The sequence below is a fragment of the Lygodium microphyllum genome, chromosome 15 (genome assembly GCF_053477565.2).
Source record: "Lygodium microphyllum isolate KBCC chromosome 15, Lygodium_microphyllum_v1.1.10, whole genome shotgun sequence".
NCBI lineage: Eukaryota > Viridiplantae > Streptophyta > Polypodiopsida > Schizaeales > Lygodiaceae > Lygodium > Lygodium microphyllum.
Window position 1 is genome coordinate 107,089,981 of NC_141149.1, and position 72,089 is coordinate 107,162,069.

The 72,089-nt window shown below is 43.4% G+C and overlaps 2 protein-coding genes across 2 annotated transcripts; one reads left to right on the forward strand and one right to left on the reverse strand.

Annotated features, from left to right (window-relative positions):
- Positions 1–5,608: 5,608 nt before the first annotated feature.
- LOC148024881 (membrane magnesium transporter-like) lies at positions 5,609–44,771 on the reverse strand. Its single transcript, XM_087694551.1, has 4 exons — positions 44,604–44,771; positions 44,470–44,522; positions 44,285–44,385; positions 5,609–6,117 (listed from the first exon to the last, which is right to left on the reverse strand). Exons 1-4 carry the CDS (start codon positions 44,674–44,676, stop codon positions 6,018–6,020), a joined length of 327 nt encoding a protein of 108 aa, XP_087550677.1. The 5' UTR covers positions 44,677–44,771; the 3' UTR covers positions 5,609–6,017.
- On the forward strand, positions 30,368–39,048 carry LOC148024882 (uncharacterized). The gene is made up of 3 exons (XM_087695049.1): positions 30,368–31,860; positions 38,398–38,526; positions 38,772–39,048. The coding sequence occupies exons 1-3, from the start codon at positions 30,368–30,370 to the stop codon at positions 39,046–39,048; spliced, it is 1,899 nt and encodes a 632-aa protein (XP_087551175.1).
- Positions 44,772–72,089: the final 27,318 nt, after the last annotated feature.

The window sequence follows — 72,089 nt, forward strand, 5'->3', positions numbered from 1 at the left end:
GGCAATGGCAACTAGCCATGCTTACCTATGATTTACCATCATCTACAGACATGATCTAATCCCTCCAATGAGCAACCACCAAATATTGCCTAGATATCATTTCACTAAATTGATGATTGCCTACTCATATCATTGCTATTGGAGCCTACAGGAGATGGGTCCTCACATACCCCTAGAGAAGTTCACAACATAGCTTGCTGGAACATTTCACACCTCAATTGCCATATAATTTCCCCATGCATGTCCCCATTCCACCCCTTCAAGCAAGAATGTCCCACAAAACAAGGGAAACAACCCGGAGTGCAAGGAAACCCATCTTCGTCTCTAGCAAGGTAAAGCATGAGGAACCTACACACATAGCCAAACACACTTGATCTTTCATTGCCTTGTGTGGAGGAAGAAGAGGGCATACATATCCATATTGGAGCACAAGTTTTACCAAATATTCTTGGGTCAGGACAACAAGGAGACGTGGAAGGCATCTCAAAAGCCCCAAGCCCATATACCCATTACTTCTCTAGTTATGTGGCATACACATACCACCTCACTATATCATGTACCCAAGCAACACCATTTGCCTCGACCATCAAAGGAAAGGCCCATATCATCCACCTTCTTCAATACGAAGAGGGTCCATGACGCCATTGACAAACTCAAGAATGATGGGTCCAAGACCAAAGGGACTAGTAGCAAAGCACCTAGCACATCCTGAAGATATACTCATGCCCCTTCTAGCCCACATGTTCAACAAGGCCCTATGAGAAGGCTTCCCTATCATTTGGTCAACTAATATTATAGTACCCATCCTAAAGGATGGAGACCCCATGGTTGCTACAAACTACTGAGCAGTCATGATTGGCCACATGCTAGCCAACAAGCTTTATGGATTTTCCCTAGAGCATGAGTTGAGAAAATGGGTAGAGAAGCTCAATATCAAGCAAGTGGACATGTAATATTCAGGAGAGGATACTCCACACTTCATCATATCCTCACGCTCTAAGCCATCATCAAGGAGAGCAGGGCATAAGGGAGGTGGGTATATTGCTACTTTATGGATTTTTGCAAGCCCTTTGATGTAGTATCCTTTGTTAGGCTCATGTAGAGACTACAAGAGCTAGAGGTCCCAACTTCAATGAGATGGAGGATATTAGCACTATGTAAGTCAGGCACAACCACTAAGAGGGCCATCAAAGGAGATCATCAATACCATTGGAATGGAACAAGGATGCCCACTCTCATGTACTTTGTTCATGCTTTCTATTGATGAGATATCCAATTACATTGATAGACTTGGAGGGGAGGGCTATGGCTTGGGAGGGGCAATAATATCCACATTATTATATATGTAGATGATATAGTCCCAATCTCCTACACAGTAGAGGAATTGCAACACCACCTAGATGCACTATAGGACTTTTGTTTCAACACAAGGATCTCACAATGAACCTTGGGGAAACCAAGGTTATGATGTTTCATACCTCCACCCAATGGATTTGACAATTAGTACCCCCTTTCACATATGGAAGGAGACAATGGAGATGGTTTAGAGATATGTTTGCTTGGGGATTACATTTGCAAGGCCAAGATTCACTTTGAGGGCAACAAAGGATTGATTGACATGAGGTTATGTGGCCCTAGAGTCGATGGAGAGCCAATGTGCACGCATATAGTTTCAAGGACCTTGAATGAAGTTCCAGCTCTTTGACACTTTGGTCACACCAGCACTTCTATATGGGGTCCCCATATGGGGATCAAGCCTCTTATCATATGAGGAAAGCCATACAATATCACCACTACCCAACGGAGAGAGGATATATAAGGGATGGGAGCAGATGGAGAGATCTCTAGTACTGATGATTTCATAGATGATCTGGAGTAAGTCCTATATACCACATGAAATCATCAAAGTAGAGATGGGAGCACCACCCATAATGGCAAAAGGCTCTTTTCCAGACCGTGACTTTCCTAAATAAGCTCTGGAACTTGCCAAGATAGAGATACTTTGAGCTCGCACTAGAGTTATCTAGACAACTAGCATTACAAGGGGATATTGAGTACTAGCACACTCAAACAAAGGCATGATGACAACTACATGGATTACACATGGATCACTTTCCACCCCTACAATACAGCTTGGATTGCTCTCACGTCGAGCTCAGCTACGAGAAGCTAAATGGACATTATTCAACTACACAAAGCTAGGACATATGTAACACCTACCAAGGATCTAGGGATGAAGACATTCTATCAAAAACATCTTCTATCTCTCAATGGCTTTGTTATCCATCCAAGATGCATAGATGCACACTTATCTCATGGTTTACAATGCACCATTGGACAACTCCATACATCCTCACACTTGCTACAAATCGAGACAAGCAAATACAATAGACTCCCTCCCCTCGAAGAACAAGATTTGCCAACTTTGTCAACTCAAGTCAAAGATGGCAAAACGCTACATATGTAGATGCCCAATGTATCATGAGATCAAAGGATACTTCCATTGCCTATTTAGAGAGGGACTCAAGCCATTATCTAAGGTGATGGATTTCCCAAATCAAAGATGTCTCAAGCTATTCTTACTAGAGCTATGCCATCATAGAGAGCGCCTCTTATGGACTTGCAACCGATCTATGACTCACATAAAGCGGTAGTTCCTTCAATTAACACCTGAACTTTACATACACACACATAAACAGAGGCCTCTATCCCTCGCTCAACACCAGATTGGCCCCAAAGACCAACGCCCCTCTCGATATTTTTTTTATCAATTAAAAGATAGAAAATTACAAAAATGGTAATGTTCCAAAATACATAACCTGTGAACTGTTGGTTTTCATCTCTTCTAAGTAAAATCCCGGCTGCATAGTAACAGTACATGTCCAGATCAACATCCCTTACTGTCCAACATGTGCAGAATTCATTGTTCTTACTGTCCAGCACATTGTTCTTATTGTTCAGCATGTGCAAAGTTTACTGTTCTTATTCAGCATGAGCAAAGTTCACTGTTTTTATGATCCAACATGTGCAGAGTTCACTATTCTTATTCAGCATGAACAGAGTTCACTGTTCTTACGATTCAGCGTGTGCGGAGTTCACTCTTCTTACGATTCAGCGTGTGCGGAGTTCACTCTTCTTACGATTCATCATGTGCAGAGTTCACTGTTCTTATTGAGCATGAATAGAGTTCACTGTTCTTACGATTCAGCATGTGCAGAGTTCACTGTTCTTATTCAGCATGAGCAGAGTTCATTGTTTTTATTCAGCATGAACAGAGTTCACTATTCTTACGATTCAGCATGTGCAGAGAAAACACAGAATTGTACCTTCGATGGAATCAATCCATCATGTAAAGCATTTCTTCTGAGAATAGAGAGAGAGGTGATCAAAGGAAGCAAGCTCTACCTCCATACTTGAGTCAGAGACGTAAAAATACTCTCCATGGCTGGTTTTCTTGTAGCAATCTACCCTCAGCTCCTCCAAACTTCATTCTTCCATCTGCTCCTTATACCTATTACGTTTTTTTTTATGCTCTCTCTTTTGGGAATTTGTACCACATGGCATACATGTAACAATTTTCCCGTTTAAACCTTCCATCCTAAAATTCTCCATGATCGGTGCAAAATTTAATATCGACACAAACCAGAGAATTAATCCTCGTGTAAAAGCGAAGACAATGACGCGAACAGATTTTGGGGTCCAAAAATAGTAACTCCCTAAATTTTAAGGATGGTGACCCCTGCATTTCTCAAGTTGTTCTGTGCAACTTTTATCATTGCGACCACATCAAAAGTATAATGTGGCTCATACAGTGACTTAATCCGTGAGCATTCTCACATGTGCATCTTCAATCTTGGCCAAGCTCATTATCCTACACCATCTCCAGTGGCTAAGCACACACTTTCAAACCACTGGCATTCTATTCTTCAGTGCCCATTTAATATAGAACTGGTCCTAAGGCTCAGACAAACCATTAGTCCAATTTGTCCCGATGGCTGCCTCTTCTGACCATGCAAAGATCCCGCTTATTTCAAGAGAACTCTGGGAGTAAAAAGCAACAACAAAATAAAAGAAAAATAAAATATTTATATAAGTAAATAAAAAAAGCAACTGTAAAAAGTATCTCCACCTAGTAACAGGACTCCAAAGCAAGCACATGGAAACACACACCAATGTATACTCACAAAGTTCTACAAAGCATCGACCACTCCCTCTACCACAAAAGCCCCCATCGAACCAACTAGTGGTCCACCCCCGAGAGTCACCCTAGACACAACCACCAAGAGATGCAAAGCCCGTCATCCATGCCGAGCCGATCCATGCCCCCACACAAGGTATCATCTACAAATACAAAGAATATGACTATCATCGAGGAAGCATACCTCACCACTTTCACCTCTCTACATTAGATAGGCCATGAGAAATATCTTGCGTTGACAATATCCCCAAAGCAATTCCACATTAGATAGGCCATGAGAAATATCTTGCGTTGACAATATCCCCAAAGCAATTCCAAATTGTATCCGATTTTGACATTATTTTGCATTCATCAGCTATGTATTGTTTATTCTCCATTTAGTTAGTCACAGCATTCGATGACTTTGGAAATTTCCCTATCTTTCAAATATAACATTTTGATCTCATAGGTTGATTTGGCCTTCAGTAGACATTAATATAACTTAATTTCTTTCTCTCTCTCTCATTCCTAAATCCACTGTTCAGCCCAAACTCAATTGTAAATTCCTTTGAAAATCCAACTTCAAAGAAGATAGCTAAATCCATTGGTCCCTATATTCATCTAAGCCTCTTTAGGCTCTAGAGACAACCCCTTTAGACTCGTATAGATATGAGTATTTACCGCATTGAAATATAAACTACTTGCCATGCAAACCCACTTACAACTACTCACCTTTACCGCATTGAAATATAAACTACTTGCCATGCAAACCCACTTACAACTACTCACCTTGCATAGCATGTTGCATTGGTATTCAGTATAGTAATAAGATTGCACTTCTGAGTAAACAATTTCTATACTCACCCACTCAAAGAAGATAACACTAGCGTGTAGAGGCCAATTGGCCCCCAGTGCTGACGTACATCCTTAACATAAGTGGGGGGCTTTGTGAAAACCTGACACAAATGTCGAACAGTTACATTTTTGCAATGATTTGAAAACTACCATGGCTGCTTCTCATTCTCTTCTATGCAGGTTCTATTACTGGTGCCAGCATGTGAACTTTTAGTGCTCCATGTTTACCTTTTGGTCCCCCTGATTTTTTCCACTAGATTTTGTTGCAACCCTCAATCTCAATCAAAAGAGCATTACAAGCAATGCTGCTGTTTTTGAGCCTTCCCTCATTTGTGTGCACCAACTGATCAGCTTAAATCAGGATTTTGTGTTTCCAATGAAGAATCCGCCATGCAAAAGCTTAGCTGTTCCACTACGGCCCCTATCTGATTTTTCTTTACGACAATTTCCTTGCTATGGCCCCCTATGATTATGTTACCATCTTTCACATTTTATAAGACCTAGAAGTAAAGCATCATAATCAGCTCTATATGTTGACTTAACACAATCCAACAGATCGACACACTGGCACCCAAATGTCAGCGTGGTTGAATGATTTAAGTTTCTGCGGTTCTAACCTGGCAAATGTAACTGATATTATCATGCCAGATGACGGTGGTCAGTTCAACATTATCAAAATTTCTGCCCTTTTACACTTTATTATACCAAATGATGAGGATCACAATCATCACCTTGGAAACCTTACTTCCTTTTGATCAGATTTGCTACAACTTCCCTCATGAGGGCCATTTGCAGAACATAAGATAGGCTCAGCATATGAAGCAGAAGGAATTTCAGAAGCAAAACAATAGGGCTTACATAAGCAGATTCAAAAGTACTCCCAAGTCTAGCTTCCATTTTAAATCAGATGAACAATCACCACCAGAAGGAGGTCAGTTCTTCACCATCAAAAGGAGATCAGTTCTTCGTTGCCATCGCAAGGAGATTAATTCTTCTTAGCCAACTTTACATCCATCTCCAATGGAAAAACTTTTCCCCTGTGATTAAACGTCATGAAGTCCAAGTTCTCTGAAAGAAGTGTAAGCCTGCACAACAAAAGCGTATCAAAAAATTTAACTTTAAACATGAGTACCAAAGTCCCTTGCCAGTCAGCTTTGATGCACAGTAATCCTAGCACAAAGGAGCATTCAAAGCAATGGTTCATGCCATGCATGGTAAGATTTCAGGTATTCCAAGCTAATTTATCAGATCAGCAAAGCACCTAAAATAGCAAGTCATTCCTCTGTACAAGATACAAGACACACAAACATTAGATAATTGTGGCTTAACTAAATGTTTTTATAACTGGGAATAAATGTTACCACAATTGCGATAACTGACAGCCACCATCAATCGGACCGACAAAAACCCTAACTAAATTGCTACTAAAGGGACCAACTTCTGAAATGTCGTGTAGCTCAGCCAAAATCCCCTAATTGGAAAACAATCGTCACTAATTCGCCAGAGGACATATCCATACTGCTAATAAAGATCAATGCACAAATATCAATACTCCTCTACACCAAAGCTTCTCTTGCTCTCATGTCTGTTCATGTGTAAAAGTACATGTTTTGTCTTTTGATGTTACAATTGCCAACATTAGTTTCTTCTAGGGATAAGGAACGAAGGATATGGAAAATGTTGAAATGACCAAAGTGACCTCGCTTTAATGACAAGTAGGCAACCAACCTCAAATCCCACATCTCAAATAAGTAGCTGGTCTGACTCAAAGAAGTGTTTGTACAACAAAGGCCTTTTGAAGAGAGCTCTTTATGTCCAGCACTGACTCCTTGATGGGGCTCACAAGAAAGAGATGCCCACCATTTATAATGCAGCTAGACCTCAATGTACTTTGAGCAAGCATGAGATGGGTTTTTGGGTAAGGCCAAGCGGCTCTAATTGTTGCACCAAAAAAATTGACAGCTGCCACTGTGGCAAGCTGATGTTTGCAGAAGGGACCCAGTGTGTCTTCTTCAGCATTGCATGCAGTCATGGTTTCTTCTAATTATTCAGGTTTTGTGTTCTCTCTCTCTCTCTCTCTCTCTCTCTCTCTCTCTCTCTCTCACACACACACAATGTTGTTTCCACATGCAGACTCACATGTCATCAGACCCAAGTGTGTTGCAACTATGAGAGATGGCTGCATTTCCTGTCTTGCTTGTGTGTTTTCCACTTTTTGCACCCTTCCAAGCCTGTTCATGCTTTCTTTACATGCAAGCTCCTATAGGTCACAACCAGTGGTTCATAGCCAGCAACCCTCTCTCCCTATCCCAGACAAGTGTGTTGCGACTATGAGAGCTTGCTGTGTTTTCCTATCTTGCTTGTGTGCTTTGAATTTTCCATTTCTGCCCCTTCAAGGCCTGATCATTCTCTTGTTTTGCATCCAGGCTCTTACGGGACATCACCAGTGGTTTATGGCCAGCAACACACTCCCTACACAGCATTTCCAGCAAGATTCAGGCTACTCCATCAGTGTTTACAGCTGCTGGTCTTCTCCAGCCTGCCCTTATTTGGGCTTAGAGGCTCCCATGACTATCCCCCAGTATGCATGTCCTTCTGCAGCCCATGTCCCCATGCTTTTCTCATATAGATCTTCATCATGACAGGGACAGGGACCATCAGGATCAACACGATCAGGAGGTGGATTGTCAGCCTCGTCTGCCTTAACCCCATCCCTCCTGTCCCCCTTCCCTTCCAGAGACACCTACCCCTTGTCTCTCCCTTCTGGCACACTCCATTCAAGTGCCTTTCCTACTCAATCTTCTCAATGCCCACAAAGCTGGATGGAACAAATTCTTCACTTCATAGCTGCAAGGCCATCCTTGACACAATCGACCTTTGGGAGTTTGTTTCTCTCCCTATTTCTTGGCTCACTGAGGAAGCCAAGACAAGTTCTTCCGTAGATCTGGCAGCTCTTTGGGATCAGCTCAATTTGCATGCTCAATCATTCTTCTTGCTCACTTAAGAAAGATGCAATTCTCATGCACATCCAGCATATCCATCAATCCTCCAAGATTTTGACCCCATCATATGAAGGCCTTTGCACATCAAATGACCCTTGAGATGCAATTGAGACAAATGTCTCTAATTCCTGGAGCTTCACTTGACAGGGTGGTGAAACCTGCAGCAATCCTTGTTGGCTAACCTGAGGGGTAACCTATGGGGAAACATGTGGGGTAACCTGTGATGGTGTGAGGGCAGGTAGGGAACCTCTACAAAGTAGGAAGCTAAGGCGAAAGGTGTTGAGAAACTACAATTAAATGCCTCAATTAACACAAATTATCATGCATTCCGGTCTTATTTAACTCCACAAAAACAGCCCCAAAAGAATAATTTATCAAAAAGGCATTTTATTTCTAGCTGTAGGACATGCCCAAAGCCTCCTTGTGCAAGAGCATAATTATTAAAAATGCATTTTATTTTTAGTCATAGGACAAACGCCCGCATCCTCTCTGTGTAAGGACGTGGGCATCCATCTTAATCCCTTAACACTCTATTCATCCCACCTTTCTCTGATCCATCCCTCTCACTCCCCTCTTCAACCTCTCTAGGAGTCGTTCCCCACATCTAGAGCCATAGACCCACTACTGAAGGTGCCGCCCTTGTTGCCACCAAGAGCTGTTGCCATCAGCTGGAGTTACTTCCTGCATGTGACAAGCTTCGTTTGCTGTCTCAAACTTGTTAATTATTGACACCTACGTGTGTGAACACTTTACTCTGAGAATGTGTCAACAGATTCTACACCACCCAACACTTAATAAGGGCCAAATGTTTGGACAAGTACCTACGCAAATTTATTGAGGCTCTAATCTAGTAGTCTCATGTCAATCAATCACATCAACCAATCATTCACTCAGCTGGGTTTGCACAAGAGTTTCCTCTCTCTCTCTCTCTCTCTCTCTCTCTCTCTCTCTCTCTCTTCGTAAAAGGTAATTGTATTAATTACGAAAAAAGAGTACAAGCTCTCTCTCTCTCTCTCTCTCTCTCTCTCTCTCTCTCTCTCACATTGATGGAAAGGTAGTTGAATAGGAATGTGCAGCCTATGAGACAAATATCCCAAAGATAGTTGAATATGAATGCGCAGCCTATGAGACAAATACCCCAAAGATCTGGATGGCAATGTGGAACTTTAATGGTTCACTCTAGACGCACCTAGGAGGGATGGAGGAGGTGGCAGAGAACCAAGACTTGATTATGAGCACAAAAACACACCAAAGCCCTAAGAGGGGCCTACCTAGAGTTTAACGATACACCTAGGAGTTCACATACAAAGGTTGCACAAGATATCGGAGCACCACCCAAGGGTTAGGAGGAGTGGTAGTACTTGTTAGATAGGAGTGACAAGACCAAATTTGCATCATGGCACAAGACTTGACGTGTGATACATGTGGATCAAGGAGGAGGTCTCTTGAGATTGGATGGTATATATCGCCCTCTTCTCCCAAGGAGATTGAGATAAATCGCTAAGGAGTCACAGCAAGAGCGAGAGGGTGATGGAGGAGCAGAGGGGGAGTCACGTGTCATAGACCTCTTAGATGAGATTGTACTCTACTTTGGACTAAAAGAGATTGTCTTGGTGGGAGACTTTAATGCCAAGACACATAGTAGACTATGACACATGATTTTAGCACCTAGAGCGACTACAGATGATGGATGTAGAGGATGCAAGCACAGGCAAGATATCAACTAGCACTAGAGGAAATAGCACTCAATATGGTTAGTACTACTAGAGCTAGGGTCACGACACCATTTCATTATCTACAACAAGATGAAGAAATGGCTCGGATCCAAAACATTGACTTGCTTCCAACATTTTGATTTTAGAAAATTGAACTACATCCTAGACTCTATTGAGACTATGGAGCTAGTCAAATCCTTCACCATCCCCCTTGCCTGATTGAGTGGACCATCCCTATCTATACTTCACCATATGCCCCTCCCCATACCCACAAGTTTCAGCCACCGCCCACACCCAACCTACCACAGTCCACATTCTATTTTACACATAAGCTATAGCTTATATGTACAATCACCATGTCTATAATGGGCTCACACAATTCGAGCACATAGCTTCCGAGGGATACTAACCTTCCAGCTCACCTCCATCCTACACTTAGCTGCCTACTAGAGCTTTCCACACTCCACACATACTATGGGACTCACATGACATGGGACCATACCCCAAAACCGATGGTACGATTTACAAGGAGCTATACAAACATCTTTGAACGTAGAGAGAGCTAGGGCATATTATAGCAATGGAGACCCACAAGCAGGTGAGGACCCTTACTCATTGAAACTAGTCTGTAGATTTGATCTATACGACAATGAACATAAACTTACAACATGCATACTATTCAATTCCGTAAATAAAATAAATGACACAAAGAACCTAAGAGCTATCACTCTTGCATGGTAGACGACTCCAGATTGACTCAAAGTTAAGTGCCCCTTACAGTATTTCTTTAATATTGAATATGACCCTTTATACAAACCATCTATGACCTCTCGAGCGATCAGTTCGGCTGTCATAGACCAACACTAGTAATAGGGAACGGCAGAAACGCCATCCCGAATGGATCAGCCAAAGGGGACACCAAAATGGGATGGGGGACGTCCCATGTCCCATCCCTAACCCCCCTATCCCCTTATCGGGGATGGCTGGGATAGGGAGATGGATGACAGGGGGTGTTTTTGACTCCTAATACTTTTATTTGGGGGAATTTTTGGTATTTTGGGGTCTTTCAGCCTTCTTCCAAGGAGTTTAACGTGTTTCCTCCCTATTTCGTCACACATACACACATACAAAATCGGCATACTCTTGTATGAAGTCATACAAATCATCCCACATTACTGTTGTGAAGGGTGAGCCGCAGTTGAAGGAGTGAACAGGTGAGTGAGAGTAACAGAGAGAGCGAAAGTACGATTCGAGTTTGGGTGTACCAACAATGTGTCGGTACACAAAGAATAAAATGTATTTATACTTACAGCAAGGGTGCATTCACATGTGCAACTAAATAATACAGGTGTACTCTACATGGAGGTGAATAAAGGGCCTTTATCCCAACAATTACATACACAATTTTTCTACAATAGAAAATACATGTATACGTATATGCACATGCATATTGCCTTTGCTAGTAACATTCACTCACATATCCACCCACCACATCACATGCATACCTTTGGTAACGATGAAATTTAAAATGTTATTTATGTATGACGTCCCTCCCCCATCCCTGCGCCTACTTTTGGCCGTCCCTCGTCCTTGTCCCATGTTTCTATGCGAGTAATCTTTTTGTTAATGATTCCTCACATGCATGGCTCTTCAATGGACTATATTCACTCCAACTACTATGTCCTCAATTTCTCTCACCAACCTAGGTGTCTTCAAGCATACAAAGCTGCAATCACTCCAGTGTTGACCAACATGAAATTGAGAGATACATCCATGGTCTCTCATTGCGGCCACAATATAATCAAAGATAAATTCGCACAAGTCTCAATCCTCCCAAACAAATCCAATTCGTCAAATGAGACCCAACCTTGATTGTCCAACAATCTTAGGGCTTTGCCTTGACCGATGCACCTTCAATTCGCTGTCAAATTGAAGTAATTAAAACATGTAAACCTACTATCTATAAATCCTAATATCTACTATGCATTTGGCCTAAGATTTAGATGATGAATTTAATTCTTTCAATGGCTGGAAAATCAGACTTGCATATCTGAATACATTTGCCCTAATGACTACCCCCAATCTTCAATGATTTGGCGACCCAAAACGAGAGACAAATTGAGGGTTTTGATTAACATGTCTTTAACAAGCAATTCCATACCCAAAATGACTGATTTCTGCAAACCCTAGCCACTGATCTACTGTGAATAACAAACCATAATTTCGATCTATTGTAGACATAGCTTGCAGAGAGAGAGAGAGAGAGAGAGAGAGACGAGAAGAAAGAGATTGATTCCCAGCTGTCCAACACCTTGGTATGGCTGCGAAACACTCTCCTCTTACTATTCATAGCGAAAGATCAACAAGCATGCAATCTCCTCTTGCTACTTCAGCTCTCCAAACTTGCGCCCCTCCAAAAATGAGGAAGAAAGAGCACCCCAAACAACCAAGAGCAGGTCTCCAAATGAATAACCTAGTATTCCATAATCAAATCACGTTTTTTATAAAGGACTATTTAATGAATTGATCATTAATCATAAGTGAGTTGCTTACTAGACCAAGCTTAAGCTCAAGGCTTGCTTAATAACTTAAGTAACCTAAGTGAGCTGCTTACTAGGCGAAACTTTCAAAGATACTCAATTCTGGTGAGATGGGGGCCCAGGCCAATGAGCCTCATCTATACCTAAATACATGTGCAAAGGATTCAAGAGGGGCTTCCATTCTGCATCAACTGAAATCTAGCACATTTTGAAATCTTCGAGTTGGGATTGACATCCAAGTTCATGATGGGTTGTTTCTGTGAGAGTACGCAATGGAAAAAGGAACACGAATATAGTGAGAAAAGGAAAGAGAGATACAAAAAGAAGAAGAAGAAAGAAATTTGCACTAATTAGTTAACCATGTGATTGAAAATTAATCCACATGTTAAGTGAGGTTTCAAAAATACACATCCTCATGACATGAAGCATAGAAGCCTTAGGCAAAGGCTTCATGAAGAGATCCACCACATCATCCTCCATGGGAGAGGACAATAGGCCACCACCAACTCAAAATCCACGATCCACTCACGAACATAGTGGAATTGAACCTCAATGTGCTTCGTGTGAGCATGGAACATTGGGTTCTTTGCCTGAGTGAGGGCACTTTGGTTGTCCACGCACAACTCCGTAGATCCTCTCTAGGGAAAGCTAATCTATGCCAACATATGACGAAGCCAAACTACCTCCATAGCTATAGAACAAAGTGCATGATACTCAACCTCAGTAGAAGAAAGGGCCACAGTAGGCTACTTCTTACTACCCCAAGAGATAGCTCACGATCCAAGGGAGAAGGCATAACCTGTAGTGGACTGTCTCAAATCCACGTCACCTGCCCAATCAAAGTCACTTTATCCAGAAAGAGTAGCCCCCTCTCCATACATGATCCTGTAGGATCAATGTTGAGCTAACATAAGCATTACATACCGAATTCTGACTAGACAATGTTAGGCAGATGATGATAGGCTGGAAAATCCAAAAAATGAACTAGAAATTCACACTTTGGCCTTTCAAACACCAGGAGTACATTCCAATGAACTGCCCAAAACATCTTTCAAGATCTCATATCACAAGGTGACAAGTCACGGACTCAAAAATCTCAAGCATGTCCAAGGTTGCATGATTGTGCATTCATAGAATGGGATCCCTCACACTGTAGATCCCATTCAACTAGTTGATTCATTAGCTTTGAGTTGCCTTTCAGTGATAAATAACGGATACTACCATGTCTAGATAATGACAAACTGACATGACTAAAATAGGGAGAGTCTTCTTCATCAAACAAGGAGAATCTACCTTCCACTAGTGTGGGGGAGTCCCTTCCACAAATAGATACTTTACAAGTATCAGGGGCCTCTTAGTCTCCTTCACAATAGGCTAAACCTATCACCATTTCTCGATAGTATTAGTGACTTATGTAGGATTCAAGGATTACTCAATTTCTTGAGACGCCCCTTGGCTCACGCAGATTAGCCGGGCTACAGGCCCAGTGGGATAGTTCACTTTGCATAAACTATGCCCTTATGTACCAGATTCTTCAAAACCATGAGCCTACTACAATTGATGAGACTCTTGCACAAGATGTTTGGCACAGTACTGTGCGGGCTATGCTCGCTTCTATTGAGCAGTACTAGACTTGGGAATTAGTTCCTCATCCGAAGAAGTGGAAGGTGATTGGTGTGAAATCGGTGTGGACAAGCATAAGGCATGGCTTGTTGCCAAGGGATTCTCTTAGCACGCAAGCTTGGACTACTTTGAGACTTCCACACTGACAGCCCTAATGTCCACTATTCGAGATATCTTGACTTTAGCCACTTATCACCATTGGCCAGTTTTTCAAATGGACGTGAAGTTCACCTTTCTGAATGGCGACTTGGAGAAGAAGATTAACGTTTCACAACCTCTTGGTTTTCTTGTGCAGGGGAAGGACCATGTTTACAGGTTGCAGAAACCCTCTATGGCTTGAAGCAAGCTCCTAGGGCTTGATATCAGATGATTGATAGATTCTTCTTGGACAGGGGCTTCCATTGATCAGATCCTGACCCCAACCTTTCTTACAAGGTTAAGGAGGATAGGTGTGTCTTGGTCATGTTGTATGTTGATGACCTCATTATCGAGACTCCGAAGATATTGAGACAAGAATTAGACGTGACAGATCTCAATATCCTCCACTTCTTCCTTGGTTTGAAGATTTATCAGATGGCACAAGGCATCTTTATTTCCCAGCATAGGTACATCTTCGAGTTGCTTTTGGAGTTTGGTATGGTGGAGTGCCAGCCTATTTCTTGCCCCATGGACCTAGAGTCCGTGCTTGTGGAGAGATCCCCTTAGAGATGCCACCTGTTACATATATCTTGTTGGCTCTTTGATTTGGCTCATTCACACTAGGTTGGGTATTTCCTTTGTGGTGGCTTTATTGTCTTCTTTCATGAAGACTTCTATATAGACTCACTGGAGAGTTGCTTTGCGCACTCTGCGCTATCTACAAGGGACTTGATTTTGAAGAAATGCTCTAAACACAAAAAACACAAAACCAATCGTATGACAAAGCACAAACCGATAGAACATAAATAGGATTAGGGTAACTCATAGACAATAAACACAGAGAATACTAAAGTGAATGTCTGCTGAAAATACAGTGCTCGTGTAGCAAACACACTATGTAGTGAATGAACGTTGAGCATCGAACTCCCGATTCTCCACAATGAGAAGAAAAGAGAGAGATAGTAGGAAGAAGGAAGAAATCTGCATTGACTAAGAATGAATGCTGAATACAAAGGGAGGATTGATCAGTCCCTGCACACAACCCACGGTATCAGTGAGGGCACTAGATCAGGCTGATGAAGATGGCAGCACTGGAGATGGAGAGTGTCGGAATCGGAGAGTGCACAACCTGCAAAAGATGAGTGAATGCTGCCCCACCCAAAGACTGCTATAAATAGCAAAAGAATGCTGAAACTGGCTGAACTGTCCATGTGGCAAAAATTGGGCGACTGACAACATTTAATGCAATCGCAAGCATGCTGACGAGGCAGAAAATGTCATGGAAAAATGTCAAGCAAATGATGACAAGCTGGAAAATACAGAAAATGAACCAGAAATCCACACTAAAACTGCCAGAGCTCCCATGTCTCCGTCAAACTCTAATAGGAGGTTACACCCAAGAGATGACAATGGGCCAATCACCATTGCTCGGTGGTATTAGTAGCTCATGTATGATTTAGGGATTACTCACTTCCTTGAGATGCCACTTGGCCCATGCAGATCAGCAATGGCTTAATACCACCGAGTAATGGTGATAGCTATAGCCATTGCTGATCTGCATGGGCCAAGTGGCATCTCAAGGAAGTGAGTAATCCCTAAATCATACATGAGCTGCTAATACCACAGAGCGATGGTGATAGGCCCAGCCTGCTGTGAAGGAGACTAAGAAGCCTCCAGTACATGTAAAGCACTTGTCTATGAAAGGGACTTTCCCTGGACCCTCACTAAGGGAAGGTAGCTCCTCCTCATCTGATGAAGAAGGCTCCACCTCGGACCGCTCAATCCCCTAGAGGAAACCTGAGGAGATGGGGAAGGGGTAGAAATACTTGTTGACAAAGTCGAAGATGAAGGAACCTTCAAGGGTGGAAGGGGAGAAGGTGAGGGAGAAGAGGAAGGAGAGGAAGGGGGAGGAGTCGCAAATGAAGAAGGGGTGCCAAGGGGTAACCTACAAGGTAGGGGAGGAGCTGATGGTGAAGAGGGGTCAATCGATGACGAAGAACCACGTGGAACAGAAGAACCATCACAATCGGACCTTTGCAGGCCGCAACCTCATCGAAGATCACATCCTTGCTCATCTCGATCTTGCGAGTCTTCGAGTCATAGAGTCGATAGCCCTTTGTGGTCGTATTGTAACCAACGAAGATAAGCTTATTTGACTTGGGGTTGAGTTTGCTCCCTCTTTTCTTCTTGTCCTCATGGACATATGTCTCACACCCAAAGATGTGAAAGTGGGACGCTGAAGGCTTCCTCCCAAAGAAAGCCAAGTAGGGAGTCATATCCTTCAATGCTGAAGTAGAGGACCTGTTGCAAATATGGATCGCAGTACCCACTGCCTCATCCCATAAGGAATGGGGAAGACTACTTTGCTCCAACATTGATCTGGCTAATTCAAGCATGGTCCAATTGGCATGCTCCACCACACTATTTTTTGACCATATATTCGAATGGAAGTACTCCACCCGAATACCATGATCCTTGCAAAACTCAAAAAATAGGTTGGAACAAAACTCGCCACCGTGGTCTACTCGAACACTGCGTACTTTGAAAGAGGTTTGCTTCTCCTTAAACACCTTCCACTCATCACAGAATTGGAAGTACACCTTGCTCTTATACTCCAAGAAATAGGGCTACACATTAACAACTAAAGTCGTCAACAATCAACATAAGGTACTTTGCCAATCAGCATAAGGTACTTGGCCTTCCCAAGAGAGGCCATGCCCATAGCTCCGCAAAGGTCGGTATGTACCAACTCAAGCAGTGTAGAAGCCCTTCGAGTAGCAACCTATGGATGAGGCTACCTATGCTCCTTGCCCCTCAAGCAACTAGTACAAAGAGTGTGAACAGGAGGGAGACCTGGAAGTCTCTCCACCATCTTCTTCCGAGAAGCCTGTCATATAGCATCAAGGTTCAAATGTCCATAACAAGCATGCCAAAGAAATCCAAGCTCATGGGAAGACCACGTAGCAAGGGTTCTGAGTATTTGTCCAAAGAGCAGCTTCTGAAGATGCATTCTCCACTGTGACTGCATCCTAGGTAAAGATGACATGGATACTTAGCTGTGTAAGACCGTAAACAGACAAGAGGTTAAAACCCAAATCCGGTACATAGAGGACTCTGGCCAAAGAAGAATGTCGATCAGGCAATAATGAAATGCTCCCTGCTCCACGCACGAGGACGGAAGAGTTGTCACCAATGGTGACAAATCCCCCTATGGATCTCATGTACTGAAGCCAATCCTGGTAGAAAGTCATGTGGGAAGAGGCCCCACTATCTTGGAGCCAAGGCTTCTTCTCAGAAGAAGAAGCAAGTGGCATATCCTCCACCTCAAACAAGTATACGAAGACGAACTTTGTGGTAGCATGTGTGTGCCCTTCCAAAAATGGGGGTACTTGGGCTACTGCTTCTTCTCATCCTTCTTCTCCTCCTGTGGTGGACCCTTAGGCTTCTCCTTCTTCTTCTTCCTCCCTCCTCCCAAACCAAATGTTAAGGCCTTCGTGGAGCTAGATCCACTAGGCTCCACCTCTCTGAGACGCTCATCATACTCCAAGATAAGTGGTGAAAGCTCCTCCCAAAGAAGCTTATCTCAGATCCTCGATGTCAAAAGGCTAGTGTAGAAAATATCGTACCTAAGAGATGAGTTAAGTCAATAGAATCATGGCCATATCCTCTAAAGATATCATCCTTCCGAATATCCTCTAAAGATATCATCCTTCCGAGAGACGCAAGCTCATCCCGCATATCCTCCAGTTTGTTGATCTAATCCTTCATAGAAGGAGAGTCATCAACACCAAGCATCCAAAGCTTCTTCTCCAAGGAGATCCTATAGGCAATGTCTTCTAATGGTAACAAGATGCAAGCTTCTTCCACATTTGCACCACAATCTTCAATCTACGAATATGAACCAAGATAGAATCTTGTAAACTCATAAGAGAAAGGATTAGGCGAGAATTGAGCCAATTCGAGAGGGCTACACGATCCATCAATATCCCATGTGCGGGATCTTCCACGAGCCAAGAAACACAAAGAGAGAGAAACTCCCAAAGATCAAAGGTGTCGAGAATACACTCCACTTTACACAAACCATAGAGAATAGTTGGAACCATCCAATTTGTTTTCTTTGGGCAAAGAAGGAAGCACGGGCACATGTACAACAAGTGCCACATAAGGCATCTTCAACCCGGTAGACCAGGCCTTATGGGAAACATGGAGGGAGTCCTAACAAGGAACTCGGATCTTCAATAATCTCGCTCTCTTAGAGGAATGATGAGAGACATCCTCCTCTGAGTTATCAAAGCCGAAAAATTGGTAATGAGTGTTGGAAATGGAGGAAGAGAGATGGAGGAAGAGAGAGAGAGAGAGAGAGAGAGAGAGAGAGAAAATCAACACGAGAATGAGCAACAGTAGGCAGCAATTCCACACTCAAAAAATGCAAGTGCTAGAATGAAAGTATAGTAGGTCTTAAGTAAGTTAGACCTATCTCTAACTCAACTAGAGTTCATTTAACTCTAGAACTAATTCTAGAAGTGGTGACACAACTTATTAATATAGTTGTGTTCACACTACAAACCAACTAGCTAAAACGTTGAGCATTGCCCATAGAATTGGCAAATTCAAACAATGAGACATCTTCGAGAACCTACAAACACCCAAAAAAGCTGTGTTTGGTTGACAATCAAAACGGGCACAAGAGGAAATCAGCTACAGTAGATGTAAATGCACCATCTATGTAATGGATGCTATCACTTGCTGCAACAACCTGTCACCTAATGGAAAAGACTATCGCTTGAAGGAGAAAACATGTATTTGCAGCTAGAAAGCTGACGACTGATGGAAAGGACTTATCACCTATAGTCAAAAGGCAATCTCCTAGGCCACAAACTTGTTGCCTCAAGCAAGGGAGAGTAGCTATGCACCAAATGCAAGGTTATCACCTGCGTTTTGAGGCTGGATAGTCACCTATTGAGCCTCGGCCAGGGGGGAGTATATAACGTCTTTGTAGCTATACCATGGCGTTGCAACCAGAAACACCTATATAGGGAGTAATAGTGACTCTAAGCTATACTTGATTTCCACTCTACATATGATTCCCTACATCCATGAACCCTCACATGTGCAGCATCACGAGGGTATAATCTTGGGATGTGCCTATGTTATACCATTTCTTTCATTGAATAATACAAGAGTATACCTTGCTCTCACATATCGTGTTACCTTTCTGTGCCGTGTTGAGGGAGTGATTGAGTGCAGGTGCACCACATTTGGTATCAGAGCAATTCTTGTTCTGGAAGACCCTGCTATGTACAGACGCATAGTAGAAAGTTTGATTTATATGACTATTACCAGGCCAGATTTGAGCTATGCTGTTGGATTGGTAAGTCAGTTTATGCAGGCTCCAAGGAAACCGCATTTGGATGCGGCTAGACGCATACTCAGGTATGTGAAGTCCACATTGCAGTACGGACTATTTTATGAGACTGGGGTTCAGATACAGCTGCATGGATACACTGATGCTGATAGGGCTGGTAGTATTTCTGATAGACAATCTACCAGTGGATATGTGTTCTCTTTTGGGAGTGCTGCAGTCACTTGGAGCAGCAAGAAACAGCCTACAGTTGCCTTGTCGAGCACAGAGGCTGAGTACAGGGGTGCAGCAATGGCTGCATGTGAGGTAGCTTGGTTGCATAAGCTACTTTATGATATGCATCAGTCTACAGATGGGCCAGTTGTCATTTATTGTGACAACATGAGTAGTATACACTTGGCAAATAACCCAGTCTATCATGCTAGAACAAAGCACATTGAGGTGCATTATCACTATGTGCGGGAGAGGGTTTTACTAGGTCTTATTGATCTAGTTTATGTCAACACAGAGGATCAGGTAGCTGACATATTTACGAAGGCATTGGGCGCAGAGAAGCTGCGTAAGTGCTTGGCTTGGAACGCTTGAAACAATAAGCAGTCCGTGGGTCTTGGCGGTTGATCGCCTCCATTCTTATGGCTGAACATGAAGGAAGAAATCATAGACTATGTCAAGACTTGTCCTACTTGCCAACTAGTAAAGACACCATGCTCCAAGCCAGCAAGTCTACTTCAACCAATGCCACTCATGGGACGTCATTAGCATGGATTTTATTGTGAAACTCCCAAAATCCCATGGTTATATCGTCATCTTTGTAGTGGTGGACTATTTCTCCAAGCAAGCCCACTTTATACCTCCCAAGCCACCATCGAATGCTAAGGAGGTAGCCCCCCTTTTCTTCACGCATGTTTTCAAGCTACATGGCTTAACCTTAGCCATTGTCTCAGATAGAGATGGTTGATTCATGAGTGACATGTGGAAGGAACTCTTCAAGACTCTAGAAACATAGTCGAGATTCTCATCAGCCTTTCACCCCGAGACAGATGAGTAAACAGAAAGAGTGAACCAAGGCATTGAAGACTATCTCAGTAGCTATGCCTAGGGGGACCAAAAAGATTGAGCCTTGTACCCTGATGTACTGGAGTTTTACTATAACAATTCAATTCACTTAGCGATAGGTTACACACCCTTTGAGTTAGCTATAGGAAAAGAAGTCATCACACCTCTAGCCTTAGCCTCAAGAATTGCCAAAACTGAAGGTGCAGAAGAATTATTGAAGAAATGGAGAGATTGAAATACCTATACCCAGTGGTAAACACTCACATGTGATTCCCTATACCAAGTGGTAAACCCTCACATGTGCAACGTCATGAGGGTGTAGTCCTAGGATGTGCCTATGTTGTGCCGTTTCTTTCATTGAATAATATAAGAGTATACCTTGCTCTCACATATTTTGTTACCTTTCTATGCCTTGTCAAGTGAGTGATTGAGTGCAGGTGCATCACAAGGGGGGCGGGGGCTCAACTATGTTGCACATTTGGTGATGATACCATGTGAGAGTGCACAATAGAAGAAAGAACACAAACACAATGAGAAGGGAAGAGAGAGACAACAGGAAGAAGGACTAAATTTGCACTGACTGAGAATAAATGCTGAATACAAAGGGAGGACTGATCAGTCCTTGCACGCAGCCCACAATGTCAATGAGTACACCAGGTCAGGCTGATGAAGATGGCAGCATCGGAGATGGAGAGTGTCGGAGTGAGAGTGCACAACCTGTAGAAGATGAGTGAATGCTGCCCCCCACCCAGAGACTGCTATAAATAGCAGAAAAATCCTGAAACTGGCTGACCTATCCATGTGGCCAAAACTGGCCGATTGATAGCATTTAATGCAGTTGTAGGTATGCTGATGTAGCACAAAATGTTAGGAAAAATGCCAGCTGACTAGACAATGTCTGGCAGATGATGACACGCTGAAAAATGCAGAAAACGAACCAAAATGCACACTAAAACTGCCAGAGCTCCCTGTCTCGATCAAACTCTACCAGGAGCTCACAACCAAGAGATGACAGACTGACATTACTAAAAATAAGCACGCTAACAATTCCTTGACAGAGAGCGTGATTGGCTCCTAGTCCAAGCTCATATGGGGGCACAACTTGGTGGCCTAGCCAAAAGCAAGAAACCTATGGTCATTTATGTACTAGGGCATTGGTGACAAGATCGTCACGTGCTACTACGAGGCATTGTTGACAGATATAGAGAGCTGCTATGATTCTTCTCTATTTTCAAGGGCCCGTATGATCGACGTTGTTCTCTCCAAGGCACCTTGGCAATGGCTTAATCACCCATTTCTTGGGTACCCATGGTCCTATTTTGGTGGTCTTTATTGTATGGACTATGATGAGTCATTATCATTGTACCATTGTATTGTATCAAATCACCCATGATCTGAGAGAGGGTGCTTCTAGCGTTTCTTGACTAGCTGACTGTATTTTTAGGCCATCATGATACTCGTAGACCTTATGTATTTTAGGCATTATTTTATGTCTATTTATTTGTGGCCTCTCTCCTCCTCAGCGATCATTCACTAGCAATCACCCAAAGCATGTCCTATTGGAGAGGGGGGGAGTCAATGCCAGTGCTCACACAGCCAACAACTCACTATTATATGTGACTGTCTCATGTTTGGTATATGGATTCTATTTTCTGAGCATATCTCCGAGTTATCCCTTTGCAGTACTCCTTTGTCTTTCTTTTTTATTTTCTCTTGTGTTATGCAATCTATTACAATAATCTTCTAGACTTCCATTGTTGCATCCACTTTTGACACTTCAACTTCAAGGGCCACATCTTAGACTGCTTCCAAAGTATCAGGCCTTGTCATCTTAACAACTCGCCAAACCATTGGATGTAAACCATGGATAAACTTTTTCATCTCCATATTGGAAGAAACTTCATTAAGAGATATAAATTGAAGAGAAATAGTTGCAAACCTATTGAAATATATTTCAACATTTTCTCCTTGGCCTTACTTTAGCTCATCCCATTCTTATTGCACATCAACTTCAAAGGATGAAGGCAAAAACTACTTAAGTATCTTCTTAAACTCCTTTCAAGACTTGGATTCCTTTCCTTCTAGAATAACTTTGAGCCACCAATTTAAACTTACATTCTTCAAGTGCATTTTAACCATCCCTTTTTTTTGTATATACTTCACCAAAAAAGCAATATCAAATTGTGTTGTAAAAGATAGCTTTTTCAGAATCTCTCTTACCATAGAAAATGTCAAACTTGGCGCTCTTCTCTCTAGGCTTAAGAGTCTCTTTTGGCATCATCTTCCTTCATTAAAAGCATCTTAGGAGATTGAGCTACCATGGAAATAGCCAGTCCTTTTAACTTTCTCCTTGCCCTTCTCCATGGAGGGTTTTTTGAAACAAGAGGAGGCAACTTGTGCATGATAAGACTTTGAAATCACAATGCATCTGGTGCTCTTAGCATGTCAGGAACACATGAGGGTCTAGTCAATTGGATGCAATGTTGCATATTAGTTAAGTTGGAATTATAGCAATGTGAAAGTATAAAGCATCCCAATGCTTAAGGCAAAGAGAGGCCTACAACCTAGTGGAGGTTTGAGGCAAGTAAAGTCACAGGTAAAGTTTTTATATGCTTCTTGGTGAAGCTTCAACATTGCTTCACCAATCCATGCAAAGTGGATGAAAGAGGATGACTTGGCAAACCATCCTCAATTGTTGCAACTTTACCGAAATGCCTTTCAATTAGAGCCAACTTCGGTTCAATCAAGTTCAACAAAGCAAGGGTCTCGAGTATTGCCTGATGCTCAAGGGAACGGTAGCACCTCCACTCTGCTAGTTGTGGACGGTTGTTGTACGTAGTGGATCTCGAATGTATTCAGCATGCATCCAAGGTACTGTGCTGACAGTATGTCTATCATGAGGTCGCTACTCAGTGTACTAATCATTGTGATATGTATGCAAATGAGTATCAATTTAACCCGAACACTAAACCTGTACTTTTGTATCAGTTTACGATCAATTTGGCATGAGTTCTTGTCTCAATTTTGAGACAAAATCTGATCAGTTTCAACTAAGTTTTTTATCAATTTAAGAACTAGTTATGGTCACTTTTGGGATCAGTTTTTGCATTAGTTACTAATCAATTTTTGCAACAATTTCTTATTAGTTCTCAGATCAGCAAGTGTTCAGTTTAAGATCACTTTATGCTCAATTTTCAATGGTTTATAGCTGGTTCCATTGACAGAAACATGTTAGTAAATGCCACTAACAGTTTCAGCCATGGTTTATGCTGAGAATATGCTTTATTGTGGTTTTGAAGTTAGAACAATTGAGAAACATGAGAACATGCTTTATTGTGGTTTTGAAGTTAGAACAATTGAGAAACATGAGTTATGGATGCATCCAATGGGTTTCTAGCAACATTCTGTACTAATTTTCAGTTCTATGTTATGTGTATGCTGGCTGGAAATTTTCAGTAGAATTGGTGCACATGGCATGGTTGGACAACAATGGCCAATGTTGTGACTATGATGCCTTATGGAAATTCCAATGCAGTATGCTTTTCCTCTCATACAATGCAGTGCAATCGAGGACAATTGTAAAGATTTCAAGGGGGTGGTCTGTCACAAGGAAGTGAAACTTTATTGCTTTGCTTAGCATTTGATTAAAAGTTAATCAAATGTGCTAATGTGACTTGCACGTGTGAGGTGCAAGTTAATTATTTCATAGTGTGGGTGAAACCAACCTTTCTTTTGTGGATGGGTGGTAATTCCATAATTACAACTTAGTTACAACAGCAACATTTATTACAAAATTGAAAAATACACATTAACTCATAATCTTGGACAATGGACACCCTGTTGGCCTTAAATGAGTGCCCCTTTCAGTATTTCTTTAACTTAATTGAAGAAGAAGTTGATGTTCAATGGGATTTTCCCAATCCCTTTCGGTATTCCAACTCCCCTTGCTGTCCAAAATGACTAGTACATCTTCAATCTGATTTGCCCCTTGATTCAAGCAATCAATTGGCCTTCATCAACTTTGATGGAGATGGAAAATGCGTCAAATTCATTGATTTGTTGATCCCTCCACTTGAATTTGACCGAAAACAACTTCAGCCCTGTTGAATCCAAGTCTTGGAGCTTTCAATTTCTGGCATGCTTCCTGAGACTGCTGCTTAACCCTAATTTCAGCTACTGCAGATTAGGATTTACAACAGAGAAATCCAAAATTTCTCAACCTCTGGTAATCTCAATGCTATAATATTTGGAGTAAGGCTGTAGAAAGCTTGGGAGATAAGGGAGAATGCTAAGGAGAGAGAAAATTCAGACTTTCTTCGTGAAGAATTGTAGAAAATCAGTCATTTACTGTTCCTACCCTATCTCAACAACTTGTAGACGTTGTCGCCTATAGTTGATTGGTCTTCTCCTGCCCCTGGCTGTCTAATAAGCTCCTCCAATGGCTGTTGTAGATCAAACTAGCAGCATCTCCTCCCTCTCTCTTGCAGGCTCAATGCACTGAAATGCCTCTCTCTAGCCTCTAAAGGCATTTTTCAGTCTTGCATGGGCATTTTTTACGAGTGGCAATCTTTCCAAATGGTTTTTCTAGCATTATCCATAATTAAATATTAATTTTCAGTCTTTAAATACTGAAAATTAATCTAATAATTATTTCAATGTCCAAAAAATGGCTGGCCAATAATTAAATTGGCTAGGTAACTTCCATTCCCGAGTGTCTCTGCGCCATCTTTGACCATCAAATTGGTATTAGGTACCATTAAATGCCATTTCTCTAGTGTCACCAATAATACTTATGGCCAAATGAATGACCTAGGCCAACAACTAGCACCAGATATCACCAAGTACCTATGTTACATAACTTATAGCAACTTTTGCATTTAATGTCCTATGATTTCCTCAAGTCCCGAGCTCGTAAATTTACTCAAATCCTAGTTACATCTCACATGTGCAACATTTACTTAACCATGTGATTAAAAATTAATCCACATATTAAGTAAGGTTTCAAAAATACATGTCCTCATGGCAGTGAAACCTAGGATCTCGAGATATCAATCGGTGCCAAAAGCAAAAGTTGTAATAAGTTACACCTAACATGTACTAGGTAGTACTTGATATCAGATATGGACTTGGACCAATTAATTTGCCTCTAATGTCAGTGGTGACATTAGAGACTAGGCATTAATTAATTAATTAATGCTACTTAAAGGGTCAATAACTACTTAGGGATACTTGGAAGACAAATTGACCTAGCCAATTCAATTATTAGCAAGTGGAATTAATTTTTTAAGCACTAAAATGATTAATTTAATAAGCAAGATAATGCTGAAAAATGGGATTAGAAGATTGCCACTTGGCAAAACTTGCCCATACAAGTGAAAAAAACGTTTTTAGGGGCTATGAAAGTCTATTCTAGACTTTGTGAGAGAGAATAAGACTGTTAGAGAGCAAGAAGTGGTTGTTCATGCAATTTGCAACCACCAAGAATCAATCCTCCAACATATGTAACAATAGGTTGTAGCCCTCTAGGATTACATAACAATAGCTCAAGATTCTTTTGGTGTATATGACAGCATAAAGAAGGGGGCAACAGTCTTTCTGGTGGTTCTAAGTTGTAAGTGACAGCTTCCATGGCTGTTTGAGCAAGGTAACAGTAGCTTTTCAGTGTTCTCGCAATGAAACTCTAAAATTTCTCTCTACAACATTCTCTCTCATCCCCCAACCATCTCTTAAGTTATCTCGACAGTTACCAACAGTTTAAGCCATTAGAGAACGAGATTTCAGTCAATCTCTACTGTAAACCCCAATTTACAACGAAAATTAGAGTTTGATGGTTTGCATGTTCTGCATAGTCAAAGTCAGTGTAACCCACAACTGTAGTACCCTAGCCACCATAGCAAATACACACATCTACAGTGCCTTTCAGGTATCTCACGATACCCTTCACGGCGTCTCCATGTCATTGGCCAAGTATAGCCATATAACGTGCCACAACTCCCACTACAAATGCTATGTCAAGCGAGTAGCTATCATGGCATATATCAAACTACCCACTATGGATGCATAAGGAATCTTGGCCAACTCCACCTTTCGCTCATGTGACTGGGGACATCTATCTCACTGACCTTCATATGGAAAGGTAAAGGACAACTAATAGGCTTAACATCTTGCATATGGACGCGCTCAAGGACCTTCCATATATACTCCTGTGACAAGTAAAGGAGCCCTTCAGAGTGATCGCACATGATGTGCATCCCAAGAATATGTAAGACCTACTTCATGTCCTTCATCTCAAAGCTCTTCTTAAGCTGAGATTTCAAAGTGTCCAACTCATCATAAGCTCTCCCAACAATCAACATATTATCTACATAAAGTATCAAGATAATAAGCTTGCCATCATGAGCCTTCTTTGTATAGAGACACGAATCCATATAACTATGGGAGTAAGACTATAACCGCATAAATGCGTCAAACTTATGATACCACTCCCTAAGTATCTACTTCAGACCATAAAGGCTTTTTCTCAACTCGCACACTAGGTGTTCCTTGCCCTTTTCCCAAAAGCCCTCAAACTATTGCATATAAATCTCATCATGCAAGTCCCCATGCAAAAAATCCATCGTAACATCCATCTGATAAAGATCCAAATCTAACTGAGCAACCAAGGCCAACACCAAGTGTAGGGTAGTCATCTTGACTACAGGAGAAAAGACATTATCAAAGTCAACACCATGCTCCTACTTAAAAGCCTTAGCAACCAATCTGGCCTTATATGCTAGCTTGGGACGTCTAAGTATACTCTTCAACTTGTACACCCACTCGCTCAGCAATGCATGTATCCCATCGGGCAAAGAAACCAAATCCGATGTATGGGTTTTCTACAAGTCATACTCTAACTGCATGGCCCTCTCCCAAGAGTGACTATCACCTCTATGTATAGCCTCCTCATTAGGAAGGGGCTCACCAGAATTTGTCACCATAATATTATCCATGGAAAGCTCAGACCAATCAAGCTAACGTCTATCTCTAGTAGACCATCTTAAACTGGTTGTGGGGCATGTACACCATATCCATCATGATGATGGGCCACTGGAACAACAATTGCAAACTATCTAGCTGGATATACAATAACAAAAGGCTCTTCTTAAAATATCACCCTACATATCTCAACTACCTACTCAAGTTGCTTATGCATCTTCTTCTCATGGAAAACAATATCATAGCTACAGATGACCTTCCTAGCCTGCAGATCCCAAGGTGATAGCCCATCTCACCTACATTCCTACAACCAAAAATTTTGTATTTCACCAATTTAGAATTCAGCTTATTGTATTGGTCCTTAGAAACATAGCAAAAAGCCTCACATCCAAAGATACGCAAATGAGAGATAGAGGCCACTAGCCTTGGCACCTTGGGCAAAGACAAGATTCCAACAGGTAATCTGCCACAGGGAATCACCAAAAGATACATGATGTCCAGCAGAGAGTAGGCTTTCAGTCTAAGCTAAAACATAGCATACATCATGCAAAACAAAAGTGTTGCCTAAAGCAAACTGCAATCTAGCATCAGCAATGCTAATAATATCCAATGCCAAGTCATTTCCTAGTATCACAAAACCTATCATGCTACAATAGGAATGAAACCAATCCATATGCGGAGCAACATGGAAAGAGGCCCCCGAATCAGCCAACACTGAGAAAAAGTGGACAAGGCATCAGCCAACTGACTAGCATCAAAAGAAAAAGTTGCGAAGATGTAATCATCATCAGGCTCAAGCTCCAAAGCATTTATCTTCTCAATTTTCACAATGGCCTTACTATGAACACTGCAATCATCAGACTTATCTTGCACTTTGCCCTTGCATTTCTCCTTGCGCATATCATCACACATCTTATGGCACTAAACAATGCCTTCGGACTTTACACTCCGGGTTGCTTCTTCTAAACTAGTATCTATCATATCTTCGTCTTCCTACCACGGAGACGTGAAATTTTGAGATACTTTAATCTTGCTAGTAACATTTGATTAAGTTATTAATCAAATGTACAAGGTTGTTTAGTACATGTGATGCGCATGGCAGTTATTTCATGGGAACGGGCCAAGGACCCCAAGGATGTAGTGGATGTTAAAGGCAAAAGTTGTGTTAAGTTATACCAACTGGGTTTTGGTAGTCAGTTGGTGCCAGGTTGGACCCAAGGACAATTGTTTGGCCATTAAGTGTCAGTGGTGACATTAGGGATTTGCATTAATCAATTAATTAATGCTAGTCTAAGGGTCAACAGAGGTTGGGAACCACTCCAAGTTGCAAATGGCCTAGCCAATTTCATTACAGATGGGCATGCTTAGTTTTGGGCAGGGCCAAAAGGGCTAACATTAATTTTCAAAATTAATTAATACTGAAAAAATAATTTAATGGCTAAAAATGCATTAGGAAGGCTGCCACTTGGCAAAACTTTCCCATGCAACTAGGGAGAAGACTGTTGGAGGGTGATGGAAGCTGAATGGCAACCGTTCGTAGCTTGGTAAAGGGAGAGGAGGTGATCAGATTTGGCTCTGAGAGGCGACTAAGACTGATCACGCGCCGCGACAGGACAGAGGGCAGCAAGATTTCTCTTCCGCCTCAAGAGAGGCGGCGGTAGAAGAGCAGGGCTTGCCAGCCGAGCATCTGTTTTACCCCCTTTTTGAAGCTGTTGGTGCCATCAGATTTGTCATCAGAGCTACGAATCAAAAGATACATTTCAGCTGATTTTCTCTCTTTCTACAGCATTCTCTCATCTCCTCCAGTCTATGCTCAAGCATTCTCAGCAATTCTCAGCCATTGGTAGTAGAGTACAGCCAAATTTGGTGGACAACAGAGAGTTTACTGCTGTAAACCCTAAATTACAACAGTAATTAGGGTTTAGCAGCCACCTTGGAACCCGTGCCATCAGTCAAAGGCATTGTACACTGAAATCAGCACCAGAAATTCGTGGAATTGTGAGGATTTCAGATGCCAACCCATCTATTGTGAATTTGGGGCAACATTTGACCAGTTGGGGTTCTATTAGAGCAAGTCCTGGGTAAAAAACAAGGGGCAATTTGCCCGAATGCTTTGCTGATTATTGGAACCGCAAGGGGTTTTTGAATCAGCCAAGGAGATCGTGAAATCTCGGCTTGTAATTTATCCATCAACAATTGAAATTAAAGAAATACTGAAAGGGGCGCCAGTTTTGGGGCCAACAGGGTGTCCACTGTCCAAGTTTAAGTGAGCATTTCAGTTTATGTTCCTTTGCTGATTGCTGTAATTAAGTGCTTAATCAGGTTAAACCATCCTATCCGAGAAGGAAGGCTGGTTTCATGGTTCCATTGCCGGGATAATCACTCAATCTCTTGATTTGGTGAGCCCGAGGCACCTAATTGCAAGCCAAAGCTTTGTGCTAGTGCTGATTTTTGTGCTCAACTGAGAAATTACAGCAACATGTCTTCATACAGTGAGATGGAATCAAGCAGTGATGATGCCTCTCAGTATGGACATTCTCATGGGAATGAAGGAAATGCAATGCCTAATCTTGGACAAGGCTCTCATGATGGACAACAAGCTGAAAATGTTGTTGTTGGGCAAGATGCAAGGCCTTCGAGCCGTCATGAGGTAGATGACCAGCAAAGTGAAGAGGAATTTGATGACCAATTGGTGGTAGCACAATTTTTCATGCAATGGTTAGCCAAGGCCGCATACGGGAATGCATGGCACAAATCCCTATGGTATGCAGCAGCCAATGCATGGTGTGCAAGGCCCATTGTTTTCGGGTATGGCTGAAAATGTGCAAAACCCTATGTATGATAGCATTGGCTTGATGCCTGGGGCACAAAGTGGAATGTTTGGCAATGCATCTACACCCCCGAATGCTTATGGGGCTCAAGGAATGACTGCTGATCATCCAAATGCTTCATTTGGGCTTGGTCATGATGTAAATACACCAAATGCACCCTTTTTGCAGCAGCCAATGTATGACAACTTGACTCCCAAAGGGGAAGCAAAAGACTATGATGAGGGTGGAAAAGCAATGAAGTTTGAGTCCTTTAGTGATGCACAAGATAGACTGAAAGCTTTGACCTTCATTCAGCAGTTTGATGCAGCCTATTTAGGGGGAAACTTCACAGAATACTTTAAGATTCGAAAGGCAGCCACTTTCTTGAAGGGCAATGCATTGCAGTGGTGGTCCACGCTCTTGATGCAAGGTAGAGCACCATCAACATGGGTACAATTCAAGCAAATGTTTGCATCGAATTGGTTGACTAGTACCTTTGAGGTGGACATCGTGACAGCTTGGAACAAGCTTGATGCAAAGGAATGCAAGAATTTAGAGCAATACAATAAGAAGTTTTGGGATGCATTGCTGCCCGTCACTTCTTATCGTGCCGTACCGCTTCATGAGCAAGTGGAAAAATATGTATGTGGGCTGCCCAAAGGAATCATGGATTTTTGCATAAAATCCACCGTGTCTAGCATGTCTCGAATCATAGAGACTGCTGCTACAGCTGATGCTGTGCTGCATGGAAAGGATTCGGGCTTCCAAGAGAGCAGGGAGAAGCCGAATAAAAAGTTGTTTAAGGCTGAGAAAAGGGGCATATCTGAAAACCAACTTGAAAAGATGCCAAAACAGCAAAGAAAGGGCTCAAAAACATTGACACAATGTAGGGAATTGATGGCTGCAAATAAATGCTTTATTTGTGAACAGGAGGGTCATATTGCCAAGAACTATCCCAATAGGCAGCAAGCTGCAAAATCAGAAAATCAGGGAGATCCTAAGGGTAAAAGGCCCAAAACATCAGTAGGATTGGTGCCCAATGTTGTTAGTGATCAGCCCAATGATGATGCTACTGAGTTGTGCAGAGCATGGGGAAAAATTAGGGATCAGCATGCGTTGATCTTCTTTGATAATGGTGCACAAGCCAACTTCATCTCTACTGACATGGCAGCCCATCTAGGCATCAAAGAGGATGAGATGGGGGCCATGAGGGAAGTTGGAATGGCATGTAAGGGTCATGTAGAACCTGTCACACCACTCATTGGAAAGCTTCGGTTGCACATACAGGGATATGTGGACAGCAAAGAGTTTTACATTGCTCCACTTGAGGGTTGTGATGTGTTGCTTGATATGCCATGGTGCCATCGTATGCATGCAGTGATTGATTCATATGCAAAAGAGATCACTATTCAACATAAGGGAAAGACACTCACACTTGATGTAAAGTTGAAAGAGGAATCTATCCCTGTTGTATCCGCAGCTACTATTTCTAAAGTAATGAAAAATCATCTTTCAACGTATTTAGTTTTTGCTAAGGATAAGGATGATAGTGAGAATGTTAGGAATATGTCTAAATTAGAAAAAGATCGCATGTCATTTCTGAAAATGTATGCTGATTGCTTCTCTCAGTCACTTCTAGGGCAGCTACCACCTGAAAGACCCGAAGATCATGGCATAGACCTTATCCCTGGAAGTAGCCCTCCTAATAAACCACCCTATAGAGTCGGTGCAGCCCAACAGGAGGAGATTATGAGTTAGGTAAATGAGCTGTTAGAAAAAGGGCTAATTCAGCCCAGCTCATCTCCTTTATGTTCTCCAATGCTTTTGGTGCAGAAAAAGGATGGTTTATGGCGTATGTGCATTGACTATCGTGCTCTAAACAAGATCACGATAAAGAACCGCTTTCCGATCCCTCGGATCAATGATGTTATGGATAGATTGCAGGGGACAGCAATATTCAGTTGTATAGATTTGAAAAGTGGGTATCATCAAATACGCATTAGACCAGAGGATGTGCCTAAGACAGCTTTCGGGACATCTTTTGGGCTATATGAATTTCTTGTCATGCCTTTTGGACTTACGAATGCTCCTGCCACTTTTAATCGGATGATGGATCGCATCTTTCGGCCACATAGAGCATTTGTGGGTACTTTCTTTGATAACATGATTGTCTATTCAAAGAATGAGACGGAGCATAAAAAGCACTTGGACACTGTTTTCAACGAGCTACGTAAGCATAGACTAGTTATCAATGACAAGAAGAGTGAATTCTTTTTGCATGAAATCCACTTCTTGGGACATATTGTATCGGCTGATAGTATTCGTATGGACCCTGCTAAGGTTGAAGCAATACGTTCATGGCCAGCTTTGAAAAATGTTCATGAGATCCGCAGCTTCTTGGGGTTATGTTCTTACTATAGGAAATATGTACGCGGGTTTGCTGAAATTGTTGCATGCTTTGCAAAAGAAAGATGTGCCATTTAGATGGACAGCAGTTGAAATTTCAGCATTTGAAAAGTTGGAGCAAAAGATGACTTCAGATCCTGTGCTTGTGTTGCCTGATCTAAGGAAGTCATTTGTGGTTCAGTGTGATGCATGTGGTAACAGCATTGGGGCTGTCCTTATGCAAGATGGCCAAGTTGTGGCTTATGAGAGCCGAATTCTCCACAGTGCACAGAGGAATTTACAAGTTTATGAGAAAGAGCTCTTGGCTGTAATTCATGCATTGTCTACGTGGAAACATTATTTGTTGGGGGCTGATTTTACAGTGCGGATAGACCATTAGACTTTGAGATACTTTCTGATGCAAACAAAGTTGTCAGAGAAGCATATGAGATGGGCAAATTTTCTCTCTATGTTTCATTTTCAGATTGTACACATTGATGGTAAAAAGAATGTTGTGGCTGATGCACTGTCATGTAAGCCACAACTTTCAACCGTCACTATGGTTTATCACACTGAGTTCGATGCCATGAAGAGCACTATACTACTGATTCGGACTTTGCTAATGTTTATGATCAGCTTTGCAATGGCCAAAGGCATGAGCATTTTATGCTAAGAGATGGATTTCTAATGATGCATGGACGACTGTGTGTCACAAAGCAGTTGAGGCCTAGAGTGATCATTGAAAGTCATGCTCCTCCGTATGCAGGACACAGAGGTATTAATGCCACAGTCAAGGCAGTGGAGCATTTCTTTTATTGGCCAGCTTTGAGGCATGATGTAGAGCACTATGTTAGGGCATGCATCATATGTCAGAAGGTAAAGCATGATAGGCAAAAGATGTCGGGCTTGTTGCAGCCCTTGCCTATTCCAGATAGGCCTTGGCAGAGCATTGCTATGGACTTTATCTTTGAGCTTCCTAGGACACCTACACGGAATGATGGGATATGGACTATTATCTACAGGTTTAGCAAACAAGCCCATTTCATTCCGGTGAGGAAGAAGATAAAGACTGATCATATGGCACGATTATTTATGCAGCACATTTTCAAGTATCATGGTATGCCTGAGTCGATCATCAGTGAACGAGACCCTCGAATGACCAGTCTATTCTGGAAGGGGTTGTTTGAGAATATAGGTACCACGCTGCAATTCTCATCATCCTTCCATCCCCAGATAGATGGTCAGTCTGAGGAAGCAAATTCCACAGTGTTGGATCTTTTGAGGTACTATGTTTTAGACCACAAGACACAGTGGGAGCAGTATTTGCCATTGGTTGAGTTTGCATACAACAATACGGTGCATAGTTCCACTAGCAAGGCTCCATTTGAGGTGGTTGAGGGTGGCAAGAAGGTTCCACCTATTTTGCACACTAAGGATAAAATCTTTGAGGCTGATCGCTTTGTGGAAAGCTTGGATGCAGCCTATGCAAAGATAAAGTATGCACTTCAGAGATCACAGGACAAGCAAAAGCGGGCAACTGATCGCCATAGACGTGCTTTGTAGTTTGCAGAGGGCGATTATGTATTGTTACATTTCGAAAAGGCAAGGCTGAAAAAGATGAAGGGAAGAGAGAGGTTATATCCGAAGTTAAGCATGAGATACTATGGGCCCTTTCAAGTATTGGAAAAGATCAGTAATGTTGCATATCGGCTGAAATTACCTCCACATTAGCGGATATACAATGCCTTTCATGTCAATTTGTTGAGACCTTTTCGTGATGATGTGCCAGAATATGTATCTCCTGAAATTCAGCCAGAGGTTGAGGAACTAGATGAGATTTTGGTACCCGAGCAGATTTTGGCACATAAGGAAAGGAAGGTCAGAGGTAAAGTTTCCAAAAGATATTTGGTGAAGTTTCAAAACTATTCACCAATGGATGCAAAATTGATGGAAGAGGACCACTTGGCAGACCATCCTCAGTTATTGCAACTTTATCTCGATGCCTTTCAGTTAGAGCCGACTTTGGATCGAGCTTACTCAAGTTCAATAGAGCGGGGGTCCAGAGCATTGCCTAATGCTCAAGGGGGAGGTAGCACTTCCACTCCACCGGTTTTGGACAGCTCTCATATGTAGTGAGTCTCGGATGTATTCAGCATACATTCAAGGTACTGTGCTGACAGTATGTCTGCCATGAGGTCACTACCCGGTGTACTAGTCACTGTGAGATACATGTATATGAGTATGGTTGTCACCGCGGCTCTGAGACTATACTTATGCATGAGTTTTTGGACGAGTTTGGCATGAGTTTTTGCCTCAGTTTTGAAATTAATTTCTGATTAGTTTCAGCTCAGTTTTTTATCAGTTTGAGAACCGTTTATGATCACTTTGGGATCAACTTTGCATCAGTTTTTGCATCAGTTTCTGATCAGTTTTTTTTTTACCATCAGCTTGTGATTAGTTTCGAGTCACACTTGCAGCCATTTGTGATCAGTTCTCATATCAGTCCATGATCAGTTTATGATCAGGTCATGCTCAGTTTATAATGGTTTACAGCTGATCCCATGGACAGCCGCATGTAAACGAATGTCATTGACAGTTTCAGCCATGGTTTATGCTGAGAATATGCTTTACTGTGGTTTTGAAGTCAAAACGGTTGAGAAACATGAGTTATGGATGCATCCAATGGTTTCTAGCAACAGTTTTGGACTGTTTTTCAGTTTTCTATTATGTTTTGCTGGCTGGAAATTTTCAATAAGTTTTGAGCATATGCAATGGTTCGACAACAGTGGCCAATGTTGTGATGACTGTCATACCATAATTGAAATTCCAGTGCAATATACTTTTGCTTTGGCCCAATGCAACGCAATCGAGGACGATTGCAAGGGTTTCAAGGGGGAGGTCTGTCACGGGGACGTGAAATTTTGAGATGCTTTAATCTTGCTAGTAACATTTGATTAAGTTGTTAATCAAATGTGCAAGGTTGTTTAGCACATGATGAACATGGCAGTTATTTCATGGGAACGGACCAAGGACCCCAAGGATGCAGTGGGTGTTAAAGGCAAAAGCTGTGTTAAGTTATGCCAACTGGGTTTTGGTGGTCAATTGGTGCCAGGTTGGACCCAAGGACAATTGTTTGGCCATTAAGTGTCAGTGGTGACACTAGGGAATGCTAGTCTAAGGGTCAACAAAGGTTGGGAACCACTCCAAGTTGCAAATGGCCTAGCCAATTTCATTACAAATGGGCATGCTTAGTTTTGGGCACGGTCAAAAGGGCTAACATTAATTTTCAAAATTAATTAATTCTGAAAAATTAATTTAATGGCTGAAAATGCATTAGCAAGGCTGCCACTTGGCAAAACTTTCCCATGCAACTAAGGATAAGACTGTTGGAGGGTGGTGGAAGCTAAATGGCAGCCGTTCGTAGCTTGGTAAAGGGAGAGGAGGTGATCAGATTTGGCTCTGGGACGACTGATCACGCGCCGCGACAGGACAGGGGGCAGTAGGATTTCTCTTCCGCCTCAAGAGAGGCAGCTGTAAAAGAGGAGGGCTTGCCAACCGAGCTGGTGTTTTACCCTCCTTTTGAAGCTGTTGGAGCCATTAGATTTGTCATCAGAGCTACGAATCAAAAGATACATTTCAGCTGATTTTCTCTCTTTCTATAGCATTCTCTCATCTCCTCCAGTCTATGCTCAAGCATTCTCAACAATTCTTAGCCATTGGTAGCAGAGTACAGCCAAATTTGGTGGACAACAGAGAGTTTACTGCTGTAAACCCTAAATTACAACAGTAATTAGGGTTTAGCAACCACCTTGGAACCCGTGCCATCAATCAAAGGCATTATACACTGAAATTAGCATCGGAAATTCGTGGAATTGTGAGGATTTCAGATGCCAACCCATCTATTGTGAATTTGGGGCAACATTTAACAAGTTGGGGTTCCATTAGAGCAAGTCCTGGGTGAAAATCAAGGGGCAATTTGCCCGAATGCTTTGCTGATTATTGGAACAGCAAGGGGTTTTTGAATCAGCCAAGGAGATCGTGAAATCTCGGCCTGTAATTTATCCATCAGCAATTGAAATTAAAGAAATACCGAAAGGGGCGCCAGTTTTGGGACCAACAGGGTGTCCACTGTCTAAGTTTATGAAGGTAAAGTGAGCACTTCAGTTTATGTTCCTTTGTTGATTGCTGTAATTAAGTGCTTAATCAAGTTAAACCACCTTACCTGAGAAGGAAAGTTGGTTTCACTTCTAGTAGGTAAAATTTGTACCATCAAGCTTTTCAATATTAAAAATAGCACTGTCAATCGAAAAACCAGCCATAATGATAGTATACCAATAGCTACCAAAGTATAATGTTTGCTCTAAATAGCCAAAAAAGAAAACTCCCACTGCCAAGGATATCCGAGTAGCAACAGGGATACGAAGAATACAACTAGCAATGACTAAGCATAGACCATCTGTACCAAAGACTATCACGAACTCAAATTGTCAGTAAATCATACATCCCATAAGCATATACATCATTGACAAACTGTTGACAAAGATAAGTACTAGTGTCCAAAGCACACAGAATCAAATCAACTCACAAGTGGAGGTAACTACATCCAATAGCATACAAGAGAGCATATATATGAACCAAGATTCCCACTATCTCAAAGAACCAAGCTCAACTACATAAAGAATCCAAAGCTCTAATGCCAATAGCAAGTAGCTCTCACTGAAGCAAATCCAAATGCCAAATGAGCGATACAAGCTCAAGACATGAAGTACATAATCATCTTGAATTCAAGATACATCCAAGAGCATGAAACCCAAGTAAGTATTCAAACCCGTAATGTCAATGACAAAAGCAATTGAAGCATAAAGCCAAAGCTCCAAAGCATTCAATGTAGCTCAAATCCGAGTGGTAAAGCCATCCATAATCATATCCGGTTCCAAGTATCAATACTAGACATTGATGCATGTAAGTGACAATACCAGAATACCATCAAGCCTCAATGGGCATAAAGTTATTGTTCGTAGCTTACTGTCTAGACTATTACTACAGCAATAAAATTCTACAGAACTGAGCTAATAATCATAACATTCAAACATCAAAATAGAATCATTGAGGCATTAAACATGCATGATGGAGCTCATTGTTTATTGCCCAAACTAGAATTGTTTTATTTTGTGCCAAACAGAGAACCAAAAACTGCACAAAATTAACTCTATGGTGCTCAGATCTATGGCTCTTGTCACACTCTTTGTTTCTAGCTATAAAATAGCTAAATCCAATATTGTATGCAAAATTTATGACCAAAATATGAAAGTGCTATCAAGCTACCATAGCTATCCACCACGACTTTTACAGCATGCTCTGTATCCACACAAAATGGATAGAATAGTTGCTGCTCAACTCAATAAGCACTCAACAAGGCTCAACTAAGCCTTGGGAAGCTCCTCAATAAGCCGAGAGCAAGCTAGAACAAACTAGAAAAAGGAACAACTCAATGCATACCTCAACAAGAAGAAACAATGGCTCCAATGAAACCTTGAGCTGAAACTTTGAATCGGGGCTGAAACAAAGAATGAAGAAACTGTCCAAATGATTGGCTATGTTAGAGAGTCATTTCCTGGACAGCAATGTGCAGAACAAAGCAGGTGCCATGTTAGCCGAGCGGGAGCCACGTCAGCTGCCGCAAATGCCACGTGGCAGCAAATTGATCAGTCAAACAATTTTTTAGCATTATTTTATGCAGTTGACTGCATTTACTGCAGTCGACCTGGTACTGGGCACTATTTTTCCTTGGCTATTTATAGTCAATTTGTGGCACACTCTCAGTTATTCACAGGTACTCTCTGCAGTTCCTGGAGATCAGATTGTGATCAGGCCTTGCTGTCCTCAAGGTGTGCATGTGGGGTGACATCGTGGAGGAGGACACACACAAATATTTTCTCCGCTCCCATGTATATTTCTGCACTCCTATACAGCATACTACACTGCGGATTTTCTGTGTTTCACTGTCTCCTTCTTTCTCTTCTCTCTGTGTTCACTCTCTCTCAGTCTTTGTCCGACGCTTTCGCATCACTGCACTTTGACATGGTATCAGAGTGGTGAAATCAGACTGACTCATTGAAGAACCTACTTGAAGAGGAGAATTCAGCGCGACACAAGGCTGCATTTTCAACATTCAAGGGCGAGCGGAAGGGCTGCGCATCGGAACAAGGCTGAAGCGAGTGTGGGTGTGCGAGAAAGGAGTCCAGCTGGTGAATTTGCTGCAGGTTATTGCTGTTCAAAGGGGAGAAAGGCTGTGTTTTAGGCCTTCCACTACAGATTTTACCTTTTCATCGCCTCCGGGGCTGAAGAAGGTTCTGGAAGCGGAGGAAACAGCCCTAACAGGCTGCGTTTACACAGTCAGAGGGGGCTGATTTTGTGTTTGTGCAGGCATTGCAGGTGGCCATGTCTACAGAGACTGATTTGGAGTTCTAGGTGATCATGGACAGGAAGGTACCTGTTCTACCGGCTCTTCCATCAAATCAAAAGCTTGATGGTGACAATTACCGCATCTGGCGGGTAATGATGTTGGCCATTCTGGAGTCTTATGATTTGGCGGAGCTTGTGATGGAGGACATTAACAGGCCCTCGATAAGGGATGAGTCCAAACTCTCTTCCATTGCTCGTGCAGAGTTAACCAAGGCCCAGTCTCATTGGGACAAATTGAATGCCAGGATTTGTTCTTTTCTTTTTCTGTCTTGCACTACAGCCGTGATAGCTCACATCGAGCACTTGACGGTTGCTCGAGAGATATGGCTAGAGCTCGACCAGATGTATAACTAGATGACCCTGATGTAGAGGGTTTCTTTGGAGGTGCAGATGTGGACCTTGTCCGTGAATAAGTCTTCTTCGCTTCGGGAACACATCAACAAGCTTCAGCAGCTTAATATGCAGGTTCAAAATGCGGGGAAGCCTATTTCCTCCGAAGACATGGCGATCACTTTGTTGTCCCAATTACCGCCATGATTTAGTACCTTTTATTCCGCTCTTATTGCATCAGGGGGCAGGAGTCGACTCTTCGGTGGAAAGAGTTGGTTCCTATGGTCTTGGACCAAGAGGAACAGTTGAAGGGACAAAATGCTTCCAAATCAAAGGCTTTGGTTGGTCAAGCCTCTTAGAAGAAGGGGAAGGACCAAAAGAAGAAGGAGGACAACAAATCCAAGAAGGATAAGGAGAAGGAATCGACTTGCCATATTTGTGGTAAGACCGGTCATTGGAAAAAGAATTGCCCCGACAAAGACAAGAAGGACACCAAGAAGAAGGACACGAAGGATTCTGGAGCGGTGGCTGCACCCTCATCGACTGCTTTTCTACACTTAGCAGTCATTAAGGGCTCTACACCGAAGACTCTTGATGCTGCGATGACACCTCCCCAAGCTCAAGAGTGGATCGTGGTGGATAATGGTGCCTCATGGCACAAGACTCCTTCTCCCATTGGTGTTGCCCATTTGCGACTTTCGTGTGGGCAGATTCTCATTGGAGACAGCTCTTCTGTGTCTATTGCTGTGCGGGGTGAGATGCAGTTGATTCCAGATGAACGTGGTGGTACCCACACTTCCAAAGTATTGCATGTGCCAGGCTTAGGGTATATCATTTGCTTTCGGTCCATAAGATTTGTTCTCTTGGCCTCTTGGTGGAGTTTGATAGTAATGTTGTTCGAGTCCTTGATCGTGGATCGAGGAAGGTTCTCTCTGCAGGTTATGAGCAGAATGGCATCTACAAATTGAAGTCTTCCACAGCTCTTACCTCTCTTCTTACTTCTCAGACACAATCCAAGCTATGGCATGCTCAGTTTGGCCACCTGAACTATGAGTACCTTCGGAAGGCATCGCGAGGATCGTTTGTCTAAGGTATGCCGAACATAGTGGTGAGCCATCAGCCATGTGTCTCCTACATTCGTGGAAAACTGCAGCGGGATGCAATTCCCAACAGAGCTTAGGTGGTCTACTTCACCTATGGAGCTGTATCTATGGATCTTTGTGGCCTATGAGGACCGAGTCCTTGAACGAAAGCTTGTACTTCATGTTGATCGTAGATGACTACAGCAGGATGACATGGGCCTATTTCTTGGCATTGAAGTCAGAGGATTTCTTCCACTTCAAGGATTGGCTTCTCTTTGAGCAGAACCAATATGGCAAGCAACTAAAGACCTTGCACTCAAACAAGGGTGGTGAATTTGTATCTAATGAGTTTGCTCGTTTTTGTGCAGATAGGGGCATTCACCAGAAGTTTGCTAACACCAACACTCCTCAAGAGAATGGCATTTTGGGACGGAAGAACCGAAGTGTGATCGAGATGGCACACACCACGATGGAGCACCGACACACCTCAGTTACTGTGGACCGAGGCAATGGCTATTGGAGTTCGCATCCTCAGTCAATCTCCCACTTCAGCCGTTGACGGGATGACACCTTTTGATGCTTACTTTACGACTAAGCCTGATGTCTCTTATTTCAAGATCTTTGGGTGTGACGCCTATGTGCACATCTGGAAACGCAACATGACAAGTTTGAGGCAGCTTTCCGACGACAGTTTTTTGTAGGCTACAGCTCCCAGTCCCAAGGTTATCGTCTATTTGGTCCCATCAAGTGGGATGTCTACACGAGCCGAGATGTATGGTTCGTGGAAGTTCCGACCATAGAGGGGGGTGAGAAGCACCCCGTCCTTGGAGATCCAGGGGAGAGTTGGGCTCCCGAGATAGTTCCTTTGGAGCCAACGCCTCTTGATGGAGATTCTTCTTCTGATTCAGAGTCTTCCCTTCCATCGGCCACCCCAGTGAAGCTTCTGCCGATGGATATCCTGGAGTCTTCAGCAGATGGAGAGCGACGGGGAGAGGTCAAGCCTTCTCCTCATTGGGTCTGTGACACACTCCAAGATTCAAGGATCGAGGGGGGTCCCTAAGAAGTAGGAACCGCAGGATGGACTGCAGAGGTCACGGAGAAATCAGGCACATTCTACGGAGCTTGTTTGCTCTAACTATTGTTTGATGACCCGTGTTATGCAGGATCGAGCGCCCACTTCCATGAAGAAGGCTTTGCAGTTTGATCATTGGCGGACGGCTATGGAAGTCGAGTTGGAGACTATTGAGAGGAATGGCACTTGGTCCCTTGTGCCTCGTCCCTCTCACAAGAAGGTGATTGGCATCAAGTGGGTGTCTTCAAGACCAAGTACCTTAACGATGGCTTCCCGCTACCGTCAATTGATTGGATCCTTGATTTGGCTACTCAACACTCGTGTTGATCTTTGTTTTGCTATGGGTCTTTTGGCAGGATTCATAAGGGAACCCAAACAGGTACATTGGCAAGCTACCCTAAGGATTCTCCGGTATTTGAAGGGGATCTCTGACTTAGGGATTTCGTATCCCGCAAGTACAAATGCTTCAGATCATGTTCTTGCAGGTTGGAGCAACTCAAAGTGGGCTCGCAATGTGGACCATCGGAGGTCTACTATAACCTACTGTTTTACCTTGAGTACAAGTGTTATCTCTTGGAGTAGCAAGAAGCAACCCACAATAGCCCTTTCTTCTACTAAGCCGGAGTATCGGGCCGCGTAGAGAGTCATTTCCTAGACAACAGTGTGCAGAACAAAGTAGGTGCCACGTCAGCTAAGCAGGAGCCACTCCAGCTGCTGCAGATGCCACGTGGCAGCAAATTGATCAGTCATACAATTTTTTAGCATTATTTTATGCAATCGACTGCATTTACTGCAGTCGACCTGGTGCTGGGCACTATTTTTCATTGGCTATTTATAGTCAGTTTGTGGCACACTCTCAGTTATTCATAGGTACTCTTTGTAGTTCGTGGAGATCTGATTGTGATCAAGCCTTGCTGTACTCGAGGTGTGCACGTAGGGTGACAGCGTAGAGGACACACGCAAATATTTTCTCTGCTCCAGTGTATATTTCTACACTCCTATACAACATACTACACTGCAGATTTTCTGCGTGTCACTGTCTCCTCTTTCTCTTCTCTCTGTGTTCACTCTCTCTCAGTCTTTGTCCTACGCTTCTGCATCACTACACAAGCTCTAATACTAATTGAAAGGTAAGAGTCCAAATGGAAGCACATAAGCGAAAGCAAGAGCAAAGCAAGAGCTATGACAGATGGAGCGAGAGTGAGAGAGAGACACACCATATGTGGGAAGTCCAATAATCACAATGCGTAGCCGGTCTTTCCTTATTCAATAGTCACTGAAAGAATAAAAAATAAAGTGACAGTGATGGATACCTACCACCTGCAGTGTACAGATGTGGAATCATAGTGTGTGAAGTAAATACAAGGTGGCATAGGTACATGCACCTTTACCCCCAAACAACCCTGGCAGACTTGCTCCTAATGATTACGATGCTGCCCACACTACCTTGGCTGAGCCATCCCGGAGGTGACCAAATCTTTAACACTAGTCCTTGGAAGGAAAAGATGCACATCACAAGAAGACAAATTCTCACAAAGCCAATGCAAAGAGCAATGCTTTTGCAACATCATGATCAGGTAAAGGATAGTCCAAGTAGAAGAAAGGAAAGAAGAAGTCAAAGAAGTTGGAGTCATCTTTGGTACCTTGTTTCCATCGTTTCTAGGCAAGCATTTAGTGCCATGGGCAAGGCAGATATTATTGGGCAGCTAGGCATCATTTCTTGCAGCAATTCATACTTGCATGGCACTTTATGCAAGTCGACCTATTTCAGCTTGTGGCCTATTTATAGCAATCCCCCCTCACTCACACCGTCAGTCACTCAATTCTTGTGCCAGCCCTCCTCATCGTCATCTTCATCTTGGCTCTGTCTAGTGCCCTCATTGACACTCCATGCTGCATGTAGGGGCTGACTAAGACCAGACTTGTATCCTTCAATGTCAATTTTGTTCCTTTGATTGACTACATTCCGCTTGTCTCCTACTTCTTTATTCATTGCATGTTCATTGTTCCTTTCTGATGTGCACTCTCACAAATCTAACATTCCTCTTGTCTCCCACTTCTCTATTCATTGCATGTTCATTGTTCCTTTCTGATGTGCACTCTCACAAATCTAACATTCAATTATTTTGGCATCTCTCATGCACAAGGGCCCATGTGAAAGACAATTGCTTGAGAGACTCAACTAATGGACAAAGGTTTGCTACTGTAACTTGCTAGGCATTGCAAGTTTCAGAACAATCGACAACATGTGCATGATAGTACTAGATTGAAGCTTGACTTATCTAACTTAGACATTCGATTTTCAGCCTCAAATAATTATGTTTTCTGATTTTATGGTCAAAAAAAAGGTGTGCTCAACTACAAAAATATAGCTAGCCGGGCACTGCAAGTTTCAAAATACAAGCAAAAACATGTGCACGATTGGACCATACTTCAGCTTAATTGTAATTTAAGACAAGGAGGAGTTTGGTTTTCTTCAGTCTCGAATGTTATGTTTCTCTGTAATCTTGTAAGCACCTGTTTTTTTCTAAAACATGAATTGACGCTAAACAGCCATTCGATTGTATTACGGAACCTTGATTTTTCCCGCTCTAGAGAATCGATACTGTAAACTGAAAGTCTAAAAGACATGCGTCTGCTTATCCGACCTAGTTATGAAGCCAGACTGCTTCAACTGTATTATGAAAAAGTGTGAACCTGGTTTCCTCGGAATGGGGTGAGATAGGTAGAAACTGTCCTGGAACTCTTAGAGCAGCCCAAAAACACAAAACCAGGCTGATAGCAACCTCAACGAGGACCTGTTTTCCATGCCAATACGTTACAAAACGACCTTTTCTGGCTGCCACATTTCCGGAAGGAGATTGAAGCATGCGGAAACTTGCCTGGTACGGAGGCCAAACAAACTCTTCGTCTCTGACCTTCAAAACGGCACGATCTGAACAATGACGACACGAAGCGCTCAGATCGAACAAGCCAAGCCCCTGCTAGAACAAATAAAAATTGAACGATCACCTACACTGGATGGTAGAAAAAGCTGCATGTCCGAGGACAAGCACACCGATCACACCGATGAAAAAGTCGAACCCCATGGCTACGCTAGCCACAGAGAGAGAGAGAGAGAGAGAGAGAGATGAATATATAAATGTGATCACTAATCAAATGTATTGGTGGCACCGTGTTTCACCCAAAGAAGAAGGTTTAAACTCTGTAAAAATTTTCGTTATAAAACATCTCCACGATTTTGAGCTAAAGGTGTGTGTAACTACTCTCAAAGATGTTTTTGTGAACACCATATATATTACTAATTTGTCCTGGTCTGCATCGTCGGCCCGGCTCACTTTGGTGGCATGGCAAGTCTAGCAATGCTAAACATTGCTCACTTCGCATCTTTGTGAAGTGAGCAAATGGAAGCTTCCATTTGCTCACAAAATCGAATGAATAGCACGCTTCGCATGCAATAAATGATGTTGTATGCATAATGATGCATAGCAACCTCAATGAACACAAAAGACAAGCAACTATACTTTTAAAACCTCGAATTGATTTTTTAAGTATCTTTTATATTGGTAAAGTAATATATTTCTATATTTATAAGATAACTTTATCACAAATTCACCTTCACATGCATGTACACACTTCAATGATCACAACGTGAAGATATAATTATGCAAAGCTTTTCATACAACATTGAAAATACATAAGTTAAGATACCCTCAAAACTAAGAGATATAATCTCTCTCTCTCTCTCTCTCTCTCTCTCTCTCTCTCTCTCTCTCTCTCTCTCTCTCTCAAAATGTTGCACACACTTGGACCATGAGAACCTATCTAAACACCTAAACTTGTGCGGGAGTGGAGTACATAACTTTTGATTGGGGATGTCCTCATCATAGAGTGGCTCTTAAGCAAAGCAATGCCCATAACCCATTGTTTTGGATGATTGTCTTGGTAGTGGATTCACCATCTAGACCAATTTTATCATCGCTCACATCAACTACTCCACTACCAACCTCTTGCATCAAGGGCAAAAGAGAGAGGGCAATCCACCTAGGTCTCCTTGAATTGATGAGCAAGGGGGGTCGATCAACGTTATATGCAACTATATGATGCATCCATGACTATCAATTAGCAATGCCAAGGTGGAGAGAGAAAGAGAGAGAGAGAATTGCATGCAACCTATGTTTTTTAAGCCAAGAATTATGTCTACACTATCTTCTTATGGTATGATCACCTAAAGCAAGCACCAAAACGTGAGACTTTCCCACTCTTACATGGCAAAAGTTTAATATATTATGCAATCTCACATTTGTTTTTTCAAGCCATTACACAAATTATAGATAAGTCCTTGCACTATTCGAATCTTCTTACTATTACCAATTGCCAGCCTTTACTTATTATTTTTGGCAATTTCTATTTTTCATAGCTTTTGAAAATGGTGCTTCCAGTAACTCTTGGTAGTCTTGGCAAGTTTTTAAAACTTTTGGGCCTCAATAGTTGTTATTTTTGGCAATTACTATCTTCAGTAGTAGCTAGTAAAATTGAAATCGATTAGCATTTTACCCCTGCCTAGCTAAGCACTAGTCCCTTTGTACTTTTTGTCAAAGGTAGCATGTAAAAGCTCACATTACATATATGGAATGTTGGGACTTGAGTGGCAAGGCTTGATGGAGGAGCAATGGTTGGTGGATATTATTGAAGCAAAGGTTGTTATGATGGCTTGTCTTCCTAATAATCAAAAGTTGATGCATCGTGCTATATGACAATATTTTTTGAAGAGGATGCCACTGTTGATATTAATACCTTTTGTTATGATAATTGCTATGAAAATAAGATGTTATTCTTTTTTCCTTTGTGGATTTTAATTTGTCTATTTGCCACATGATCCATGAGTTTTTATGTGAGGTACTACATATGGCCTTAGTCACATTATATCTAGTAGATAGATGGTAGGGAACTAACATGTTTTGTGTTTTTCGTTAGTAGATTATTAGACAAAGTTATGTAGATATATTATTTTTATACTTAGTAGAAGTGCCCTAAAATAATATTACTTCTTGTGCACTAAATGCACTTCCCTAAATATACAAATATTTTATTTGTAGAACTCCATCTGATAATCTACTCACACATGGATGTTCTTACTCCTCACCTTGACGCTAATAGTTTTAATCCTATTCACACATGACCTTACAGTATTCATCAATTTTAGACACATGATAGGTTTTTGTATGCTCCAAAGGGTAAGGCATGTTGCGGTTCTTCTTTTATAGTTATTTTTTATTTATAGTATCATCTCTGGTTTAATTGTCACCCTTGTCAATAGTATCTTTATGTGCACACGTAGCTTCTGTGCTAGCAATATCACACTTATTTTCGCATTATGGTATCATGGCAACGAGGACGGCTATTGGGTATACTTATCAGCACCATGATTACGCAAGTGTATTTTCACCCTAGCATGGCATTGCTTAGTCTAGGATGGATAGAGAGCAACATGAGTTGCTAGTTATCAAGTTGTTATCTATCGTTTAACTCCATCATATCTTGATCTCTAGCTGGATGACAAATTTCCATATTGGGATTATATTTGTCAGTACATGGATGCAACTGAGGACTATTCTTTAGGCTATTTTCCAGTGGCACTTATGCCCTATTTCTATGCCACCTATGCATGAGACGATGGAGATTCTAGTGATACGCCTAATTATGTATTTGATATATTCAATGTGAGGGTGCTAAAGGTTCTTCCAAATCATCCTACATTTTGTACTTTGATTGATAGGTTTGATGTTGATAGTCTGAATGATTTTCTATTGCGAGTATTATTTGTTTTGGAGGATTTAAGAGAGATAAAATTTTTGTTCGGCTCTTTTGTTTTCATCGCTTGCTTAGTTTGCATTCTAGTTTAAAAGAGGGGGAAAAAAAACACCAACAACTGAAATAATCCCATTCAAAAATGCTTACAGTCTAACATAAATCTTTCTTTTGTTTTTATTTTTTACACACATTAATGTAGTTAGTTTTCACTCAATTTCGTAGTTAGGAGCACACGCAGTTAGGTTTACCTATTAGTGTAGGTTTTCTTCTTAGATGTATTTAGGAATCAATTCCTTATGACACAATATTATCACATGTATCCTCACTTTGCTTTGTTCTGGATTTTCATTATTGAACTTTAAATAATTAATTATTTCTTTTGTTAATGTATAACTAGTATACTTATGGATGTTAAGTAATGGGGGAGGGAGTTTTTTAATCTACACATGATTGTGTACTTTTTAGTCTAAATTGCCTAACTAGAAATCCACTAACACTGCAAGATATAGGCCTTATACCGACGTTAAAAGTGACGAAAATGCAAATAACAAAATTTGCCCCAGTCGTCGCAAAAAGCGTCATTATTGGTGATGCCGTAGAATAATCGGTATCAGCGTCGGTATTGGCATCGGTACGCTGATAGCAACGGTTTGCATTGTAAATAACGATGCCAATAAGGATGCGAGCAGTAAAATTTGCAACGCTAATAGCGACGGTAACAGGGGGAAAAAAATTGTGGCAGAGCAGCAGCACTGTGTGCTTTATTAGAGCCATACAAAATAGTTTCTGCATTGTGTGCAATGCGCTTGCAAACAAAAACAATGTATACTGAAATCATAACACTGATACATGAAATAAATACATGATCGTATAATAAGCGATTGGTACAATCATGACAAGATATCACTAATACATAGAAAATGTCTACATAGATCAGGCGACCCAAAAATAAAGGTGTGTGAGCTCCAGGGATCCAAGGGCGAGCTACATATCCTCGCCCTCCGAAAGCTCATCCTGCCGCAAAGGAGCATCGAACGAACTCTGCAAAAAAAGAAATAACACATCAGTCCACCATACAATAATGCATTCTAATTAAACATGGTAATCATAGACAAGAAAGATGAGTGACTTACACGGCCGCCGCATCTATACAATCGGTCAATCAATGAAGTGAGACCGTACCTCTCTGCATATTGAGTCTCAAGGCCAGTCGGATCGCGATTTGTAATGGAGTGCTGCAAAGAAAACAAAATGCTAACTCTTAGAAACATGATTGTCAGTACAAAGGATATTGCAAAAAAATAAACAAGCAAAACAAAAGAAAAACTTACAAAGTCCTCCAAATATGTCATGTGGCCGCCACTCCCAAGATGATGGACCACTCCGACCTCGAGTCGTGTCCTCGCCGCCTCGCGTTGCTGACTCCAACATCTTGGAGAATCTGTAGCCTCCTTCCTCAGTCTGCACCAGTCATCTGCATCTAACCACTCGAGCTTTGTAGCCCCACTCTTGATTGCCTTGCGTACGTCGGATCGTCTGTGTGACATATATGCACGTATGCAATCCATCATCCAGCCCGTAGAGAATCTATCTACTGAGGCTGGAACTGAAAACTCCTCATGTAAGGATGCTACTATGTAGTCCTTGCTCCCCTCCAGTATGTTCTTCCAATGATCTAAGACGTGCTGAAAAACTTATTAGCACAATTCTCTCATGCGAGCCATCACCCTCCTCCCCTCATCATTCATGATGATGGCTCTTGACCTACCATCGACTAGATATCCATATCCCCCTGGAGTCTGTCTAAGATGGGTCCTCTCCCATCTGCGTCCACGCTCCTGGGCATATCCAGTATCCGGTGTACCGACCGGGGCAATATCTCTCAGAGTGGCACCCATAGGGATGCCATCTGCTGCTGCTGACGGCTAAGCAAAAGCCGGAGTAACTGGAGTAGACGTCCCCACAGGTGTGACAAATCCTTGAGGTGACGCAACTCCAGCTGAACGATGAGACGGAGACACTGTGTCTGTGCCTCCACATCATCCACCTGAGCCTGAGCCATGCTCCCTGGAAGGGCCACGAGAGCGAGGAGTCGGACCTATATCCCATATCGACCGCGGGCTCACTGCATCTGTAACTTTGCAGCATCCCCCTGAACCCGAAGCACTCCCTCTCTCTGGCCCAAGTTTGGAGCGTCGATCTCGTCTGCTCAAAGCTGAAGCATCTGATCGCGCTGAAGTAGATCTAGCAGAGCACCCTGATGAAGACCGAGACAGCTCCTGGTCTGCCATATCTCTGAATCTCGCGATCTGGTCTGGAGACATGCGTGTGAAGATATCTTGTAACTCCTCATCGCTCATCCCTCGACTCATCCTGAAAATGTCACCTGCACAAATAAAAAATGATGTTAGAATAATCAATTTAAATCATACAAAGCACAGTAATATAAATCCTTAAAAAAATCTCACTTAAAATGCATATCTTATGTACCCTTATAAGCGATTAGTCAACGAATTGAGTAAATGGATGCTCCAAGTATGAAGTATCCTATGGTCCCATGTCAATCTCTTGACACAACTCCGCATACACTAGAAGGTCGATAGACATGTCACTACAAAAGGATGAGTCCACCTCATTCTCAAAGAATTCTTGGACTTGAATGGCTCGAATATTGGCTAAATATTGGCTGACTGCTGACCATCGCGCCTGCTCATATCTTGCACGGTGACCCCCTCCTCCCACAAAATCTTAAGCTCATCGAATAATGGACGAAGATACACGTCCATATTTTTGAGTGTGTAGCGGCCGGGGACAAGTAAGCTAAGGATGAGATGTCCTTTCTTCGTAGAAAGCCATGGAGGGATATTGTAGTTGACAAGGACTATAGGCCATACACTGTAAGAAGTTGAGCGTAGACCGAATGGGTTCATGCCATCCATTGCAAGACCGAGCCGAAGATTCCTTGGCTCTCGGGCAAAGCCTGGGAAGGTATAGTCAATGTGGCTCCATGCGCGTGAATTCGCTAATATTCGTTGAACTCCATCTGTGGATCTATTCTGCACATGCCACGTTGTCAAGTTCACCATGTCGGACGTACGAAACATGTGGTTTATGCGGGGAATAAGCGGAAATTGTTTGAGAACTTTTTGAGGGATGGTTTGCCTTTGCAAGTCTTGTCGATACATGTGAGCACCACACTTTTGACATGTCTCCATAGTCTCGTATTCTCCTCGAAACAGTATGTAATTGTTGATACATGCATGGATGTTATTGTAGTCCATGCCAAGCTTTCGTAAAACATGTCGTGCATCATCACGAGACTTAGGCATGGTATTTGCAGGTGGTAATATATGATATTTCAATAACCTGAAAAAAATCATAAACACCTTGAAAAAGCACAAATGTTTGTAATAATAGTGTCGAAAAAAAATCAACGAAGCGTATGTACAAGATACCTGAACAACTCGATCACACTCGTATCGCTCCACCCGTATTTTGCTTGCACACTTGAGAGTGCAAGCAGTGTCTTCATGCGAGATACTCGGCACCCATTATATAATGGTATGGATGCTTCCTCTCTAAGCGGATCAAAAGTCTTGATATCCATGGGAATCAATGCATTGATCATTGCCTCCATCTCAGGCTCCAAGATTGTAGGTAGGTCTGGAAGGTTGCATGTCTCCTCTGGCATTGACGGTATAGATTGGCCTTGAAAGTGGTGGATTGGCTCATGCACTCCATCCATCCCACGCCCATGAACTCTTCTAATTGGTTGCAAAGGGTGCACTCCTCCTTGGGACAAGCCATCACCTCCTTGGATAGAAAATTTGCCAACCAGACCCAATCTTATTGTATATGGTATTCAATTAGCTTACGAGTACAATGCATGATTGATATTAACTTTTCTTACCATTTGCTGAAAATCCGCAATCGTCTGATCAATGATCTCACATTGAAACTCGCTAAATCGTTGTACATGTTCTATAGACAATTGGCGTTTTCGTCTAATTGCCAGCTTGCATTGAGAGCAAGGACATGGGACACGCTGATTAAGATACGCCTCGCGATCTTGAACAACAGGACCTTCTTCGTTTTCCATTTTGTCTACGTTACAACAAACAAATTCTTTTTGTTATTATTCTTTTTTTTTCTTAGATTGTTATCCTCTCCTTCTATCGCTCTCTTTTTCTATGACCATGACCACAACCACGACCACGGCTACGTAGTACCTAGCATATAGTATCATAGAACACTAGTATTTAGTACCTAGTGCTCAGTACCTAGCACATAATATCATAGCATCTTAGTATCTAGCACCTAGTACTCTAGTATTATAGTGCCAAGTACCTAGTACTATGATACTATGTAGCAAGTGCTAGGGCACCTTAAGCATTATGCAATAGATGTGAGGTTCTAGGGTACTATGATAGTATGTAATAGGTACAAGGTAGTACATACTAGGATACTATGATACTATTTATCTATCTATCTATCTACGTATCTATCTATCTATTTACCTATCTATTTTTCTATCTATCAGCTATCTACCTTCATAATACTTGGGTACAATAGCAAATATGGGTAGTAAAGAAGAAGAGAAGTTGTAACGTTGACTATTATACCCACATATTGTTACATTTGTCTATTTGGCTTCTCTTCTGTCTGTTTTTATTTGTACCCTTTGTATGTAGATGCATACACAAATATAGAGAGGGGGAGGGTGAAATATGATGGTACCCTTGTGCCAACACAAGTGGAAGCTTCTATAATGTAGTTTCTAGGATAATGTATTTGTACCCTTTGTACCTAGATGGACTCATTCTTAGTGAGGTGAATCGGCAATCCTATTCTTAGTGAGGTGCACTCATTCTTAGTACACACTATCATAGTACCCTAAGCTTATTGTAAGGTCCTATTTACTTTTCTCTCTTTCTCTCCCTCTCTCATTTCCTCCCCCTCCCTCACCCTCCCACCCTCTCTTTCTCTCTTTCCCTATTAGGTTTAATGATTTTTATCTCTTTTTCTCTCTCCTCTCTCTCTCTCTCTCTCATATTTCTTTTTCTCTCTCCTCTCCATCTCTCATTTCCCTTTCTCTCTTTTTCCCTCTCTCATTTCCTCTCCCTCCCTCACACTGACCCTCTCTTTCTCTCTTTTCCCATTAGGTTTAATGATCTTTCTCTCTTTTTCTCTCTCCTCTCCCTCTCTCATTCATTTTTCTCTCTTCCTCTCCCTCTCTCATTTCCTCTCCCTCCCTCGCCCTCGCCCTCGCCCTCTCTTTCTCTCTTTCCCTATTAGGTTTAATGATTTTTTCTCTTTTTCTCTCCTCTCCCTATCTCATTTTTTTCTCTCTCCTCTCTCTCTCTCTCTCTCTCTCATTTCCCTTTCTCTCTTTCTCCCCCTCTCATTTCCTCTCCCTCCCTCACCCTAACCCTCTCTTTCTCTCTTTCCCTATTAGGTTTAATGATTTTTCTCTTTTTCTCTCTTCTCTCTCTCTCTCTCGTTTCTTTTTCTCTCTCCTCTCCCTCTCTCATTTCCTGTCCCTCCCTGACAGTGACCCTCTCTTTCTCTCTTTCTTTATTAGATTTAATGATTTTTTTCTCTTTTTCTCTCTCCTCTCCCTCTCTCATTTTTTCTCTCTCCTCTCCCTCTCTCGTTTCCCTTTCTTTCTTTCTCTCCCTCTCTCATTTACTCTCCCTTCCTCACACTGACCCTCTCTTTCTCTCTTTTCCCATTAGGTTTAATGATCTTTCTCTCTTTTTCTCTCTCCTCTCCCTCTCTCATTTCCGTGGCAGTCCCCTTGAGCTGGTATTTACCGTGTTTATCGCAGTACAGAGGAGCGGAAAAATGGAGCAGAGGAGCGGGAAAATGGAAAAAAGGAAATAGCAAAAAAGGCGTAGGATAAAAGAAGGAAAAGGCGCCTTTACCGGTAACCAGACCCTAAAAAATTTAAATGTTCGGGCACAACCCCCAAAAAGTCTCAGTGTTGCCCCAAGAAAGCAAAAGAGTAAAAAGCGCACCATTAAATGTGGAAGCGCTCCCGAATCCTTGTAAAAGAGTGCCAGGCTCGTTCCTGTGCAAATTGTATGCATTAGTTGGGAATATGATAAATTAGAATAGTGGGAAATGAGAAATGGGCTTAGGCCAATGGCCAGCCATGTAAAAAAGGAGATGACCGCCCAAAGAAGGGAGGGCATGTATATAAAGTTCAAAAGTGAATGAGAAGCTCGTTCTTGTGTGTGGCTAAAGCTTCTTCTTCTTCTTCTCTTGTTTCTTGCCTTCTTGCTTGTGCTTGAGAAAGGGAGTGAGGGTGTGAGAGGGTGAGGGATGAGTGTGTGAGAGTGAGGGATCGTGGAGAAGGAGCTCTCCATCTTCTTCTCTTCTCTTCTCTTCCCTTGCCTCGCGCGTGGCTATGGAGGATGGAGCTCATGGGAGAGGGCTTGAGCTTGCCACAAGGATTGTGGAGCTACCAGTGTGCAAGAGAGAGGAGGGTACTCGATCGAGCATCAAGGTAAGCTCACTACACTCGTAAGGAAGGCATGGCGCGTCGGCTATGTGAGAGGTAGCCATGGCCGCTCGGCTTGAAACGCTTGATCAATAAGCGGTCCGTAGGTCTCGGGGTAGAGCTTGTAGCTTCCCTTCATTTTGGTTCCATTGTCGAGATCGACGGAATCGAGCCTTGAGCGCCGCGCGCATCAAATTGAGCATAGGAGTAGGGCCTTTGCGCGAAACGGTGCTTAAGATAGATAGAAGGTTTAAGAGATTTAATTGTTGGAACAAGTAAGTATTTTGAGTTTTTTTATGAGTGCTTGAGTAGGTAAATACAACCCATGCTTGGTTTTGCGATTTTTTGTTAGCATTAGGTAGGAAAGGATTAAGATTCGAAACTGAAATGGTAGGGTTTTTGCTGCTGTAAATTTGGTTGCAATAAGAAAAAGAAGGCAAAGATAGTGTTTTTTAAGGGGGAAATCGCAACGGGGAAAGGCTCTAAGGTTAGAGAGTGGTTGGGCAATGCTATGTAAGGCTGGGGTAAGGGGAGAAGAGCTCATTTGCATTCTAACTTAGATGAGAGAGAGCAAGAGAGAGTGAGAGAGCTACAGGCACAGGAGAGGAGCGGATGCCCTTCGATCACACTTTGGGGTGCTAAGGTATACAAATCTCTCCCCCGGCATGCCCTTGTGTGTATTTAACAGCCTAGAATAGCTAATCATCAACATAACACTAGATTCATCACCATTTTCATGGTCGGAAGTGTGTCGACCCCGATGCGTTCGGATGTCCGAACCCCAAAATCGGACAGTTGGCTACCCCGAACCTAGGGTTCGACGTTTGGCCTTCGGGCATTTGGCCACGTGCCGTTCGGGCTTCGTTCGGGCTTTGGCCGCCCGAACGAAAGCCTTCGGGCTTCGAAGTTCGGCCTTCGGGCCATCTAGCCATTCGGACCTTATCATTTGGGCTTCGGCGGTTCAGGCCCTCCGAATTCGGGATTCGGCCATTCGGTGTTCGGACGACCGAATCGGCCCGCCCGAACCCAGCCATTCGGCCATTCGGCCCTCGAACTCGGCCATTCGGCCTTTGGCCCGCGACCGAACGAGACATTTGGACTTCGGCGGTTCGAACACCGATTCTGGGATTCGGACCCTGCCATTCAGGCCAATTTTGGTCGAATGCATTTTTTATATTATTTTAATAATTTAAGCCCAGACCTGCATTGCCGACACTAGTGCGACCCTGTAAGTGTGAGAAAATCATAGAAAACTTGGCCATGTGGCTAGGAAACCTAGCAGAGTGTGTTGTCGCAGCCTAGTCGCAATAGTGGATGAGACATCAGACCCCCACGTACCTAAGAGACACAGCAAAGACCTAGATTTTAACCAGGCAGCCGTGTGCTGACCTCATACCAGTGGCCAAGAGGTGAAAGCAGCATTGATATCGCACTTGAGTGCCTTAATCCTGCACACACAGTAGGCCACATTGGTTGTGCACTTAAAGAGTAGAAAGCTTGATTTCGCACCGAACGCACAGACACCACACTGAGTGTAGATAATTTGAGAATTGGTTGTAATAACAAGGAATACACTCGAACATAATCATTCAAGGAACCCACCAATAGGAGTGAACCCCAAGACTTAGCAGACAAACAGGGTTAGGACCCAGGAGGATGTTAAGTGGACGCGAGGATCCAGAAGATGACATCATAGAGGATCGGGCGCTACCAAAACTACTCGAACTGATCGACGGCCTTGTGGAATTGGAGGGAGAAAGAATGTCAGGATCAAGAGGCGGCTGAGGAGAGGACCGGCTATACCTAGGAGAATTCCCAGTCTCAGTACAGGAACTAGTCCATGACTACGATTTACTTACTAGGACCGTGATCCAGGGCATACCTGTAGAAGAAGTGGTAGTAAGCCTCGAAGAAGAGAGAAGAGCAATCAGGAGAGCGCTAGAAGGCATAATTGCCTACAACCACGAGCAAAGGGCTAGAAATTTATAGCAAGACGTAGATATGTATGAGGCTAGAAGGGTGCTAGACCTAGCTGGGGTAGCCAAATCTGGACCAAATGAAGAGAGGGAACATGCAGCAAAGGCTGACATGACATTGAGCGAACTTGTAGCCAAGCGACTCATGGACAATACGTCTGTTGAGCAGAGTGCTACAGCCCTAGCCACTGCACTACTCTCGGGATTGGGAGTCACGCAAGGGGCTAAAGGGCAGGCTAGAATCCCTATCGTAGCAAAACAGCTAGTGAAGTATGAGCCTAGCAATGACCCATACAGCTTCATGGAGCAGTTCGAGCAAGTATGCAAAGCAAACGGTCTTACTAACCTTGCACAACGCTCTTAAGCTTTTGGCATGTGCTTAGGCGATAAGGGGAGAATCTTGTATTCTAGCCTCGATGACGCAGGACATACAAACTTTGCTCGCCTTAAGGGCCTCTTCATCAAGAGATTCTCGGAGGCAGGGTATTCTGACAACCTCATCGTCCGGTTGATGAATATCAGCCAAAGGGAGAAGGAAGACGTTAGGGACTACGTCACTCATGTGCGGAGCCTCTTCAAAAGGATCCCTGCCAATGAACGACCTACTGAGAGGGCAGTGTCTACAATATTCATGAACGGAATTCGGAGTGAGGAGCTCTACAAGGCTTTGGCCAGTAACTCTACCTTGCAACGAGACAAATGTTTCCTAATTGTCCTAGGCGGAAACCATCAGCAAGCTCTGCCAACGTACCGTTAGTACCTCTGGGCTGTTTGGAGTGGAAACCTTTGATAGTGAGGGCACACCTATCCCACTACAGGTTATGACACGACCTCAAACAAGGCACGTAGGTATCTCCTTGCCTGGACCAAGTAACCTTGACGCAGCCTCAATAGGAAAGAAAAGCCGAAGGAGAAGGACAAAGAGAACAGACGCAAAGATAACCCTTAAAACCGAGGAAGCCACGACGTTAGTGATTGGAAAGAAAGTCACGGATGCAGAGGCAGAGACCTCAGCCATGAAGACAGCTGAGCTAGGGAGTGCCAAGATAGGGGAATATCCCCATCCCAAACGGCAACTCGAAGCTATAGCCAAAGTCAAGGAGTGGGTCAAGGATGCCCAGGAGCACCTCAAGGATGCTGAACCCATACTAGAAGATCCAATGGACGATTTTTCCAGCATGAGTACACCAGTCTCACCCACAAAACCACAAACTAAAAGTGTATCCTTTCCATAGGGGGCAACTCAGCAGCAAGGCCAAAGGGGGACTTACCAGGGCAGACAGAATGCATGGCCTAGGAGTGCTAGCTTAGGGGAGGATAAGAGCTCGGCAGTCTCCTTGCAACCTTGCTGTCCATCCCAGTAACTCTAAGCGTAGAAGACCTGCTTAGGTAGAATCCTTCTTTATGGCAGGAGTTAAAAGATTTGGTGGAGGGACACACATGACTTACAGGTGCTGATCAGCAAGATCATGATGCAGTTACGCAAATCCCAAGTCTAACTCTACACTCAACTCCTAAGTCATTGCACATCAATGCTTTCTGGGAAGGCAGTGAAATGCATGCACTCCTACCTGTTCTAGCCTTAGGAGATATGACGCAGAAAGGAATTGTAGACACAAGCACTGGTGTTAGTGTATTGAGCCATGCTGTTTTAGAGGCATGGGGAAGCCTTCCTATAGAAACTGCCAGGTTCAATGCCACGTTAACAAATGGAATGAAGATAAGGCCATTCGGAGTCTTAAAGAACTGGCCAGTAAAGATTGCAGGTGTGCAGTTTTTCGTGAACTTCATTGTCATGAAGGGAGTGGACTACGACATACTGCTAGGCCGACCTTGAGAAACGCTCGAGTCATTGAAGATTGGGGGAATGGTTTGATCTTCCTAGGGAGCAAAACTGAAGCAGTAAGGGTAGAGATGTACACTTGGAAAACAACCCCTGTTGACCTAAATGCCATCTCAGCCATGCTGAAAGGCGATACTCAAATGACCAAACCCTATGGATCACTCACTAAATATATTCCCTGCCCTGAGGATGAGAGGGATTAGATGCATGTCTTAGCAACCATTGACCTACCATTCTCAGATGAGGAAGAACTATATCGGCAGGCTGCTAAAGCTGCAACCATGCCAATAGAGGAGCCAATTGTGCCACTCTGCATGATGGCAGGAAGCTCACTCAACCCAAGGAAACTTGTCTCGTTCCATATCCCCAGCAATAAGCTAGAGCTTCAGGAAATCGTAAAGTATCTGACAGACACATTGAAGGGCAACTTGGCTGCCAACCTAAAGCCTCTACGTGATCTGTTGACTAAGCCAAAATGGAAATGGACCAAAGTCCACGATCTAAATTTGTTATATAATTGGGCTTTAGTTACTGACGACAAGGAGACTGAAGAGGAAAGCTTAGGCGATGATGAACGGTCTGAAGAGCAAGACTCTGACGACAAGGAATATGAGGACTGCCGCTCTACAGGAGATGAAAGGGAGGAAGAGATAGATACAGTAGAGTATGACACAGAAGGGAGAATGATAGAACAAATCAAGGCAGACTCGAGACCCAGGAAGGAAAAGATGAATTGGAGTGAAAAAGGAGTCATGCGGATGGAGTGCGATAGATCCTGGCTAGAACACATAGGAGCCGTGGATTACGAGCAAGCCGGAGTAGCACGACCATGGGTAATCCCAGTGCTCAAGACGGATGCACCTACTGAACTACGATCCCCTGGGGAAACTCCTTCCTCGAGTGAGGGATGCGAGTTTAACTTGGAGTCGGAAGTCAGCACTGAGAGTGATCCCGAGATACCCCAACCCTCTAAGGTCAAACATACAAAAGGGGACTTGCCAGTCCACCTAAGGCGCAGGAGATTAAAGGAGGAGGCCAGGACGTGAGCGAAGGACTCAGAAGCAGAGAGGCAAAAGAAACTGCAGGATCTACCCAGACGGTTTACAAAATTTAAAAAGGGTGATAGAGTAGTGATTCTGCTAGGTGCGAAGAGGTAGGGCCGAACTAGTGAACTGATCGAAGGACCCGCCAAAGTCAAGGAAGTCAACTTAACTGGGGAGGGCGAAAAGCCAAGACCTGTATTCATTGCAAACGATTTGATCGAGGATAAGGAGGCCAAACTTGTTGCAGTCTTGCAAGAGTATATTGATGTATTTGCCTGGACATTGGAAGAACTTAAAGGGGTCGACCCTAGGGTTGTGACTCATAATATCCCAATGGTCCCTGATGCAGTGCCAACAAAGCAACGACCTTACCCCATGAATCCCAAACACGCCCATGTAGTAAAAGAGGAGATTGATAAGCTCGTGAAGGCAGGATTCATATATGAGATTGAGCACATGGACTGGGTATCACCGATTGTGATCGTGATGAAGAAGAACGGAAAAATCTGAGTGTGCATTAATTACAAGAAAGTTAATGCCGTTACGAAGAGGGATAACTACCCTTTACCATACACCAAGCACATGCTTGAGAGGGTAGCAGGTAAAGAGGCCTATAGTTTTCTAGACGGCTTCTCGGGCTACAATCAAGTGCAAGTGCACCCCGATGACAGGCACAAGACTGCCTTCGCCATGGAATGGGGTGTATTCACCTACATTGTCATACCCTTTGGGCTGATGAATGCGCCTGCAACTTTCCAATGCTTAATGTGCACTATCTTCAAAGATATGCTTAGGCGCGAACTAGAGGTGTTTGTAGACAACTTATGCTTACACTCTAGTTGGGCCGAACACTTAGAGAATTTGAGATCTGTCTTTGAACGGTGTCGGTTATACAACCTCTCATTGAACCCCTTGAAGTGCCAGTTCTGGGTGAAACACGGATGTATCCTAGGGCATGTGGTGTCAAAGAATGGCATCGCCACGGACTTTTCAAAAGTCAGAGTCGTTGTCGACCTTCCGCCACCCAATAACTACAAGGGAGTTCATTGTTTCTTAGGACATACTAGATACTATCGCCGCTTTGTACTATGTTTCATATGCATATAGACGCCTCTAAGTTTGCTATTGGGGCCATGCTATGCCAGCCTGGTGAACATAACTTAGACTATCCGGTGAGTTTTGCCACCAAACAGCTCACAGAGACCGAGATGAATTATTCCACCACAGAAAGGGAGGGGTTGGCCATGGTATCTGCTGTAAAGAAATTTAGACATTATCTGTTGGCCACTCCCTTTGTCTTCTTTGTTGACCATCAAGCCTTGCTCTATCTTGTGAACAAGCCTTGCGCTACAGGACGCATAGCTAGATGGTTACTTCTCCTATTGGAATTTGACTTCTCTGTGGTTGTACGCAAACAAAAGCAGCATTACATGGCTGACCATATGTCCCGCATACCCACAGGAGAAGCTGCTGGACAAGGCATACCTGACGATTTACCGAATGCTCATCTCTTTAACCTGTCTTGTGAGAGAGAATTGTTTAAATATGATCTGACGCCATATTGGGCCGATGATGTAGTTTAGGTGCTGGAGAACGGATTACCTGAGAGACCAATTGAGAAGGCTAGGCTGAGGAGACTTATTTTGAAAATCCAACCATACCAATTGATAGTTGGCCAACTCTATAGGTTAGGACAAGACGGTTTGTTGCACAGATGCGTGTGTGAGCACGAGATGCACGATGCATTGAAAGAAGCACATGGCGGAATCGTTGGAGGACACTTTAGCGGGGATACAACAGCCCGAAAGGTGATGCAATCCCAACTATGGTGGCCCACCCTATTTCGTGATGCTGCTAAATTTGTGAAGCACTGCGACGAATGCCAAAGAACCAAGGTGCACGTGCGCAAAGATAAAATGGAGTTGATCCCTGTCATAGCCCGACAACCCTTTGAAAAATGGGGCATCAACTTCATTGGACCTATCAGTCCCGCGGCACAGTACTCTCAGGCTCGCTATATCATAGTGGCAACTGATTACCTAACGAAGTGGGCAGAGGCAAGAGCTACAAGGAAGAATGATGCTAGAACCACTGCAAAGTTCTTGTGGAAGCAGGTCATTTCACGGTTTGGGTGTCCAATAGAATTAGTCGGTGATCAAGGCACACACTTCATTAATGAGGTGATATCGCATCTGCTCTCTACTTTTCTAATCATTCACAGAAGATCCTCGCCCTATTACCCTCAGGCTAACGGACAAGCAGAATCCACCAATAAAATCCTAGTCAATGTACTCACAAAAGTGGTATCTACATCTCGGAGTGACTGGGACAACAAGTTAATGGCGGCCTTAAGGGCCTATCGTACGACTTATAAAACGGCTATAGGCCAGACGCCCTTTAGGCTGACTTATGGAACGGAGGCCATTCTTCCCTTAGAGTTTTTTGTCCCTAGCTTAAGGATAGAAATGCAGGAGCACTAGGAGGGAAGAGACACTTGGACAAATTGCTTGGTAGAGCTAGAACGTCTCACGAAAACCCGGCTCTTGGCCACCCATGCGCTGATTTGTGAGAAAGCACGGAGGAAAATGTGGTTTGATAAGCATGTCAAACAACACGACTTTGATTAGGGGGATCTCGTTCTGCTATACTCTGTGAAGGGTCACAAACAGAAAATGAAATTTCGTGGACTGGGACCTTTCCGAGTATATGCAATTAGTCGAACGGGCAACGTTGAATTAGAGACGCTCGAAGGCGAAGGAATCGGCTTTTTCAATGGCAGCCGCATAAAAAAATACTATCCTCCTTCCCACTCGTTGCATGAGCCACCTATGTTGGAAGCCCTTGTCAACGTCTGTGTGGCTACTATTACGGAACTAACAGATCAAGATGAAGAAGCAGTGGCAACCGCCTACTTACGAATTACCGTTACTGCGGAAAAGACCTATTCTTTTGACGCTTTGATTGACGAAGGTGCCGATTACAATATCTTGACGCATGACCATTGGACACGCATTGGTCAACCTAAACTGCAGCCCACCAATGCCAAATTCACCCATTTGGGGGCAACGTATACTAGCTTTCTTTCACGTGTTGCCTAACACAAAAAGGGGCTGGTAATATATCACTATTAGGTCGTACTTTTAAAAAGCAGACAAATTGTAATGTGGATTATAATCTAGATCGCATCCATCTTGCTATAGGCAATGTGCGCATAGTGACGACTTTCAGCAAGGGCTGTTCTGACCCTTTCAACATTGTGAAGCCACCGGTAGAAATCACTACGACTGCACTTACGCTCAAGTCTACACAGAAGGACACTAAGGTCTCACGCCAAGCTCTAGACCCTAGACCCAAACCCACCAAGAGTGCTCACAAGGCCAAGGAGTCTAAGCTTATATGGGTGCCAAAGCAGCAAAGACCACCTCCGGGTAGACCACCCAAACATGCTTCTAAATGCCAAAACAATCAGTCATCATCACAACCTAAGAGGCAATTTGGACGCTATCAACGTAGGCACACAGCCATGCCGCGATGGATCCCCAAAGATCTCTTGCGAGCACAAGGCTACTATGAAGGCAACCCTTGGATTTGGGTGCCTAAGAATGGCAAGTCTAAAGGCTCATCTCCAAGCAACCTCACTCCAGTGAGAGAGGCTTGCAAACATAGTGCCCGGGCCGTAGTTAGCAAACCACTGTCGGTTGTGACTAATAAGTCCCAGCTAATTTATCGACCAAAGCAATCGCTAAAAGCCTCAAGCTTACCTCACTCAAAAGAGTTGAATACTTCCGTGACTGTGCACTCAGAACCTAGCATAACTTCCATGCCACCAAAGCTTCCTACAGCACTTCAAAGTGCTTCGAAGTGCAAAGCCACACCCGCAACACCAGCAATGGAGTCACTGCTGTCCAGCTCAATTGCACCATCACCACCAGACAGCAGGTCTTAGGCCTTCCTATGCAGTATGATCTTTCCTTTCCTTGGCTAAAGACCTTGCTGAAACTTCGGGAGATGACCTTGTGACCTGCATTAAGGTGTTAGACCACACTTCACCACATTTGCTAGGAGTTATGAGCAGTTGGACCTAGGTCTTCTTGATGAACCACTTACTTCCGATGTTCGTGCATTACCATGAACTTGGGAGGAATACGAGTTTATGACCGTCAAATTTCCCAAGATTGCTGTTGAACTAATAGCAAATGAAGAAATCTCAAAGGAGCAAGCTGTTCTCAGGTGACTGATCACCTCATACTATAAGCCTCCTCGTTCTGCTTCCGAATAAGAATTACATGAGCTCACGCAACTTGCAATCTCAACTTCCTCGTTCTTACAGCAGTGGTTCACTTTGCGGACCCAATGGGAAAAGAAAGGCTATCGTATCATAACAAATGCTGAGCAAAGGAGGGCAATCAAGACCATTGAGTACGATCCTACTTATGTGGCACCTCTTTCATTTAGAGTTTTGGCCATTACCCGGAACCAACACTTAGATGACCAGATCCTAGCCCATCCTTACATTGACCAATTCCTTACGGAAGAAGAACTGCAGGTTGCAAGCCGCCTTAATACCGGAGATATTTTTCACGATGTCTTGACCTATATCTCCCAAGTTTCTGTACAACCCTGTGAACTTGATCGTCATGCTCAACTTGAGTAAAACCCTGCATTTTATGAGTGGCTGTTGGCCGGAACACCCCATCAGAATCACCTTTGATATCCTCACCACTTCGTTCAATCCTAGGAAGGATTTTCATCTTTCCAAGGGGGAGGAATAAGGCTAAGAAGGCATAAATAATTGTTGAAAGGTTGAACTCAATGATAATAAATAAATAAATAAATAAAAATTAGTTAGCAAAAATTTTCAAGTTCTTTGCATTCCTGTTTTGTGTATTTTTCATGCTTAGCTTCATTTAGCCATGTTTTCCTTTTCCACTTGTGATTAATGAAAAGTATTTTTGCTGGGCAGGGCAGGAACCCAAGATGGCTCATCAAGATCACGCTCATAAGCTTCCCTTCACGGAAGAAGAAAAGCAAAAATATATGCTGAATCTGGAAATTCAAGCTTACGAACGGCTGAATTTTCGAACTGTCCACAACCTATCCAGGGTCGTGGAAACAGAGGAAGCAGCTAAGCAGATCGTAGAAAAGTGCAATATGACCAAGTATGTGAAGAAGGCGGAGCAAAATGTGGATCATGCAAGGTGTGTTGAGTTCTTACGAACCTTTGACTCTGCCTCCAAGAGTGCCACGGTGACTGTGGGAAGGGGGGATGCTGCCAGGCAAGTCAGGGTACCCTTAAGCAAGGAACAAGTAGAAAAGGCACTGGGCCTGGAATCAAGGGCCGTAAAGAGACCAAAAAGGGATGTCTTCGCCATGCTAAAAATGGACAGGGGCCAGGTGCAGTCCAACGACAGAGTCAATACCCAGGACATCCCTGATGACGAAATCCGCATGCGTGCTAAAGTCATGCACACTCTCTTCTCCAGCCATTGATACACTGCCTATATGGGCATAATAAATGTGCCTGTGCTCGAAAGCCTCGCGGCCAATGCACCAGAAGAGATCGACTAGAATGATTATGTAAGACACACAATTGAGAAGGCTGTCGTAGTGCTTGATCTGGGAAGCCAACCTGCTGGAGGTGAATCCCCAGCAGCAAAAGACAGGAAGAAGGCTGCCTCCAAAGCATCATTCATTGGATATGGAGGTGTACTAACCACCCTAATTGAAGAAGTAGTAAAGGAGGCAAGAGCAGCAGAGGAGCAGGAGAGACCGCCACCCTCACCACACTACGAAGAATCCTCTGGCTCTGATGAGGAGACAGAAACTGACGAGAGTAGTGATGAAGAAGAATAGCGCCAGCATCAGCAAAGAGAGCAGCACACTAAGCGCTTCCAATAGCAAAGGGAAGAAGAAAGGAGGAAGAAAGAGAAAGAAGAACTGCAAAAAGCGCAAAGAGTGTCAAGAGCCCAGGAAACAGAGAGGAAAAGGAAAGGAAAAGAGGATGCACAGAGAGTGGAAGAGGAGTCTAGAAAGGTAGAAGAGGAGAGGGAAAGAAGGGCTGAGGAGAAGGAAGAAGCCTTGAGGAAGAAGGAATAAGAAGGTATAGAACTTGCAACTCACCTATCTGTGGAACAACGTCAACGACAAAGAAAGCAAACCCCGCCCCAGGAGGATGAGAACTCGAACACGAGCCTGAATGTGCCAGATCCCATCCCGCCGCCGGTCCCGCAGAGGGCAAGGGCAAGGAGGCCATCACGCCTGTCCCTACCAGTTTTGTGCCAACTAGCGCTGCTGCTTCCGTAATAACCATCCCCGCCCCAGGAACTTCGCCAAAGGTCGATGAGAGCAATATGGTCACATGGCTGTAGTTCCCAGTGGAAAGGGAGTTAGCAAGAGAAGCTGGCGTAGCCACCCCAGTGTCAGGAGTGAAGAGGGCAGCCACGGCTGATGTGGAGCCAAGCCCAGAGCTTAAAAGACAGAAAACAGAAGCTACTACCACCGCCGCCACCATGTCCCATCCCCCACCTCCAGCAGGCCAGTACGATGAGTACGTTAAAGAGCTACTCTCGCAGCTAGAAAAGGCCAAGGAAGGAAAGAGAACTGCCATGGAAGAGTTGGCAACAGAGCGAGAATCAAGAGCCACTCTCCAGCAGCTGAAGAAAACTAAACAGATAGCAGAGTACCAAAAGGAGATTGCTATGCTAAAGGAGGAAGCCAGCAATAGAGATGCAGAAGAAGCAAAAACCCTAAAGGAACATGATGCTGCCTGGGAGGAAAGAAGAAAAATCCTAATGGATCGCCTCAACGGAAAGAGGGAGACCACTGCTCACTTGCAGCACAAGAACGACCAGCTCACTGCAGTCAACCAGGAGGCACAAAACCAACTTGAGAAGATCAAATAGGAGACTGAAGAGCTAGAAATGCTAAGAGAAGAGCAGGTGAGAAGAATGCAGGTGCAGCTGGATCAGCTCAGTGCGCAGATCGCCAATGAACACCAAGATCAGTCTTGCCTACAACGCAAGCTCGAAAACCAAGAGCAACGATTCATGGCTATGACCCTCCATCAGGGGGAGATCCTGGAAGATATGGAGAAGACAGCGAAGGAATGGGCTGATCACAACGAAAGGAGGGTACGAGACCTGGCACGCCGATTGGCCAAAGCAGAAGGAAATAGAGTGTTGGCTGAAAATCAGGCAGAGGCTGCCCAACTCTCTATGATGGCCCAGCAGCACACTTTCCTCAACACGCTGCTTCACTCCACCAAAATAGAAGAAAACGAGGCCAATGATCAGCTGGCAGAAGAAGCTAGCCATTGCACACAGAGCCCTAACAGCAGGCTTGCACGTACCTTTGTAACTAGGAGGCCCGCCGCAGAGCCTGGAGGAGCAAAGAAAATACCTTACACAGGTAGGCCTGACGGTGCAAGAAATTGACGAACTTGGTTTCACAGAAGAGAAGGTGCAAGAAGAAGTGCAAGCAGAAGGGGGTGGACCAGAGTTTGATCTGGGACCTCAGGAGGAGGACTACGTCCCACCACCCTCTCCTCCACGACAAGATGAAGTGCAACCCACTGACACATCCGCTAAGAGGGAAGCGGCCCTGGCTAAGCGCAAAAGAGAAATGGTGGAGAAAGCAAGGAAGAAGCTGAACATTAGACCTGTCCCAAGGCAACATGCTCCTCTCCCACCACGCCCTAAGGACCTCCCCGCTGGATTCCATGCAGAGCTAACAATCTGGGAACAGCAAGAATGTGCCCGCAACCCCTTCGACTTGAGCTTCGAGCTTCCTACTAAACTAAATAGAGTAATGCCCATTGAAGTTGTAAACGATGTAATCGCTATGGGTGCAAGGGTCAAGGATAAGTGGCTAGCGGAGCGAGAGGCCAACCCAACTGCTTGGGGAACCGAGGACCACAAATTTTGGCATGATAAAGTCTTCCAGGTGCCTAGATCGGTGGAGGGCTACAATTGCCAACCCACCTAGAGAAGACACATTTTTTATGTCAACCTTGACGCTTGGATGGCGTTTTGTAACACCCTTCCTTCTGAGAGAAACGACCCCACATTCATGTTGTATTCTCGAAGGGTAGGTGTGGATTTTAATCCGTCCATCCACGGCAGGTTTGACTTCCCTATCATCTATAATGCCAATAGCACCTCCTATAAAGATGCCCTTGTATTTACCCTCCCTAATTTGTACAGTTCCATAGATAGATTCCTTAGTGAGTTCACATCATGTCCTGACCCTGCCTTCATAACAACCTATAATTATCTTAGACTAATTAGGGTCCTATCTACCAGAGCCTGCACCTCAAGAAGGCCACCTTCCACCCCTTTACTTCGACCCCAATGCCATAGATAGCAGCACCATGACTCGCCTCATGATGCAGCTACTCTTTTGCCATCCTTCTGTATTGCACTGCTTGAGGATATGAGCGATAGTAAATTCACACAGTGCAACCACCCTTTCCTTTCCACCACCACTCTCAAGACCCGTCTCAATCTCAAGGGCTACATGCTGAGCCACAGATTCCTTAACAAAGCCCCTCGCCCTCCACCATCCCCTACCCGCCATTCGGATGACGAGGATTAAACTCCCATCATGCCCTTGTATCACATGCATCTATGTATAACCTCTTCAAAAAAAAAAAAACAAGGCAACAAAAGAAAAGGTGAACTGGAAAGAAGAGACAACAGCAAAGAATAGCAAAGCTAAGGGATGAATCTACTACTAAGCAAAGATAAGAGAGAGAAGACTTCCCATGATGAGCTTGCAACTTTCCTTCGCCTTGTTCTGCACCACAGTCACTGCATCTAGGGTTCTCCCTAACCCCTTCCCCACTTCACACTTAGGGCACATCAAGGGCAGGACTTTCAAACCTGTCACCCTAAAATTTACACCGCACCTCCAATGACACATGAACTGGGTTCTCAAGTGTGGGACATTACCAAGGGCTTGCCCAAGGTTAGACCCATCTCCCAGTTCCACTGCCAAGGGCACCATGCACTACACGGTGAGCCAAACACACCCCTTAGGGAGTGCACAACTTTTCTTGCAGGTTATGTTCGTGTTTCAAGAACTGGCTACTCAGCTAAAGAAGATCCCACGGCATCCTTTAATGACCAAAACTTTTTCCATGTGTCGGACATGACACCCTTGTTGCTGTTCCAGGAGCTTTTTTGCATTGGATTGGACGGACCAACATGCTTCATGTCGCCAACCATCTGCCTACTGATGGCTACCATGACTGAACCAAATCAAGCAAAAGGAGTACTCAGTAATAGATCTGCCATTGGCATAGATTTTGGAACCTCATCTTCCAAAGATGCATGCCTATTGCCTCAAGATCTACGGATCGCTTATTGATTACACAAGCCTGAAGATTTTCAATGCAAGGTTGAATATCTTCAACGCAGCACTGAAGATCTTGAAATCACAGACAAAGATCTTTAAATAAAAGACAAAGATCTTCAAATCAAAGACACAAATCTTCAATGCGAAGATAAAGCATATCTTTGTCAAGGCATAGTTCAGGGGGGCTTCTCCAGAATAAATCCCTCCAACACCTAAGGGATTGCTTATTGATCAAGCGTTTCTGATGCTCAAGGGATGACCGGCTACATATTTTTCACCAGCCAACCGGAACCCCTATCAGCCGTCGCAGAATGGAAGCCACAACTGTGTGAGAAATGCCGAGCATCTTCATGAAGCCTAAAGCACGCCAGAATCTCTCCTGGTCATCGTCATTAAACCTCTCATTCACACCCTCACCTTTGAATCAGTGTCATCTACCCACCAGTTCCGCTTAGCAGCAAACCCAACTATCCCACTATTTCCCACCGCAGTGCCATGGGACTGGCACTTGGTTAGGAGGGGGGTAATGTTTACCGTGTTTACCGCAGCACAAAGGAGTGGAAAAATGGAGCAGAGGAGCGGGAAAATGGAAAAAAGGAAATAGTAAAAAAGGCGCAGATAAAAGAAGGAAAAGGCACCTTGATCGATAATCAGACCCTGAAAAATTTAAATGTTCGGGAACGACCCCCAAAAAGTCTCAGTGTCACCCCGAGAAAGCAAAAGAGTAAAAAGTGCACCATTAAATGAGAAGTGCTCCCGAATCCTTGTAAAAGAGTGCCAAGCTCGCTCCTGTGAAAATTGTATGCATTAGTTGGGAATATGATAAATTAGAATGGTGGGAAATGAGAAATGGGCTTAGGCCAATGGGGCCAATGGCCGGCCATGTAAAAAAGGAGATGACAGCCCAAAGAAGGGAGGGCATGTATATAAAGTGCAAAAGTGAATGAGAAGCTCATTCTTGTGTGTGGCTAAAGCTTCTTCTTCTTCTTCTCTTGTTTCTTGCCTTCTTACTTGTGCTTGAGAAAGGGAGCGAGGGAGTGTGAGAGGGTGAGAGAGTGAGTGTGTGAGAGTGAGGGATCGTGGAGAAGAAGCTCTCCATCTCCTCTCTCCATCTTTTTCTCTTCTCTTCTCTTCCCTTGTCTCACACGTGGCTATGGAGGATGGAGCTCATGGGAGAGGGATTGAGGTTGCTTGAGCTTGCCACAAGGATCGTGGAGCTACCAGTGTGCAAGAGAGAGGAGGGTACTCGATCGAGCATCAAGGTAAGCTCACTACACTCGTAAGGTAGGCATGGCATGTCGGCTATGTGAGAGGTAGCCATGGCCGCTTGGCTTGAAACGCTTGATCAATAAGCGGTCCGTAGGTCTCAGGGTAGAGCTTGTAGCTCCCCTTCAGCTGGTAAGTGACAGAGGTACTCATTTCCTTAACAAAATCATGGAGGAGTTGACGGAACTGAATAAGATCCGCTATCGCAAGTCCACTCCCTATTACCCCAGAGCCAATGGACAAGTTGAAGTCACCAATCGCATCCTTTGCTCAATTCTGACAAGAACAATTGCTGCACATCGTCGCAACTGGGATGATCGACTTACAGAGGCCCTATGGGCGTACAGAACCTCCCATAAGGCAGCAAGAGGATAGACCCCTTTCCAGCTAGTATATGGTACAGAAGCTGTCTTCCTTGTTGAGCTGGAATTACCCTCTTTGCGAGTAGCAGTTAAAGAATGCTTGGGAGATAGTGAGTCACTTCAACGCCATCTCCTGCACTTGGAATGCTTCGGCGGATGGCCTTACAATGCATGGAAACCACTCAAGTGCGACGCAAGGCCTATCATGACAGTTGTATCAAGCACAAGGAGTTTAAAGAAGGTGATCTTGTCCTAGCATATGATTCGAGATTTGGCAAGTTTCCTAGCAAGCTCCAACAACGATCGATTGGCCCGTACAAGATACTTGCTGTCAATCCTAACGGCTCTGTTCAGGTGCAGACCGTTGATGCCTCTGATGATCCTTTCCTCATCAATGGCTATCGTCTGAAGGAGTACTTCCCTCCCTAGGGATCTTGACAATCACAGTCGACCTACCCTTTCCCTTTTGGGTGTCGCACTGTCCTTCTCATCATGCTTCTGATAGCCCTTATGATTCTCCTCATGAGATGGTCTCGTTCTGCTACCCCCTCGTGCAGAAACACCTTAACCCGACCTTGTTCTCTTCTCGTCTGATCTAACAACGATGGCGAGGTTGGTCCTTACATATGGTATTTCTACCATTCTCTTTCTTAATGAAAAAAAAAAAGAAAAAGAAAAAAAAAGAGAATAAGAAAAAAAAGAGGAAAAAAAACAAAAACAAACAAAACTGTTATGGGAGAAAATGAAGAAATTCCTTGTCATAACAGGCCTCATTCCAAGAAAAGGTGGAAACACCCTTGAGCGGGAAGCTGACTGTGGAAAAGGTGGTAACACCCTGCAATTCAGGATAGCTGACTCACCAGCAGAACCTCTTCAGCAAGTAATTTGAAGCCATCTCCCTTGGTGCGCTATCTCTGTAATATCAGTTCGTCTGCCCTTCTTAACAGACGACTCTTCTTACAAGTCATTGAAGTACGAGACTTGTAAGCTGCCTCCCTAGGTACGCCTCGTCCTCAAGATCCTAACGACAATCACAGCCGACATGTTCTTCATCACCAACCTCTTGAGTGATGTGAGCTTCCATCCTAACAGGATGGAAACATGAGTATGGGCTGCCCTCTGTATCTTTCAACAGAGTGTGAGACAGAGGGTGGGGTGAGTGACCAATCTTTCCTTTTAAATCAAATGAGAGGTGAGATGTGTGAACAGAGTATTGCATGCAGGGATGGGCCTCTCAATGGACCCATGGTTCTTCCCGTATTTCGAGTCCATTTTCGGGCCTATTTTTGGGGTTTTTCCCATGTGAACACGTCTTATCTTGATCAGAACTGTGTTTTCTCGTGATGGGGTTGTCAGAAAAATTGTTCTGTACACTTTTCCTTCTTTTCGCACTTCGTTCCGATGCGCAGATTTTTCGATATTAATACACATATGTGTTTTTGGGCTTGCTTTTTTGTGTTTTTTCCATGTGAATACCCTGATTTTGCCCCAAACCCGGTGTTGCATGTTTCCATCATTTTTCCCTCGTCTCTTGGCACATTTTTTATTTTTGAAGATTTTTGATCCGACAAACGGTTTGGATTTTATTAAATTTTCTTCATTTTTCCCGTTAACCGCATTTCTCGCCTCGCGAGTGAACACGCTTGTTTTTGGTTTTATGCGCCTCGGGACGCCCCCGTGGCGTCCGTGGCTAGTGCTTCCCCGTCCCTGCCCGTTTGACCCCGAACGAAAGCGCTTGAAGCGTGTGGCAAATAAAGCTTCTTCAGTTCTTCCTTTAGTCACAATTCCAGCTACATCTGGCAGTGACCTCCTTGCTTATCTCACATGTAACAACCTGTTCAGGGCACATAGAGAGGGTTCCTTGGACATATCAGTCCCTTCACTGAACAGTCTAGTGTCGGGAGATGCCATTCCATTCCTCTGTAAAGACATCCAAAATTCGATTGAACTTTCAGTGACAGCCTGTGTTCAATAGCTGTATGCTTCCTTTTATGAAGAACTGATACAGTCCAAAGACCAGTTGCATAAGGCAACATCAGAGTTAGCCTCTGCCAAATACACACTTGTAGATCTGTTTAAGCAGATGGAGCAACAAACCCAAATGATTGAGACCCAAAGAGAAGAGATATCTTCTTTGAAGATTCAGTTAACAGAAGCTCAATCAGAGGTCACTAGAATCTTAGAGGAGAAGGAGAGGATGTCCAAAGAAGCTCAAGAGTTTCAAACTCTTTTAGATGCAAAACTCTCAGCCTTACAGACTGCTCATGACACAGTGGAATCACAAGCTTTCCAAATCAAGCAGTTGCAAGACCAACTGGCGCAATCACAGTCTGTTCCTCCAA

What these genes read in the sequence shown, in the direction of transcription:
- LOC148024881 (XM_087694551.1), bottom strand. Translation starts at nt 44,676, where the DNA reads ATGGGGTTCGACTTTTTCATCGGTGTGATCGGTGTGCTTGTCCTCGGA. An exon ending in AGCTTTTTCTACCATCCAGT is followed by an intron (nt 44,523 to 44,603) that starts GTAGGTGATCGT and finishes GTCATTGTTCAG; the next exon opens with ATCGTGCCGTTTTGAAGGTC. An exon ending in CCCCATTCCGAGGAAACCAG is followed by an intron (nt 6,118 to 44,284) that starts GTTCACACTTTT and finishes TTTGTTGTGCAG; the next exon opens with GCTTACACTTCTTTCAGAGA.
- LOC148024882 (XM_087695049.1), top strand. Translation starts at nt 30,368, where the DNA reads ATGACTGCTGATCATCCAAATGCTTCATTTGGGCTTGGTCATGATGTA. An exon ending in CGCATGTCATTTCTGAAAAT is followed by an intron (nt 31,861 to 38,397) that starts GTATGCTGATTG and finishes CATTTACTGCAG; the next exon opens with TCGACCTGGTACTGGGCACT. An exon ending in CAGGCCTTGCTGTCCTCAAG is followed by an intron (nt 38,527 to 38,771) that starts GTGTGCATGTGG and finishes ACCTACTTGAAG; the next exon opens with AGGAGAATTCAGCGCGACAC.